Source organism: Lichenostomus cassidix, chromosome 5 (genome assembly GCF_008360975.1).
Source record: "Lichenostomus cassidix isolate B80296 chromosome 5, HeHo_3.0, whole genome shotgun sequence".
Lineage (NCBI taxonomy): Eukaryota > Metazoa > Chordata > Aves > Passeriformes > Meliphagidae > Lichenostomus > Lichenostomus cassidix.
In genome coordinates this window covers 25,361,476-25,433,564 of record NC_139486.1, presented here as the reverse complement: position 1 = coordinate 25,433,564, position 72,089 = coordinate 25,361,476, and the positions used below count along the sequence as shown (strand labels likewise).

The 72,089-nt window shown below is 39.3% G+C and overlaps 1 long non-coding RNA gene across 1 annotated transcript; it reads right to left on the bottom strand.

Moving 5' to 3' along the window:
• Nucleotides 1–37,803: 37,803 nt before the first annotated feature.
• LOC146436205 (uncharacterized) lies at nucleotides 37,804–44,237 on the bottom strand. The gene is made up of 3 exons (XR_014852886.1): nucleotides 44,034–44,237; nucleotides 43,705–43,756; nucleotides 37,804–37,913 (listed from the first exon to the last, which is right to left on the bottom strand). It is a non-coding gene; the product is annotated as an uncharacterized LOC146436205 (long non-coding RNA).
• Nucleotides 44,238–72,089: the final 27,852 nt, after the last annotated feature.

The following is a 72,089-nucleotide window of genomic DNA, read 5'->3' as shown; positions in this document are numbered from 1 at the left end:
CTTTCCATATAAATTAAACTAGATCGTATATTTAAAAAGCCCAAAACATTCCCTTCTTATGCTATCTGAAAACAGCAGCAGGCTGCATTGACTATTACCACTTTTTTTGCATTGAAAATATTGTATGTAGAGCAAAGGTAGCTGACAATAGTAAATCAGTTATGTTATATACTGAAATTGTAAGTCAGAATTACATAAAGAAACAGAAGACAAAAAAATTCCATAAACTATATTTTAATATGACAAGAAAAGATTAGACTTATGGTGACAAAGACCAAGCAGATTATGAATACTAGCAACTTCTCTAGTAAATGTACACTAGGGCATAACATGAAAGTTGCTTTGTAATGGCAAAATAGCTTTCACCCCAAGGTGAATTTGATGCTGAAATACATTTCTATGAAGAATATTGTTTTCTTGAAAGAAAAATGAGATAATCATAATGACTCTTTAATTATTAGCTGAGACTTATGACAAAATACGTCTGCACCCAGAGTTGCTAATAGCACCCGGTTGATGTAGGTCTTTGTTCCTTCCACACAGCTCAAGTCACATGAGGATAACATTGACCTTATTTCAAGGAAGAATTATTCATGTCATTTCTTTTAGTTATAGAGGTTGTTCACCCAGTCACGCCTGACTGAAATAGAAAGGATGGATTTACAAATTCAGTGCCAGACACACTGGGTCGACAAAGTACTTCATTTAATATGTAAAATTAGTTACAGAGCTATGAAAGACAGAGGAAGAGACAGATCCAGCATGCCCACTGAACCCTATGATGTGAACTCTAATATCATTTAGGACCTCAAGCAGTCACCTGTCAAATTCTATAGTCTCTTCTCTGCAGACCTTTTCTTTCTATCCTTAATACAGTCTATATACTTGTCTAGCCACACTGCACCATTAGTCATTTGTTATCTTTCTACTGCCACTATCATCTCTGCACTACCATCTTTTGCACAACAGAACCTCTGAAAACCTGTCATTCTTAAAGATGCCTTTTGAGGATTGCTCTCTGAAATGTAGACTTATTCCCCACCCCAGTCATGAGTGCTGTTTTCTTTAAAATCCAGGAAGAGAAAACAGAAACATTGATATGCCAAGGTGACAAAGGATAGCTATGTTAAGCAGAGAATTAAATTCAAGATATCTGCAGTCTTCACAAGAGGACATCCTTAATGTCTTCCAAGTCCCTTCTCCCTCTTCCTTAAGTCCACTTTTACCAGCAATTGGAATTTAGCCAGGGCAACTACCTGTAAAACAAAAGGCTAAAATTACGGGGAGTCCAAACCTTTTGGTCCTACATGTGAAGTGAAGGATATCTCTGCCTAGCAAATAATGCTCCTTACACTTGGGACACAGACCTTGGGATAACTCAGGCTATCCCTAAACCCCTGCTTGAATCTGGCCCTAAGAGAAGAAATTGTATTGACTTGCTTTCGTTTTGAGTAAAGAGTATCCATGCAGTAGGATAAATAATGTTCAGCCACTACACTTTGGAGTCTCATTCAGAGTAGACAAATATTCTTATATACAGAAGCTTTAATGGATTTTCCATGGAGGTACTAGTCCAGTCAAGCCCTGTTCAGCATTAGAGGTGTGCCTTATAAGACTTCTTATTTTGCAGATATATGTTCTGTGTTGTCCACTTTTGGTAAGATATCCCATGGGGCACAGCACTGGGTGCCAGTTGTCTTTTTATTAAGTGACTCATAAAGGTCAGCAAATGACAAGAATTGCTTGTTCTGTCATACACCATTACTTGAATGGACATTACAGCAACCAGCACTTCTGCTCACATTTTAGTCCAGTGTGACTGCTGTTTTCCACAATGATACAAGAGCAGTAACAAGTAATAACTACCTCATGACAAGCGTATTTTGTGGAACTTGAGAGCCCAAGCAGTGAAGGGATTAGTAGTGTTGCTTTTATAGGTCATTCTGATATTGGTATGGAAAGTAGCTAAACTAATGAGATGGCAGTTTTTCACTTGAGTATCTTTTTGTTCCATTTCTTTTATGTAAGTGCATCCATTTCTATGTTTATTCCATCATCTCACTAATACAGGAAATAATTGTGAGACTTTCTTTCAAATAGAGCTCTGCATCGTTGACTCTGTTTTATCTTTGCTGTAGTTATGCTAACAAAAACAAGTATATGAGCTATGAATGGTCTTGTCACAGCAATTATCCTTTTCTTGACGGCTCTTGGAGTTCAACATGAGCTATTTACATGTAGCTTTTGGAATCACAGAAACGGGTAGGAAAGGACCTCAGGAGGTCACCCGTTGCCTCTCCCTGCTGCAGGGCACAGCCAAAGAGCCAAACCACAGCTAAACTGATCTGAGTTCTCCCTAGCTGTTACCATCTGACCCATGTCCACACAATAGCCACTGGTGGCTCTTTACATCAGCTTCAAGATCTGATTTATTTATAGCTGCTTTAACCTAAATAGATTATGTAATCCATACTGTGCATTGTATGTGCAACTCTTTTCATTCCATGCTCTTACTGTCTCCTTCCACAATCCTGTGTGTCCTCTGCAGGTCTGGAACTCTATACATTCCAGTGGAAAGAAGGGCATTTCCCCTGTGCCTATAACCAACCCTATGATCTACAAATAGTTTCATCATTCTCTGTGTCCTCAGATAAATTCTCGGCTTTCACAAGCCTGAGCAGTTATAAATAGCAAGACATGATATCATGTTTTTAAAAAGCCACAAAACTTCCCAGGAAACTGATTGCTCAACAGAAAATGCAAGAAAAAGGGCAAAACTGATCATGTAACAGGTAAGCCAAATGAGACTGAGTTTCCTGCTTTCATTTGCAAACCACTCAAACACAGTGTAATTTTGAAAATTAAGTTTGCTGAGGCCACACAGAGCTTTCCTTGAAAGTCCTTTTGTACAGTGGGAATTCCACTAGGAGAATGTGACTTGGATAATGAAGTGGTCTCAATGCTGGTGGTCTCTGTTCTAGCAATATACTACTTACCCATATGCTTGATTTATTTCTGAGGCATGCATCATCTTCATACTGCCAGGTATTGGTAAAATTGTTATGGCAAGGCAAGTGTGCGATTGTAGGACCATGTGTGCAACTAAAAATTTATCCACAGCAAAACCACAGCAGGGGAGAAAAATTCTACTCACTGACCAGGAATTTTGCCAGCAAGTCTCAGATTTCATGCTTGACAGTGCCCCTCTCTTACAGTTAGCTATGGGGAAGAAAAGTATTACTGGCTTTGCTTCAGTGGGGGAACATCAGACAATGAGTAAACTGCTCTATCACCATTGCTGAGGGGGTCTCAGAAATAATCCCAGTTCACTGCCTGAGAAACCTTGTCCTTGTGCTTTTTCCTGATGGAATAGGATTAGCAAACTTTACAGTTTAAAAATTTGTGAAGGTTTTGTAGGGTTTTTTACCCCCCTTTGGGTGGGACTAGCCTGCTGCAATGTGCTCACAGGATTCAACCAACAGTGAACTGTAGGGCAATCCCAGGGAGACAAACCTGATAGTGTGGGACAGATTTAGAATATCCAGAAAGGGCACTGATCTGAAGTGTAATGGCACATTTAAGGGCTCTAAATACACTGGGTCTTTTAGAAATTTTGAGCTTCAACCCACTCTGTAGCAAGAAAAAAAAAAACACAAAAAACAAAACAAAACAAACAAAAAAACCCAAAAAACCCACCAGAACAAAAACATAGAATCATTTAGGTTGAAGAATACCTTTAACACTGAGTCCAGCTGTAAGCCTAACACTGCCAAATCCACCACTAAATTATAATAACCATACTGCCTGCCTATAATTAAAACCTCATAGCCACCTTGACAGAACTCATACCCCAGTGCTCTCAAACTTGTACAACCTTGCTCTATATAGAACATACTTCATAACAAATGTTGGGGATAAAAATGAGAAGTAGGATTTTATTTACATTATGAAAATAGAAACTTAGAAAAATTAAATTACCAATATAGCAATTTCCAGATGTAAGTCCCAGGCAAAAATTACAAAAACGTAGTCCATTCCCACCTCAGGATTGTGCCCCATGATATGCTGTATTATATGCTGATAGGACAGCAGAATAGGAGTAAAAATGTTTTGTTCCCATAGGGATCTGAAAAATATAGGACCTGACCTTGGGAACAGAAACTGAAATAACTGACTTACACATCTGTCAACAAAGTTGCTTCATGTTTTCAGCAACAAGTCTAAAATGTGGTATGTAAAAGACAAAAATATTATATAGCACTATATGATATATTGGAAACAGTTGATTCTCAGCACCCAAAATCTCAGCACCCAGTTAAGTCATGCTAAAAATATTTCATATTCACAGATGACAGACACATATCTAACTGCTTGTTAGTATAACGACATGTAAAGGAGCATGTTTCCAGCTCTTTATCATCAGAAAGCGATAGAGACAATGTCCTAAATTCCAATGATACAACTGGAACGGATAAAAATGTAGGACCAAATGCATATGAATCATCCCAACAACCAAATCCAGACTCTTCTCTCAGTTTGCTCAGTTCCCTTTTAGGCAAAGTTCCTATTTATATTAATGTGACTGCTTTCACAGGGGAAGGTCTTAAGTGTAAGAATTGTTGCACTGCTCCCACAGATGGACTACGGCCCATAAGCACACATTTACCAGAGAGCTGACAGGTAACACATGATGTACCACAGCTGTGAAGAAGACATTCCCAGGAAAAAGAAATTAAATGTTGGGAATTAATTTTATGGATCAAGACCCAGCAAAGCACAAGATGCCTACTGAAGAATGAATGTTTTCATTACCGAATTCTTCTGCTAACAAGAATGTAACATATAGCCCACACAAGAACAAACTAAGTTCTTCATTACTCAGGGCATATTAATTAACCTCATTGAGATTGCTTCTAAGAATTGTAGTTTTAGATTGTTTGGAAAAGTTTTGCTGAAATCAAAAAGCTGTTTCTTAGATTTTAAGGACTGTGCTGGTTTCAGCTGGGGGAGAGTTAACTTTCTTCACAGTGTCTGGTATGGGGCTGTGTTTTGGATTTGTGCTGAACACAGGGTTGAAACTGGGATTCCAACTGAAAGGGAGTAGGTTTATGTTAGATATTAGGAATAAAGTTTTTACTCCAGGGGTGGTGAGGCATTGGAACAGGTTGCCTGTAGAAGCTGTGGATGCCCCATCTCTGGAAGTGGTCAAGACCAGTCTGGATGGAGCTCTGAGCAATCTGGTCTAGTGGAAGGTGTCTCTGCCCATGGCAGAGGGTTTGGAACTAGATGATCTTTAATATCCCTTCTGACCCAAACCATTCTATGATTGTATGACTCTGTGAAAACCAAAAGGGAATGAAACTTGCTGGAAGTTGACAGTTCATTCTGGGACAGAACTGTGCTTTTAACTGCTGCAGTGAAAGGCTTAATTGATGCTGTTCTTCCTTGTTCTGCAGCTATTTCATTATGTACAGATATGTATATACCAGTCACAGCAGTACTACTCCTAGGAATGGAGACTAAAGCAATGGATCCAGAGTGTTACAGAGTCTGGTAAAAGGTCAGATTTATGCAGAAAGTGATTTATGATTTTCAGAAAGAAAGGAGATGACAGCACAGTATCTGCAGAGGATGCTCAGCTTTGGAATGATATGAGCAGAAGGAACCATGAGTATGCAATTTTGCTTAGGGCATACGGTATGATGGACCAAGTTTACACTTCTTTCCTTGGCTGTACCTGTCTCACAGGTTGTAGATATCTCCAACACCAGGGCTTCTAGCCCTGCTCTGACCAGGTCTCATCAATAAGGATTTGGAACTGCCTATGGCATCCAGTGACTCATATAATGACTCAGTGTTGCAAGCTCATGGAGCTTAGCCAGACTGAAGAACAGTGGAAAGTTTTCAACTTTTTTTGTTTTCTCAGACAAGATTTTTGAGGCTACCATCTACTTTTCTGCACACAGATCCCTGTTTCAGAGCCCACTGACTATCCATTTCATAGATCTCAATGCAGGGTGCTTCGGTTTTGAAAATTGCCCAGTTCCCACATCATCTCTTCCTAGCATGTGAATGACACAGTTACAGCATTCTTCCTGGGGGATGTCCCTCAGAACATGTGATGCTTTAAAGCAGAGAATACCTTTAACAATAACCTTTTACCCAAATCCACAATCAAGGTATCAGATATGAACTTAAAAACAATTGTCCTTATAAGGAAGTATGGTTCAGGAAAGCAATTTGCTGATTTTAGAACTGTAAAGTTTATGTATGATATTTGTGCTGCAAGGCAAAACTCTGTGGTTCAGTGGAAGCTATACTACCTGTGTCTAACCATTTACCTCCCTATTATACTGCAATAATCATGTTACACAGGGACAGGCCTCCTGGAAGTACAGGCAGTGTGATACATTGGTGATATTCATGAAAAAAAGCAAGACCACCAAACCTTTGCACTTGTCAATATTTGTACTCTAGCAGTTGGTGACTAATGGCTTAACACATTGATTCTTGTTGCCACCCTCCCCCCTGTATTCCAGGAAAAATAAGAATCAGTTTCCCAACTCAGGGATTAGGAAAAAATCGAAAATGCAAGCCAGGCCCAGCCTCCAAAATAAATATCCTTTATTCTCACAGAGTCCTGTACATCCAAATACACCCCAGGCTTTTCTTAAAAGCAAAACTAAATTAAATAAAAAACCAAAACCAAAAACAAAACCAGAATCAACCCCACCCACTACGAGCAACAAACCCAGCAAGGAGAGTGACTGATATCTCAGATGCAAAGCCTTAGTGTTTTGGCTGTGCAAAACAGGAGATTTCTACTTGACCTGGAACCAGAACCTAAGGCTTATAGACTCCATTTCAGGAGTCCATCAGTTAGGTCAGGACAGCCTACCCAGTGCTTCCCCACCCAAATCTTGCCTGCAGGTATTTGCATCCAACTTGCAGCCCTGTCTGGGCGGACTTGGGGATGGGAGGTTCAAGCAGCATCCTCACCTCCTACATGTTTGAATAGCATTGCATCAACTTAGAAGAGCTGCCTCTCACTACTTCCACTTAGGTAGAGGATGAAGTAAACACAAACCAAATTAATCCTCTGCAGCAGCATGACCAGCACAGGCATACCTCTGCAAAACAGCCTGCAAAGGGTCAAAGACCTGGAGGTCAAATCCTTTGTCTGCCAAGATCAGCTGTGGTCTTCCTATCCACTGAGACCAGCACAGATCATTTTACTCCTCTTGTTTAATGAAATGGCTGTTTTATTAACTAGGAACTCTCTGCTTGGCGAAACCAAACAGATTTGTACTGCTTTAAGTGGGCAGCCACATTTCATGCTATGTCAGGGTGGAACTCAGCAGTAATTATAGTTTGATTTCCTTAATGAATCTCTGAAAGTATTTGGTTTCAGTTTCACATGTTTGAAAAGAAAAAAATGGAGATGAGAAAGGGAAAATAAATATGGCCCAAGGAATCCTCAAATTCTTTCATGCTGTGAGTCTTCTGCCAAGGCTATCCACAGAAATAGAAGCAAAGGAAGGACATTTATAGTAAATACACAGGATTGTGGGTTAATTCCTTTTCCTATTATTTTTAAAAGTTTTTCTCAGAAATCACGTACAGATTTGCCAGAAGGATAATGCCTGTGAGTATATAAGCCATGTTACTGGGGCTACCACAAAAGCATTACTATTCCTAATCCAGGGTGTTGGAACTAGATGATATCTATGGTCCTTTCCAAGCCAAACCATTCTATGATTCTAGTGCTAGATTTCTGGCTTTTAAGACAGACATCTTAAACTAGAAACAGCAACATTTAGCTAAAAGTGCTCTGCATTATTATACAAAACATGGTCAGGTAGTAGAGTGAAACCGGTAAGTTACATAAGTGGCAGAAAGCTCTGGGTGAGGCTCCAAGATCATAGGATGCTTTAGTTAAAAAATAAAATACCTGACCACTCCAGCTGCTACAAGATATTGTCAAAATAAACTACAATTATTTATTCAGATTATGTTCCTTGGCTTCCCTTTCAGGAAAACTGCCAGAAAGTAAATGAAGCATTCACTGAGTCAACAACACTTTAAGAAAAGACACTTAAAGAAAGATCTGAAGACAGAATATGCAACACACTTTAAGTAAGCAATATACTTAGATAAGGACTACATTTTCCTTAGCTTGCTAGGACTGCTTTTTATCATTTAAAATTTAATGAGTTTATTTAGAATGCAAATAATTAAATGGTGGAGTAGGAAGAAAAGGTACACAAAATAATAATTTTATTTCTATTCATGAGAAATATTTTCCTCTCCAAATTCTCTCATTCTTATCAGCACTACTTGGCCAGTTTAGCCTTGAGTGATTTTGCTACATGATTTATTATACACAGAGGACAATGAAGTTGATCATTACCTTCTAGTTGTCCGGGGATTTTTCATTAAACATGTACCTAAGAGTCTGATTTATGGGTGCAACAAATATGGATGGGGGCAGTGCTCTGGGGCTCATCAGCCATTGTCAATGTGGAAACACACAGTGTCAAAAGCTGGGGAGCTTGAGGTGTGAGTTCTGGGTGCCAACAACTGCTGCCTGGTATGGGAAATGTGTGGGAATACTCTGACTTGCCTTGTGCCACCTTCTGGGAGATGGGCACAGTGGAAATTCAGCCTCTCTTCCTTTGCTGTTGGGATTCATCAGCTTTGGGAAGGGTGGAATGGTGGCAGTGACAATCATGGAGAGCCAAGTGGGGTATCTCACTTAAAGTAAGGCACACAGGGTGTCAGGGTGTGAGACCTGAGAGCCCATGGCATGCCTGCTTCTAGCTGCCACCTGTGTGTCACTGTATGCTTGAAGTAAAACAGACACTGGAACAGAAAGATAATATACCCAGTTGCTGTAAGAGTGACTCCTGTAGTGTTAAAATACTTTCTGGGTAAAATCACTTAACCGATACATCTGATAGGGCAACCTGTTCCCTGATGCCTAAAGCCTGACTAAGGAAAACCATACAAAGACAAACTAGATTAGAATGTACCCTGTCTACAGTTCATGTGTTTTTAAAGTAGATTAGCTCATACCTGCTAAAATAGTGACTTAATTCTCTCCCCTTACCTTTTTCCTGAGAAGATCTATACTGTTGGAACAATTGATGTAACCCTGGGCGTGATTTTCCCTAACTGTCTGGCAGCAAATGAAACTCCCAAAATTGTCTCATTAAACCTGACTAACATTTGGGTCTAAAGCACTCCAAATGAAGAATGAGCCAATTTCTCTCTAAAAGACCTATTAACAATGAGAGAAAACATGAATAGAGAAGTTTTGAAGAACCCTAACTTGCATTCTGTTGCTAAGGGATACACTTCCTTGGTATACATACTCCCATGCTCTCACCAAGTCTGACTCACAAGAAGTCTGGTTTTCAGTAAATAATGAAAGCCCTACACTAATGAAAACAATGTAAGAAGGGTCAAAAATTAGGTAAAATAAATAACATGCAAATTAAATATTGCTTTACACTCCAGACAGTACATAGGGTGCTTCACCATCAGAGTGCTCTCTACAGGCTGTATAATGCACCTGGAAAATTTATGTTGAGACAGAATGGATTTTGTACTATTTGCAAAGTGATGTTCTTACCGCTCTGCTCCCTTTCTATTGAGCCCAAACAGCTCCTTGCTATTTCTGTCCCTTTTTATTTTTTTCTTTTTTTCTCTGCAGCAAATGCCACTGCCAAATATTCTCCCACGATATCTCCCTGTCCCTCTCACTTTTCATAACCTCTACTTGTTACATGGAATGGTTTTAGAGACACAGAGGTTAAGGCCAGAACTTACCCAAGTGACTTCCACTTTTGGATGTCTCCATATGGGGTATCTGAAACTAGTGACATCTTGGGGATGGAGCGTTTTGTTCCCATGAAGTTCAGAGAAAGCTACTGGTAGTCATAACTGCTAAAATTAGGAATTATTTCCGAAAATTTTGTCTACTCTTCTTTACCATAAAGGTCACTGTGTGAGGCAAATCCCAAGTCCTAATGCTGGTCTTAGCATTTGTTGGGTGAATTACAGAGGAAAGCTGTAACCAGCTTGTTCCTCCATAATTGCAAGATTCTTTCCCTCATTCTGTTATGCTTCCAGCAGCATGATCACTGGAATGACTGGCTCTGGATTTCCTATGGTATTTCTCTGAAACTATTCACATGAGTGAAGATAATAATGAGCTTCGAGACTGACCTTAACCAACTAATTCAAAATATCTTCAATTATGGAAGCTACATCTCCAAAATGCACAAAATATCTGCATTTTAAAACCAACATGGAATGTACAACTATATTATTACCTATATTATTATCTGTATAACTCTACAGATTAGTAATCAAAATATACAACTTGAAAATCTGAGGCAATTATAAAAAAGAAGCAATCTAGTGCAATACATCCAGAGAAAATACAGAGTAGGAATTCTACCTTTTGTTCACCTGAAAACCAGGTTAAGGGAAATTTTTTCACTATTTTCAAAAGGTCATATGCACAGCTATTAATCCTGTGACTCACAAGTCAGTAAAAGGTCAGTGGTTTTTTCATGTACACACACTAACTATTATAATATAACAAAGTTAAAAGAAAATCCCCATTGGGGCAGGATAATAAAAACCGGAAAAGAAATGTGAGTAATAGGGGAAGAAGAAAAAATTTAAAGGAGCTAACTTTAAAATGCAACATTGTTTTTGATTATTACAAAACAGGTGTTACAAGAGGAAAAAAAACATTAAAAAGTGTCTGGGATAAGTTTTTATGCAAACACAGGAACTTTCTTACCAATCCCTTATCCCAAGCTAATTCCCCTTTTACTGTCATTGCACTTACTATTAAATTTCCCACTAAAGTAAATAATTTCTATGAAATCCTGTGTACTAAATCCTGTAGTTCTTGTTCAAGCAAAAATTCCTGCTGACTTAAGTGGAAATTGCATTTGAGCATGGCTTTGATCAAACTTATTTTTTATTCTAGACTGCTGTAAGTGGAGCAGCAGGAAACTATATCAAGCAGATGAAAATTTGCATTCAATAGCTGTCCTTCTGTAATCTGTTCCTCCTAATGCACTCCACATCTGGAGGGATACCCTGCTAACCAGCATTTTGTAAAAACATCTCTGAAGTCAGGAATCTTCGTATGTCTCCTTCTTTGCCTGTGTATACAGTTGAATAGAGAAGGATGTGGGTTTAGAGAACATTTTACATTGCATGTAGTTAATTTAGCCATGTTTGTTATCAAGTTTACAAACGCTAAACACTGGAGTCTTTAATGTAAAAACAGTACCCATGGCTTTATTAAAATGATGTGTGTGAGGTGTTTCTGTTTACTTTGAATTCCAACCAAAACTACAGCAATGTACCTGTGTTGTTTGACTGGATCCTGTTTTGGCTGGAACAGAATAGACTGAAGTGCTCTTCTTTTTACAGGCCTCAGGTCTAATATTGTCTTACATTTCATACCTAGACAAGGTAAATTGGTACCTTCCATGCTAGAAGGAAAAAAAAAAAAAAAGCACTATTATAAGAAACATAAAGAAGTCTTAATGCTTAACATGAAAAAAAATTGACTCCTGTTGACCGAGGTTAACCAATACTTCACTTATGGCTTAAGTGGGGTCACCAGTTGACCTAGAACCATTTGCTCCAGATTAAAAAAGAAAATTTATGGTTTCTTGTCTGTAGATGAAGCTTGTAGAGTGCTGCTGCATTAGTGGGTGAACACCAGAGACGGTCAGGAGTAACCTGTTCTGTATTTTGAGGTAAATGATTCCCACACTCAAAATATGTGACTAGAGTAGCACATAAAGTCAGGGGAAATTTTAGAAATTCACATCTTCTCAGTAAGATGTGCTACTAAATTTAAAAATTCTGCATTGTATCAAAGAGATCTGTTGAGCTATATGCATACCACTATGAAAAAGCTAAGACATATATAAGATTTTGCCCTTTCTGAGTGACTCCCATGTATATGAAGGTCTATCTTTAGATCTTAGATGTTTCATAAATCAGAAGGAGGATTGCTAATCACTGTCTTGTCTAAGAAGCAACAAGAGCAGCTCCTTCCGTCATGAAACAGAAAGTCTGAGTAAACAACCATTGTACTGTTTAGCTCGAGAGTTAGGGGGGCTCCTGAAGTTTCCTGTCCCACATAAACTGAGCCTCAGGGGCTGACTTTATACCTTAAAAATTTTTCTTCCAACTCACTGGGATGAAATGGTCCATATAATTGCACAGTGACATCTTATTACCATGACACGCAACTGGGAACAGATTCACACAGAAAAAACATTCACCTGGACTCTTGATACAAGCAGTAAAGAGCCCAAGGGTATCTAGTTTCTAAATACTCAAAATAAAGAGATTTGCTACCATTGAGAGAGCACTGTAGCTCTGTTGTCACAGTAACAAGGAGCAGCAATACCATTACTGAACCAAATCACATTTGCAGTCTCCCAGCATTGTATTCAACAGAATATATCTGAATGCTTTCCATTTGCTAGCAAAATGAAGGATGTTAGCCTAAATGAGAAGTAGGGACACAGGATTATGCTCTCATCTCTTATTTCAAATGAAAGCAACATAGTGGGAAAATCATGAATGCATTTAAAAAAATACAATACACAGCATATTCTCTAATGTTCTGCTGCAACTCAAGGCAATTCAACCTTAATCAGACTTCAGAATTGTGGTCATTCATGTGCAAATGTTAAAGTTTTGGGTTGTTTCTTTTGGGTTTTGGGGTTTTTTTTAAGAAATCTGTGACTATTTATATAATTAAGAACTATTCAGCAGGTTGCCACAGGAAAACTATTTTTTCAGCTAATCCAATACCTCTACAGATATTTGAATTACTTAATGCTTTACTGGAAGTAGAAGATTAGTCTTATATTTAAGAATCAGCATGGATGGCCTTTTTAATATAGACAAAATATTTCTCTTCATTAAAAACAGAAACAACTTTAAAGTGTCTTCTATCCTAGTTTTATAGGAAAAAGAAAGTTAACTCACTCTTATATTTATCAGGTATATACAAGGGAAAAAAAAATAATAAAAATACTAGAGGAAGAATCCCAGTTTGTATGAAGTGAGAGCTTGATTAATTTCATCTCCTTGCTTGTGTCATTTCATTTTGATTGCTTCTTAGAAACATTTATCTCAGAGGAGGAATGTTCACTGCCTGTGACTGGTTTTCATGCCGAGTCATTGCACCATCTAATTTGGAGATCTTAAAAACAAGCATGTTCACTTAGTAGTCTGGTCTACAGGAAGCAATGGAATTGAGTTTGAAAATATGTTTTCTCAAGCAGGTACTGGAAATGGCTCAAGGATGCAGAAACCCCTCTAAAATGTTTTCCACACAGTTTCAGAATCAGCTTCAGGAACTTTAGAGAAAGGTATCTTTTTTACAAACATTCCTTCTAACACATTCATAAAACACTGTGTATGTGTTCATTAAACACTGTTTAGATAAGACTTGCTCCAGCCAACCACACTGATTTCATGTAAGTGTTGTTGAATGTCACTGACGGAGCACCAGCTAAGCCCTCTCCCTGCTGTTCCTGTCCGCAAAATCTCCTCATGATCTGGCTATCTAAAGTGAAAACTATCTCCCAAGGTAACAGAAATCTCTAGAGCACCTCAGGTAGACAGGGATTTAACAGTCCAAAAGAGAAAACAGTAAGAGCTAGTGTGGCCACCACTACCAGTGACCAGTACAGCCTAAATCCCGCTTCAGTTCCCACTCTGGAAGTTCCCCGTTGACTTGAGCTAAGTATGAATGCACTTCCTAGGCCATCACACTTAGATTAATTATTCTTAGTAGTCAAATCTGATAGGAGAAAATACCACACTGATCATCCGCCACGTGAACTGTCTGCATGTTTTCATCAACTGTATTTCAGTCAGATCCTTTCAATGTTAATTAATCGCAATAACCTAGAACATGTTACAGAATATATTTAAGATTAATTGTCATGTTTGGGGCCATGTATATCTGATTATTTTTATTATTATTACCCTGTCTAAGCACTCATTTTTCTAGGGCATTTCACCTCTTTGGTTTCTCTACACTTCAGCATTGGACTTCAGCAAGAATTATCCTTTTCATCTTCCCCCTCCCAACTCACCTCTTGGGTGTTAAAAACACCCCATATCAGTTGGTTGGGAAGAATATGCACCACTGTACAGTCATCTCAGCAATATTGAAGCCGCATCCAGTGCTGCAGTTACAACAGCTGCTCTTGTTGCAGCAAGTTTGGCATGATTTGGGCAAAGAAGATTCAATAAATTTACCATTTGGCATGGATATAAAGGAGAGAAAAGTTTTGCACAGTATGATTTCACATCACTTAAAATTAGCCTGAAACTTCAGTCTTGCCTATAATTTCAAGGTCAGTCTTAGTTAATGCTTTCAAACAGCACTCTTGAAGAAGTGTCTTGCAAAGACCGATTGTTTAAAATACCACATTCAGTACTTGCCAAATAGTTCGGTCCAACTATGCAAGAGTTAAAAAAGTCCTAATCATACAGAAAAAAAATTCCAAAGTCCATTGTTAGTAGGGAGAGGCAAGCACAAACAGCAGTTAGCAAATGCTAAATAGGACATGCAAAAAGACTTCCATCACATAAATAGAGATAATTATAGGGTTACAGAAAATTCCCACAGAGTAAATTTGAGAAGTCGTATGGCTAACAAGGACAACTACTGAGAGAAGACCTTTTCCGGTGCAAGAACAGAAAGGTGGACAAGAACAGAAATGAGATGTCAACTGCTTTTTAAGAAGAGCACAACAAACATGCAGCAGATTGCAAGGATGAGATGGAGCTAAAAAAATTCTAGTCTGTGTTTAAAAATAGGATATCATTAGGACCAGTAAAAGCAATATTTCTAGCCTTGGTTTCTAAGGCCCCGTGACAGTAACCATGAGGACTGACTTTTGGACATTTAAGAATTAACACACCAACACACCTTCCAGGCTTATCAGGTAGTATTAACTCTTGCTTCTGTCCACCCCTTTCTTTTGCTTCTTTTTTTATTGTAAGCCTTTCTAACTCTCCACTATTAACTGTTGAACTTGCAATAAGACAGAGAAGAGTTCAAAGTCAAGTGCCAGAATGCAGACAGTGCAAAGGCATAACTGTAAAGACAGATGAAGATGCTATAAAGTTGAATTAAAAAAAAAAAGAGTAAAGAAAAAGAAGTAGGAAGAAATTACTGCTTTGGAGCTCCAGCATAAGTGGGAAAGGAAATGCTGTATATTGGTATGTATTTTGATAGGCTTAATCTCTGTATAGCTATGTAATGTTGTAACTCCTGATACAGCCACACAGAAAAGGGAAGTATGGGATGTAATTGCTAGGGCAGAGTTATGAGGTATGCAGGCATACGTGAGCCCTTGCACACAGACCAGAACAAACACGAACACTTATTGTTGATTTGATAAAGAAATACAGCGTATTTGGTGGTGTGCGCCAGCCAGCTGCCAACTCACTGCTAAATTGAATGTGCCTACAGACTCTACTGAGTGGTCTTGCTGCCCCACACAGTGTCTGAACTGCTCATTACTGGCTTTCCCAGAGAATAAAGGAGATCATCGGGAGGAGTCAACAGTAAATGATCTTGCTATTAAGCATTCCTAGTTCGCCCCTAATGAGAATATCCAGGTGCCCGGGATATGATAAAGGGTCACATACCAATAAGCTGTTCGAGCCTCTGCCTGCTCTCCCTTGACTTTGGGAGCCCTCACTTGATTATTAGTGGCACTTTCTAATTCACAGGAAGAGCTCACAATTTTGGAAGAAGGCCAGCAACACTGATCATAACACTTGCATGGGCAACTTCTTCAAGCTCTCTTTTGCTGCTCCACTCCTTCACTATGGAATCTTTTTCTAAACAAGACTTTAGGAAAACAGGATTACTAGTGCAGCTGGTGTAAAGGGGCAGTGCTTATTTTTAGCAGACCTACAGACTTATACCAGCTGTTTAATGCCAATATTGAGCACGGAGTATTGCTATTTGTCTATTCTTCTTGGAAAACATGGGCTTATCCACAGATAAGCAAGTAATGGCAAGGTCCCAGAAGCAGCCAACCTTGTACCTGGAGGCCTGTGTTATTGTGAAGGATCCTAGGCCACTTCAGGGGTGGTCTGATAGTTCCAATTGTGTCTGTACTTTGAAAGCAGTGGTTTGTTCACAGTGTTGGACTGAAACTCAGACCTGTGTGTCTGCCCTTGATGAGAGAAAGTAGAAGGGAAAATCCCAAAGGGAACTTTTGCAAGCAAAGCCCCTGCATTTCCCAGTGCTGTGCAAACATGTGCCTTCTTCAGCTTCTGGCATCACAGCATTTCAATTTCCTGCTGCACTCAGGCAAGAACATTTCTGTCTAACACATTTCAAAGAGAACTGTCATTAGCATTAGTGCTTAAGGTCTTTGAAACTGCAAAGAAAAGGCAGGTGTGTCAATATGGAAGGCATTATGGGAAGGCAGCAAGGTTAAAATATTTCTATTTAAAGTTGACCTTTAATGAGGAGATAAGATCATATGACAGACACAGATATTACGAGATTTTATAAATTCTGTCTTCAAACCAGTTTGTCTCAAGTTTATTCTCAACTGTTCAGGTTTGTCAGAGTAAAAAGGACGGAAATTATATTAAACAGCGGAGTGATCCTATAAATATGTTTGTCAGACTCTTCTACTAAGTAAGAGAATATTTTAATTTATTAGCTAAGTACAACTCTTTGTGTCTCATCAGAATAAATGGTTTAGGATAAATTAAAAGCATTTCTCCATGGACCAGGATATAGCTAGCAACCTATATTCTAAAAGTAATCTGTAAAAACCTTCCATGCTGTCTCTCAAAAATTGTACCAATCCTTTTTACGGACAGAATAAGAAAGACTGTGTGAGGTGTCTGGCAGCTAAGAGTAAAACATATGTACATTGAGCATGTTTTACCTAAATAAGTCAACACAAGAGAGGAGGAAAAGAAAACCCCTAAAGGGACAAATTGAATTAATGAAAAACAGTCTAAAACCCCAGAAACCCAATGTTCTTCGACCACTAGACCAAAATGTATCTCCTTCTGCAGCAAGCCCCTAGAAAAATTATCTGCTTTTGTTTGTGAATCACCTTTATTTTTTTTTTTTTCCCAAGTTTTCATAATCATATTAAAGAAACTGGATATGTTGTGCGATTTTTTATTTTATTGTTTTGGCTAATTTCTGGACAGAGTCCAGAAACTTGTCTCTCTGCTTCTGAAGTATAAGTCTCATCACATAGCACAGTAAAAATAAACCATGATTTGCATTTCTCAATAGCCTTCAAATAACTACATGGAGTAAAGCCAAACCCAGCCTCTTCACTGAAACAAACAGCTTGCATTTTCACGTACCAAGATTGTTTCTCGTTCATGTAAAGAATAATTTCTGCCTCCCAATTTCCACACAGGCCACTGTGTGACTTACTACCAGCCACATTTCTCCCTGGTAGCTCACATAGTAGGTGCTTTGAGTCAGCACATCCAAGCACAACAACAAACTGACAGGATTTACTTCTACTATTGAAACATCCTGGCATGTATTCAGCTCATGACTCAAGGTACTTATCTGTGAAGCGAAACTCCCTCTGGGATGTGAAGCACCATCATCTCAATCATTTCTCCTTTTCCTCTGAAAAAAACAAACAAACTTTCAGCACGCTTCTGAGTCTAGGTCCTTCCTTCTTTCTCATCCCTCACCCAACCCTGCCCAGAGGCAAGCTCTGGAAAATATGAAGAACACAGGCACAATTGTTCTCAGCTTCTACCCTATACTCATTACATTGGCAAAGTTCAGAACCATTTGCTTCTGCCGTTGTACTTTAAAACACTGTAGTTCTAGAATATCAGCAAAATCCCAGCACCGTTCTTTGAAATAGGTTTCTGCCTTCTATTTGTCATGCTTTCATTCAACAAATTTATCACCATGTTCTCATATTTATCTGGCTGATTATTAGACACTCAGCCCTTAAAAATAACATGTGTCTTCAAAAGGGAAAGTTCTCCCAACACCCCCATGTTATTTTTCGACTGTATGGCTGATTTTTTTTAAATGTAGGGGAGTCCTTCCAAAACTTGTGTGACACAGACAGAAAGAAAACCGGTGCTAGAGACACTTAAAAAAAGCTGTCCATGCTGGTTAAGTTACATAATTTAACAGGGAAAAGGAATAAAAAATGGATGGATTTGTGTATGAAGAATGACATGTGTCCTTTACTTTTGTTTTTCTTTTCTGACAAACAACCTAGATAAAATACACCCTTACTTATTCATCATGTAGGTAGACATAAGACAGAGAGATCATGTACATTAAAATGTTACATTGAAAACCAATTCTAGTATAGTTAAAACAACACCCCAGCATAGCTACTCTCATGCAGAACAAAACAGAACTGGAGTAGGACATGTAAAATTACTGTCATTTTTACTGGCTTAGCTGTTTTGATGAAAACCTCAATGGCTCCACTGAAACTCTTGAACGAAGACCTGAAGTCCATAGATGCAGTACAAGATTTGGGAAAACTAGGAATCCTGAACCACTGTAGTTCAGTGACTGTATTATCTTCAACAACCTCTGCACCCCATGTTCTTTCCTTTGCAAAAACCTACCCATCAAATGCAATTCCAGAGGAATTTCAGATTTTGCAAGCAGGCTGTATTTGTTAAAACACAGAATAAACACTTCCTTGTAAAGAGTTAGCTTTGCTAGTCCACAGAGTAGCTTGGCTATTTTCTCTAAGACTACTGGCCAAAGAAAAGAAAGGAAAGAAGCTGTCAGGAAGAAAGCCTGGGTTGATAGCAAGGGCAGAGACAGAGATGAAGAGAAATGTAGTGTGGGTAAGGAAGTAGAGAAGTTCGAACTTCAGAGGAAGCCAAGGACAACCCTTGAAAGAGCAGTAGGAAAGGAAGTTTCTATACGTGCTTAGGATTGCACCTGCTAATCTACACAATGCAAACCCACAGGAAGTGACTCAGTGGTCAGAGCCTGACACACAAAAGGAAGTATCCTATATTCCAGGAAAAGGTATTTGGCTTATGCATGGCATAATGTTTTTGTTCAGGTCTTGAACTGCAACTGCATTTGGTTGTGTTTCTCATATGCAGAAGTTGCCCTTTCTAACTTACTATTTTTAACTCAAGCCCATCAAAGAGGAAGAGCAATTTTTGAGGAAGATTTCAGTACTTTATCTGCATGTATATGAAAGAAGGACTAGACAGACCCATAGAGCTCTGAGCACCTAACCTAGCCCACTTTCGCTATGCATCTTCATCCATAATAATTAACAAAAACTCACTTATTTGATGTTCCAGGCCAGGTCCTCACACTGAAAATACTTTATATCATATACTTTTTTAATCATGCAACAAGATGCAATTTATTGATGCAACAAGATCACAATATAATACTGTTGTACCAGATATACAAATCTCGAGGGCAGAGAAACAGTTGGGCATTGTGGCTACTGAATCCTGCTAACTCACAGAGCAAACCAAAGGGATTTCAGGGTTTAATTCTCTTTGGTTCTCTACCTACAATGGCTTTAAAGGAGAAGAGACAGGATGAATGAGCTAAAGAAGCTCCTGGTTAACAAAGTTACTGCAAAGTTGTGTAGGTTGCCATCACCTTTTGCAAAGATGCACAAAATGGGAATTTTCCTCCAGCCAACTGCTACTCTATCACCTTAGAACCCCTGAATGCACCACTGTCCTGGAGTCTGGCAGGACCAATGTCCCATGGGCCCACAGCATGTGAGGAGCAGCAGTTAGGAGAAGGCCACCTTCATGCTACCCTGCAGACTTGCTCCAAGTACCACTTAGTAGAACCATAGTATGCGATACTCAAGGTTTATAATAAAAGGCAGAAAGGTTTCCAGCTCCCTTTTGACTCATATAGGAGAACTGTAAGGTCAAAACATACCGATCACATCTTATCCAATTGCATTTTCTCTCTGGAAAGAGTAAATACAGCCTCTGTGAAGCCTAGCATACTGTACATAGACAATGAGAGGTTCCTGTAAAGTCTCACTGAACTGTATTTAACGGGTGTTTGCCCTGAGGATGATAACTAGTCACTGTACTTGTGAGACGTGCAAAATGTCAGGGGAATAGAAAGAAGTGTTGTGTTCAGGAAGCATGTGATGTGACTAATAGAGTATGACAAGGGGTGTGGCCATCATGAGATATTTACCTCCCTTCAGTGCCTTCATGAGACGTGAGAAAATAAGTATCTCCCTCCTGTCCCTGTCCCTCAGGAATATATTTATTCACTTAGAACTAAACTTCCAGAATTTATCCTACTGCTCATATTAAAAGCCCTTCTGGGGTCATTTCTCAGGAAGGAAGTTTACTGCAAGAATCTAAATTCCTGTTCCAGCTGAGTAATGCTGGACACAGAACTCAGCTGACTTCACAGTAAACAGTTTATGAAAAAGCTAAGTTCTTGACCAAAACAATGTATTTCAAGCAAACGTAAAATTTCTTTGGTGTTTGAATATGAGGTCCATACACAGAATGGGCTACTCCCATCTCTGATTCTCTCAGGAGACTGCCCAGCTCCCTGTGTTTCAGTCTTGGTGTGAAACCTCAAAGCAGGTAGGAAGGAGTGAGTAGCCAAGATGCCAATTGGCATCTGCCTGTAATATTTTTTTTCTAGATGCAAAGGTAAGAGAAAAATAACACACTGCTCTGAAGAAAACAGAGATGAAAGAAAAAATGGGGGAATTAGGGATAAAAGCACTCAAGGGGTGTTAGAGCAAGAGCATGCAAGGTAAGTGTTGGAATTTTCATCAAAAGATGGAACAGTAGTAAATGAGAGAGCAAGATAGAGACAGAGAGTAGAATGAAATGAACTTTCAGGGTGAAAGAAAGGAAGCCCAGAGCCTGGAAAAGGAAATGCTCCTGTGACAGAAATGAGGAGTAACTTCAGTAAAAAAAAAAAAAAAAAAAAAAAAAAAGAAAACCAGGTAAAGGAAATGTTAATGGAAATTAACAAACTGGGTCTGACAAGAAAAAGAAGGTCAAGGAGAAAGAAACAGAAAAAAATATGATAAACATTTGGAAGAAAAAAGAAATGAGAAGCAGATAAAGTATTTTATCCATTAATTTTTTTTTTTTTTTGGTCTTGTTTTTCTCCCAGAATATCTCATGGTGAAATAAATGGAATTTTATTTCCCAAGAAAAACAGCTATGTAAAATAGAAAGACTGTTGTTTACACAACCCCAATTTTGCCCTTCAACTCCAACCTCCAAACCATGAATGACCCTTCATTTCCACTAAATATTCACCATGCAGTCTCTGGTCTAGATAGATTTACACCTGTAGGCATCTCAAACCACAAAATCCAGCTCAACCCCTCACAACAATAAAGCCCACAAATTCATTCATTCATTCATTCATTCATTCATTCATTCCCAGAATTTCCTGTAGATTTTGCATAATGATTCTGCAGAACTGAATATCAGGTTGGTTTGGGGTTTTTTTCCCTTTTTACTCATTGCAACATCAGGAGACACAATGTGTGACAAAACCAGGAAGCAGTTGGTGGTAACAGACAATTCCATCTGCATCTCTCTCCCCCTCACATCTCATGACAGAGCAATTCTCATCACTATCATCACCACCCATCTTTTCATATCCATGTTGAAAAAACCCAAATGCATCTATACAACATACCCAACAGTTGCTAAATACCCAGACACAACAGCCAAAGGGCTGGGCTTTGGGACCTCAGTCTCATGAACAGGAGAACCAGCTGCAAGATTAGAACATATAAATTGTGCTGAGGCAAATAACAATGGCTTCAGAACTCTGAAAATTGTTGCCTTCTTCAGGTTAGAGACTGTATTTGTGGGGGAGAGCGTGGGAAGTTCCAGATCAGTGGAAGACCCTGGCAAGCAGGCAGCTTCACAGTTACAAAGACAGAGCCTATCTCTGCTTTCTTCCTGCAGAAGCAGACTGGGCTTTGGGGATGTCTCTGCTTAGCTGTAGCAAGAACAACCTTTGACAACAAGATACATGCTTTGAGCAGTGCTCAGGTCTAATTAAATTTAAAGGGCTAATTTTGCACCAGAATATTGTGCTAAAATCCATACCATCAAGAATGCTTACAGTCAGTAGCATCCCAGCACTTTCTTCCATACAATATTAGCAAACCAGGACAGTTTGAATAACTGAAGACAGGCTACTTCCCATATGAATCATTTCTTGAAATAAAGACTCCTCTGTCTTCACTGGAGCAGAAACCAGATAGGAACAATCACAGAGCCATATCCATCACAGACGATCAACTACTAGTATGAAGCATTATGAGATTTCTGAATGATCCCCAGTCTGGGAACAGACCAGAGCTGTGGCAGAGAGTAGAGGCTGATAGAAGGGAATCAGATGATCAAGAAGCCATGAGCAGAGACATGCTAAACATTTAAGAGACATCCACATTTACACTGAAAACACAAAGAACTTTAATTGCAATAGCAAAGTAAAAAAGGAAAGAGGTACCTTCTAAAAAAAACCAAAACAAATGAGAAATATTTGCTGGTTTTTGTTATTAAATACGTACAAGACATTTTCATTAAATCTTTTTCTTGAGAACTGTACCTAAAGCACTCAGAAATAAATAATGAAAACATTGGTTATTAAGGAGAATTAATGCAATAGCAGGACCAAATGGTTTAGTGATAGAAACCCTTATTACAGAACTGCCCTGTACAACACTGATTGATCCCATATTCAGCTATTCAAATACAACATGACATTATTGTGTTATCTGAAACTTTCACCAGCTAAATAGACTCCTTAGGCAGGGCCTAGCTACCTGGTTAGATTGTAATCCTTCAATAAAGAATGGCAAGGCAGAGCTATGCATGTGTGTAGAGACCCATAGATTCAGAAATTTTTTATGGGATGGGACCTGAGTGCCAATTTAATGATTGTGGTGTGTGCTCAGCTTGAAATATAGTTTTTTTAAACTCTTCTTTAACCAAGCAGTTCACTTATCAGGAAATGAAATGGTAATGAGGAGACATAATGCATAAGTGATACACAAGCTTCCCATCGTCTTTACACATTACGTGTGTAATACGTGGAGCTCTACAGGCAGCACAAAAGGTTGAGTTTAGCCTTCTGTGATGCAGATGCTTCTGACTGGGTTTTATTTGGTCTAATATTTGCCCTCAGATTTTGCCCTGAGTACTCATCAAATCCTCCATATAGATGGATTCTTTGGTGTGGAATACTGTTAAATTCACGTTGCAATATTTTCTTCTGAGGGGTTTTCAATAAGACTCTCTGGGACTGAAATAATCTTAAAAGTTCTGCACTTCTGTATTCAAAGTGGCTAGCCAGTTCTAAACCTACTGAGTATTCTCAAGTTAGAAAACTAGGCTAATTCTACTTTAAAAAAAAAAGTCAAACTAAGTTGTTAATTCCTGAAGGGATTCCTGTCTGTATATTTTAATACACTGTTAGAGATAGTTATACCCTTACACAAGATATATTGTAGAGCTGGAGCCCTGGTAATCCATATTATCTATATTCCCATCTAAATCATCCAGTCCTCTTGAGAGGATTGGAAAAGTTTTGTAAAGAGGACCTAATTTTCAACAGGATCAAGATGACTTCTACTGGCCATCATCAGACAAGGCATCATGTATCTTTTAAAAAAACATTGCCAAAAAATTAGGCATGGGTTGAAATGTAAGTTATGTATCTTTTCCACAGCTTAGAGCTGATAGAGAAGTGAAGCAGAATGATGGGGAGAGAGAGAGAGAGAGAGAGGAAGACAGCATGTGATCTGTGGTTTCAAATAGACACTGAGGTTTCAAATGGACACTGCACTCAGCTGCACTGAAGCTGCCAGGAATTTCTGACCCTATGTATCTCCAGTTCCTGGAAAGTCACACCAACAAACAGCAAGAACACATTCCCTCTGATAAGAGTCTGTAATTTAGCAAATATTTCTCTGTGTTACCAACAGTTTCTGCTGTTTGTTTAATGATGTTATACAGTACTTGGCTCTGCACCTGAATTGGGGCAAGGTGAGCAGGCTCATTGCCCAAGTACTAATGTGTTCTCATTGCATCACATACCCCACAGTTTCTCTGAATTGAGATCCTGTTGTAGCTGCTGCCAAAGCACATGGAGGGGCTGTCAGCAGTGCTGGGGGCAAAGGTTGAAGATATCTTTCACAATATCACCAGTTTGTTCATCGAGACCAATGTAGGAAAAAGGCTATTACTTAAGGTACCTTTTGTAACAGCTTCATTTGTTACAGTGTTTGTTAGGACAGTAATCTGAACTTCAGTACTATGGTGGGAAGCTCTGGAAGGAATCCACCAAAATGAGGATTGAAACAAATACTCAAAACTGAATATTCTTCATCAGAAAAAGCTTTTGACTAAGTGAACAAACTGTATATATATATATTTTGATGTCAAAAATTCTTGAGAAATAGGTTGACTTTGTAGAACCTCTTTCTCACATACAAGACAGCAAAGTCTACCTGCACACCCAGTTGCAAAGGCACAGCAGTTGATTACTATCAGAGTGAGGAGGTGTTTACACAACTTGATACACTGTAATCTCTACAGTAGGTGAAACAGCTCACTAACATAAATAACGAATTATATATCTATTAATTCATCTCATTTTTAGAAATGTTCTTCCATGCATGCCTTCTCCTTTGCTAGGTAAAGGCAGAAGAAGCAGAAACCTGAGGTAAGGTCATATCCATACACACATACATACATACATACATAAATATATATATATATAAAGTAGGCTAAATTCCTGCCATGAAGTCACAGCCATGATTCTCATTTAAGGTATGGAGCTCCATGCATATTTTTAAGCTTTGGCTAAGTTTGTGTTAAAATATTACATTTCTTCAGTCTGAATTGTGTGGAGGAAAACAGCTTCAGTCAATACTTACATTGCTTTGATTGGGTCAATAAAACAAAGAGCTGATTAATCTACCTTGCCTTTCCCCATGTAACAGTGATTGAAATTAAGAACATTCCTTAAAATAAGTGAGATCTGGTCCCTTTGTTTACCTCAAGCCTTGGTATTTCTCATTTCTGGACAAGAATCACTGAATCATTTAGGTTGGAAAAGACCTCCAAGATCATCGAGTCCAACCTTTGACTTTGACCTTGCCAAGTAAACCACAGCAGCAAGTGCACATCCAGCTGTTTCTTGAACACCTCCAGGGATGGTGACTCGACCACGGCCCTGGACAGCCCATTCCAATGTCCAATCACATTAAGAGTGAAGAAATTCACTCACATCTTAAAAATTCTCACCCTTTTCTTAGGTTAGATAAAGTTACAGTGTAATTCACTTGATTACAAAATACCTAGACTGAAATATAAATTTCTCTGGTTCATTATGCTTTCCTAGTACAGTTATCATTCCAAATTATTTTAAAACTCCTTTTCTGCAACACCTATAAATCAAAAACCCTATAAAAGTAGGGAAGATTAACATTCAAAATGACATTAAGTCATAAAAAAGAAATCCTGAATGATGCAAAACTAATCTGACTATGCTACAAATGTAGGAGTAAAGACCAAATTTGCCCATACCCTTGAGGTCCAGCTTTCCTTTTAATCCTAAAACTTATGTATGACCTTGCATTATAGTAGAAGTAACAAAATGAGGGAGGGACAGATGCATATTTTGGACCCAGAAATAACCTAATGGTTTGGGTATTTCTACAGTTTTGCCACCTATTTGTCATCCCCGGTTCCCTCATTGAAGAGCATTTGAGGTCAGTCATGACCCATGGTTGAATAAACACCATTCCTGTCAGCTGTTTTGCTCAGGTTAATGTTTGGCATCAGAATGAGCCTCATTCTAAGTTGCTTGTCACAATGACTGCGATAACATTACTTTGGCAGTACCTATGGGTTACCATTTGCTTTTCCAGTGCACACAATAGTCTGCATATAGTTTGTTGAAGGGAAGGCATGTGGGTTCAGCTTTAAAATTCAACACAGGAGCTTTCCTTTAGCAAAAAGTAATAAAAAGTTCAGTGTGAGTAATGAGCACAAGTAGGTCTGAGTCTATCTGCTTATCTGATTGTGCACAAACAAATTTCTCTTTCAAATACTCTCCTGCATGCACTGTAATCAAACCAGTCCACAAATAAATCAGCATTGTCCTTGATTATTTTTGTCCTCCCTGCTGCCAGATATATGCCCTTCACATGGACCTGCGAGTGATATGGCTGCTGATTTCAGTGGGGCCCAGATTTCAATCTTGATCTTCTCTAGTCCAAAGAAAAGAGCTGCGAATGTCTTCAGGGACCCAGGTACTCACAGAGAAATTCAAAACATTTAAAGACACAGTGGCAGCACACAGGGCTGTCAAAGTAGCAAAGACCCTTCCATATTGATTAGTTCCATGTTTAATATATACATACTCTTGCGGTGTTTGCAAATAACCTTTTTTGCATGAAAACAGCACTGGCTTAGTCAAAGCCAGATCAAAGAGGCACGCATGATTCACATCCACTAAATAAACACTGATGCCTGATGGCAGTAATACAGCTATTTATATTCATTGCTTGATTTAACCAGTGGCATTCCTTTAATATGATAATAAGCAGAGACTGTTTGCTATGAAACGAAAACAAGAGACTTGAGTACTAAACTTGCTCTTAACACCAAATGAAAGTGATAGTGGTGGGCAAGTTGAGATTCGCTAATTAACTTCCCCTACAGACAAAATCACAAGTTTAATTTTAGATTATGCTTTGGAATTTCGTAAGAACAAATAAGCAGACCATTTCAGTGGGAGTTAAGCACTTGAATACATTGGGTGGTCTGTAACCAGGTCCCATCAGTGACCTCTTTGTTTCATTGGAATCACAGTCCTGCAAATCTGTTGCTTCATCTCCTTTGAAGTACTTGGTGTTAGAAAAATGAGGGCAGAGGACTCTTTTAAATGGCACACACACCAGTGACTACAGCCATCACACTTAAAAAAATACCACTAAACTGGTCTGAAACCAGCAAGTAGTTCTCAGGAGCAACAATTATGTGATGACAGACATCCCCCTCTACTGAAAGGGAACCTGAGCTGGCCTTGTGCTACACTCTCAGATGACCAGCACTCAGCCAAAGGGCCTTCCAGATCATGCAGTTCCACTGCCTCTGCTGGTTACTGTCAATTTGCAGGGAGTCCAGTGCCCTGTGTTCCTCATCCACATTACTTGACCAAAAGAAGAAAGAATGTATGACCATGGAAACATTTTAGAATGCTGGGAAAGGATACTTTATTAGAAGGACCATCACCCATGCTGCAAGAGTTTGCATGCTTACCTAGTTTGTAGTAATAGCTATCTGATTTGCACTGGTCAATGGTGTCTTCAAGCAACATGGAATTGGTGGTGAAATCATTAAAACCACATGCACCGTGAGATGGTATCAGAGGAATCACAGAATCTTTTGAATTGGATCATGAGACTGACAAAAAGAGCAGATTCTGGTAGAAAACCAAGAATGGAAAAGGTCCCAGGGTGCAAAATTGTATGGATATTGCAACAAGAATGGTACGCAAGTATTTTGTGAAAGTCTAGGACTCTATGGATCTCTCTCTCATTCTTTGGGAAGCAACCAAATGTAAACAAAATGCACAGACTCTTTAAAACTTCTAATGTCATCACAGGAAAAAATGGGATAAATATAGATTTTTGTAAATAAAAGGCAAAACTATTGCATGTAGACGAGGATACAGACTTTTCTTGAAGAACATAATTTATCCCTGTTTTCTTTCATTATTCCACTGTAGTAGGAAGAACATTTTCCTATGAATACATGAAGATTTGTAAATATCATTTCCATTTGGGTTATATAGCAATGTGGTAGATTTGTTTTCATTCAGTTCTTTCAGCAAACTTCTTTTTCAGACTGGAACATGTTACAGTAGAAGCACGTTAGATTTGAAATCTGGGACTTCTTCCTCTACTTTCATGTATATTTACCTTTCTCCATAATTTACTATTAGTAGATCTATTGGTAAAACTTATCTGATTTGGATGAAGATTGATTTTGGATGGCCCATGTGCTATAAAATAGCAGCAGAATTCTATTTCCTGCATTTCAGACAAGGCTGCTTCAGTTTTAGAGCTGTACTTTGACTTATTTGCTGATTTGCTTGATAAACATAATGGCAGAGAGAGATAATTACATGTGCCAGAATGACACAGGAATAACAAGGCTACTAGTACTTCAAAGACAGCCTTGTACTTCCTTGTTAAAGAGCTGCAAGAGCAGTTAATTCATTTTTTTCTCCAATAATTAATAAAGAAAGTAGCTGTTACCGTAACCAGCAATTTTGAAAGAGATTTCAAATCCTTGTGTGTCCAACATACTGATTAAAAACAATATTAATTGCAGCTTGAAGGAAACAATGATCTCTTAGGAGTTTTTTGCTTGACAATTGAGAAGGCTCAAATTAAAATGCTCCTTACAACTCGTATCCTCAGCAACATCTAATGACTCAGACCTGCTTCTTCAGAGGTTGATTTGACTGTGTCCCACAAGCCCAAATATACAGATGTATTGGTGCACTTGCTGACCAAAAAATGTTGCCTTTACTCATAACTATATTATCTCTTGAAAAGACGCCTTGAAACTGCATCTGTTTCTACAGCTGTCACCTGGTTAACACTAGGGAGATTCCCCCACTGTCTCAGTCAGCAGCATTCCTCATTCATTAGGAAACCATTGCTACTTTCAGGTAACTACTTTCATCCATTTAGAATCAATCACAGATTCTTTACAAACCTAATGTTGATCTGGACTGCAAATTAATTTTAGGGTACTTAACATTTAAAGAATTTTGGACGTAGGTCATGTAAATTAACTTTATTTAGTTATTCCCCAATCTAGGAAGAGATTGCATGCTATTTTTTCTCTATAAGTAGTCTGAAGACTGTTCTCATGGCCTTTATGAAATCGTTCAAATTGAAAAATATCTGTAGGCAGTAAATGTCCTTCTTTGTCCTTCCTTTTTCAAAGTCCTAAACTTTGAAAATACATGGTATTCTCCAGGAGCCTGATTTTACTTGTCTTTTATAGCATTTGTGTACTGTTTTCCAACTTCTATCTAGTTATAATTTAAGATGGATGATTATTTCACTGAAGACAGTATTCCCACCCTTTCCAACAAACCTCTGTAAAAGTGATCCTAATTTTCTTAATGTAAACTCAAGCTGTCCCCCAATAAGAGGAGACTAAGGCTAAATGTTGGCTGAATTATTTACTTTGATGGTAATACAAAATTTCTTAGAAGTGAGTGAAAATGCAAAGCTTTCCACGAATGACAACTGCCTGGGAGTCTGCACCAGGTTCTCTCCATCTGTGAAAGTGTTGCATCACAAGTGTTGCTGTTGCAGTTTGATTCCTGTTTGCACAAAAGAAACCTGGAGATCAACTGCCTTAAACTGTTGTGACAAAAATAAAAAGCAGAAGCCTGATTTTCCTAGCAACATTCAGCAGTACCACCCTTGAGCCAGAGAGGAGACCAAGTAACACCTACAGAGGCTAGAACACTCAGAGCTAAACAAAAGTGAACATTGCAAACCTACTTCTTCTTGAAGAGATGTTACATGTGGAAAGGAAAAAAACCCAATCCATTACAGTATGCTGCTGTTCAGCATGCTGGGGGAAAATGCTACCCACCTACAGGATGGCAGTCCTAGACTAATCTCATGGATATTACTCAGTTTTTATTGCTTAGCCTTGTGAAAGGACTTTGTAAAGTCACAGGTATGATTGTTCACAGTTTACAGCTTAGGAAATTTAGGAATAAGGAAAGTGAGGCAATTAGCCCAAGGCAAATGAATGACAAGAGTTGTGAAGAGACCTCCATTACCCCCACTCTTACTCTAGTCACTAATCAGCATAGCCTCCAGTCCTAAAGGAAGAGGGTATTTTGGAGGGAGCAGCCTAGCACTCCCTCACACAGCTGGAGAATACAGAACATGGGTGAGCACCTTATTTCTGTTGTGGCATCCTCCAAAAATGTCCTACAACCCCTGTTTCCTGTCAAGGCAGGTCTCCTTGCTATAGACAGCACTGGAGAAAGTGCTAAGACTACTTGCTGAGGACCCTCTCTACCTCCAGTTTTGGTTCTCCACAAAAATACAGTCTGGATCAGAGCCAAACCACGCATCAGGAAAATTTAGGCTACATCTCTGAATGTATTACTTAAGAACAACCTCATTTGTCCGCATCAAGTGTTCTTATCTCTTTATGGAGAACAGTTATCAGATTATGGAGCCGCAAAAAGCATATATTTAAAAAAATTATTCTAAGGAAATTAACACATTTCTTAATGAATTCCCCACATGAACAAGTCTTAGTGTTTTAGAAGTTTACATCTACTGCACAACATACTCAACATTAAACAGGCAAGAAATAATTTCTAATAATGGCTCCTGCTGCAAATTTCTGTTCTTCAATTTTGTAGCACTGTGTGAAGGCAGGAAAAAGTCTACGACACACATGAGTATTGAGGACTCACTGCACACCTGCATTGGACTGAGAACTCTGTTTTTTAACTTGGCTTCAGCTGTTTCTCTGCTGCATATTACCTCCCTCTAAGATAAAACACAGAACAGAAATGGTAAGAATTCTTGCAGATGTCACAGGCAAAACCCCAACACTGAAATGCCTTGTCTGTGTGCTCCCTCTGAATGGATAATCATCAGCACTGAATGAATCATCAACACTATGCTGCTTTCTAGATCAAAACAGTTTTCTTCCTGTAGGCCAGAAATGGAGATCACTTGGATTCTGCTGGCATCTAAATACAGCAGCCAGATGAATGCCCACCTGAAGAGACCCTCCCAGGGCAGGGTGGAACTCTCCTGTCAAGGTGCTATTTCCATAACCACAAATTTTCTTGCTGTGAGATACAAGATTCATTTAGTCCACCAGACTCAAAACCAAAAAAAAAAAAAAAAGCACTGGAAAACTTTGAAAACTGAGGGCATATGTTATCTATCAAACAGAACTCGGGACTGGCGCACATTCTTAACAGCTATAAACAGCTGCTTCCTAGACAGAATAGTCTGCTTCAACAGTTTTTGCTCAGCATGAACTTGAGCCAAAACTTCAGTGTTCTGCTCTTGAGTAAATTCACACAAGAATGGGATTGTGGTTTAGATATCCCTAACAGTTTCAGACACCCAGTAAAACTGATCAGGCAGGCAATTCTGTAGACCGGGGGACTGGCACCTCCCAGCTCTCGGTTCTAGAGTTATGGGGTGAGCTGGGGCCATCACTTTCTCAGATTCCTAGAGTGCCATGACAGACATCCAGCTCTTTCACAATTCCGTTTGAGTCACACAAAGCACAGCAAACCCGAAGGCTCTAAACCAAATGTTTCCTGCTCAGTTCTTTTGTTTATTAGGAAAACTTTTGGCCCACTTATCCACAGTCTCCTTTAAGAGCTCTGCACCTTCCAATCAAATGCTCCTTGGGATGCACAGTGTTGGGCTAGAAATAACAAGGTGCAGATGGCAGCCCATTGTCCTTAGCCATGGGACAGCTCATGGTATTGCTTTCCTTCAGCTTATTGACAAAGCAGGGAGGGGAAGGAGGTGACAAAAGGGCTGTTATTGCTCTGTGCACCCTGTGAGCCAGCTGTGTTCCTCTGATGTCACCATACCTGGATCATGCCATAGGGACTCCAGGTAGAAGCTGCAGTGGGGACAGTGAGGGCTTAGCCTTCCAACACTGAGCTACTCAATGAAACAGAGAAACCTGCAAAGCTATTAAGCGTGGGACCCAGGGGAGCCATACCGGACAACTTTTTATTTTCTGATTTCTTTTTTCAATTAAATTTGACATTTTTGAGAGCAAGCTTGCTTACAGACTATTAATCTGTGGCTGGGGGCCAAGGAAGGAAGACACTTCATTGAGAACTGAACACTGAAAAGCTTTGTCTGCAGTACAGCATGCTAAGATAATTCTAGTGAGTTTTGGGAAACAGACAGTGGCAGTTCATGTCTGTGTGACACAAACATGTTCATACAGTGTTTTCAAAAGAGGACAGAGTGAAATTTTAATGCCCATTTTCTTAATTTCATTTACATTCAAGAGGCATATTATCTAGGGAAAAGTGTGCACTAATTGATATTTGCCACCAGCTGAGCAAAATGGTCATAATCAACCTACAGTGAAAGGCTTGCAACAGACTGAGACATCTAACTGGACCTTTGGAAGGAGCTGAATTTTGAATTTTAAGCATATGAGGATCAGATTCAGAGGATAAAAATGAGAAGTGCCAGGATTTTTATCTGAAGCCTGATTATCTACAGCAGCTAGAAGAGATTTGCATTTGAAAACCAGTTCATATCTCATTATTCGAGATATAATGCTAAAAAATGAAAGAAAGGAAAAAAATAAAAATGAAGTAAAACTACCACTTAGTTGTACTGCATACTTTTGAAGCTATTGATTTGATATCTAATCCTTAGGGTCTTTGTTCACTTGTTACTTAGGAAAACAATATTGTGTTTGAGCAATGAAATAAAGCAAAACATTGAGCTGCAAATTCTGGAAGATCCAAGATCTGGTTTGGAACATTATGTCTTGGATATATCACTTACAACAAATAAACTAAAGGAAACTAAAACCATATGTGGTGGAAGTTAAACAGGCACCGGTAATCTCAAAATGAGCAAGTGTTAAATGAATGCTTCCTCTGGAAGTTTTGGGAGCAGTTTTTTCTATCATGTGTCTCTCACATGCAAGAAGAAACCCTGGAAAATATTGCCAGTCAAATAGAAAATGGAAAGTGTTCAGGAGTAGATGGAGGGAATCTTTGTAAAAAATTTTCATTGCATGTTAAGGCTCTGACCATACCCAGGCAGTAATCAAATATAAATTGCTATTAAAACTACTCATCAGTGCGGGAACTGTGGAGCAAAATGAAGGCAAAAAAGTGACTTCACTGGTAAAGATTATAATCCCCCTTCAATGCCAGTCCCTTAATGACAGCAGCTGTTACAGCTTTGGATCACAGTGTCTTAAACCTTTAGCTTAAGGTATAATTGCTCATTCTTGCTGGAAGTCATTCATGTGGTGGTGAAGAAGGACTAAAGGAGTCCTTTTATACTACTGAGCCAGTTTGTAGAAGGGTTCTGCTCATTTGCTGCTCTGTGAATCATGATTATATATGTTAAGATAACTATGAGTGGCTTGTTTAACAAAACAAGAAATAGAGGGGTTATAAGCATTTAACCACTGCAAGCCATATGCAGAGAGGAACAATTTCAAACCTATAGGCAATCTGATTTCAGACTGTTTTAACTTTTTCATTTTATATCATTTTGTGAGTTTTCTACCCAGACTCAGGAAGCCGAAAGAAAAAGAAACATGATGCAGGTTTGTAGAGGTGTAGCAATTTGAAGCTTCAAAATGCTAAAGTAGTCAGAGTATTTTCTGACTTTCTCTGAATTACTCTGAAGTTTGTAATTTTAAGTAACATTTTGCTCAAATATTTAGCAGCATGTAAGGAGACTGGGTAAAACCTCAAAGACGAATCAACAGTTGCTGTGACTGATCATCAGCTATGGATTAGATAATTTTCAGGATGTGAAGAGAACACTGTGTCTGCACTCTTCAAAGCAGAGTGAACTGACCTAGGTGACCACAATCTTCCTATGGATAGCTTCCATGGCTGTTTATCTGGGCTGACACAAACACTGCCTCCATCTCCCTCCTCTCCCTCGAACAGCACCCATTGCCAGGCTCCCCACCCCAACCTGCTGCCATATAAAGTAGGCAACAGGAGCAGTGATCAGGACACACCTGGAAGAAGGAAAAGGGCAGAAAGGAAGACAAAAGGAGGGGAGAAGCAAAGCAAACTTCAGTTGAAAAGGACCAGCACTACTCTGCTGTGACAGAGGAAGGAGAAAGGCCCAGGTTCGAAGGCAGGAAGAAGGTTTTGGTAGCATGGGCAGCATTTGCAGCAGCAGCTGCAAGTATTTCATGGAATGTATTTCATGGAGACATGGCACTGAGTCACTGAAAAAGATAATTACAATAAATGGGCTTAGATGGAGGGCTTTTTCATTAAAAGCTGTAGGAATCAACAAAGGCCTCTGATTGCTTGCTCTTTTCTTTAATTGAAAAGTTTTTCACTTTGCTGTAATTCCCAACAGGTTTTCATTGTGTTCACAGGACAATTAGAGGCTCCCTCCTCTGGCTATGTTTAATACCTATATTTATAGGTATTAATATGGGAATTTTCCCATCAAAATCTTTGCAGGAGAGGGACAAAAGAAAAAAGACTGCTTTATACTATTAAGTGGGGACGTGAAATCCTGCAGAAATTGTATTTTTATGTGAAATTATCATATTTTTTCTTTCTGTGTCAAATCGAGTACATTTTCAGCACCTAATTGAATGTCACAGTTTTAACTCAAAGCCAAGCAAGATAAAGTGTATCAAGAAGGAAGCAAAAGAATTCTCATTCTCTTCACTTTTTTCTTGCAAGATCAAAAACTATAACAAGATAGGCCTGAATTTCATGAAATTTGGGATCCTTATAAGCTAGGGAAATAATTTTGTTTGAACTATATGGGCTCTTATGTTCAGTTTTAGAGTAACATATTTCTAAGTTCCTTACAACATTAAATACAGGCTTCTGTAATTGGAGCTTCTGTCTCACTGATACTTCCATGACATTGTGTCCAAATCCTGATTATATTTCATTTAAATTGTTAATAGCTTTTACCACTGATCAGAGTCTTTGCATGTGAGTTTCTGAACCTAGATGAGTCTTAGTGCTATATCACTCTGAGGTCAGGAAACTACACCAAATTCTAATGCTTAAACTACGCCATTTATATTTATAAGACTGAATTGACCCAATTTTACTTTATATTTCAATTATACACTATCTGTCCAAATACTATATTCAAATAAGCACACCTTATGTCACACAAGGATGGTCACACAAGCAAGCTTAATGTCCCTCACAGCCCTGAGGGCACCAACCAGCCTGACTGTCCCTGCCCAGCTCCTGGGGCTCCCCACACCCACCAATGGCTCAGAACGACATGTCAGCCCCTTGGGGCTGCCAGAATCTCCAGTTCCCCCCAGCCTTGCCGGGCCAGGGCCCTACCAAGCTGGGATGGGGGGAAGAGAATTGGAAGGGTTAAAGTGAAAAAACTCATAGACTGTGATAAAAACAGTTTAATTATTGAAATAAAATAAAAAAATAACAATTCAACAGTGTCATGGAAAAGAAAATAACAGAGAGAGAGAAATAAAACCCAAGACAGACAATTGATGCAAATGAAAACAACTGCTCACCAGCAATCAACCTGTGTTGAGCCAGTCCCTCAGCAGTGGCCTCCAGACAACCTTCCCCCCCATGCCATATTTGCTAAGCATGATGCCATATGGGATGGAATATCCCTGGGGTCAGCTGAGGCCAGCTGTCCTGGCTGCATCCCCTCCCAACCTTTTGTGCATCCCCACCCTGCTCACTGCTGGGCGGTGTGAAAGCAGAAACGGCCTTGACTCTGTGTAAGCACTGTTTGGCAGTAACAAAAACATCCCTGAACTGTCAACACCAGTTCCAGCACAAATCCAAAGCACAGCCCCACACCGGCTACAGTGAAGAAAATTAACTCAACCTCAACCAAAACCAGCATATTATCTTAGGTAATAGACGTAGAACAAGGAACTGTACCTTAAAATTAACTCAGTGGTAATTATGAGGTATAGGAGTGCATAGGGGTGCAAGTAAGATAACTGGAACTGAGCAGAAAATTATTTTATCCTGGGAAAATTTTGCCATTTTATAAAGTCTTCAAAGTCCCAAACTGGAGCAAGATGGATCTCAATCCAAGTAAAAGCTTTTGTTCCCAGATTGTTCAGGTAAGCTTATGACTGTCATGTCTTTCTCCCTCCTGTTCTCTCCATTGCAAACAATGACTAGTCTGTCAAGCTGGCTTTAGCTGTGATTCAAGAAAACAATTGTGCCCTTAATTTTGCTCCTTTTCTTAGTTGGTTTTGCTTTAAAAATCAGGATAGAGTTACCTTGGGAATCATTTGAATATATAGTGAAACAGAATATATATAGCAGAAATCTACCAAGGAAGTTGACTAACTTTTTTTTCCTTGTGTTTAACGGTTTGTGATTTGTGCCACAATTGATACTAGGAAAAAAAAACGAAATTCCTGTTTATTATTACATTTTCCTCCTCTCTATCCCTTCAACAAAATGCCGGAGAATACTCTGAAAATACCATGAGCTATGAAGAATTCTTGAAAAGTTCAGGGAAGGGAAGGGAAACACTCAACACATTACCACTTCCAACACAACTTCCAAGCAGATAAAACTCAGTGATCTGATGTGGCATCTTTTTGACCAGAAATAGACAAGTGCTGTTTTGATGGCATGTTCTTACTTTTGCCAGGCATTTTAAGAGGTAAAATCTGAAAAATTCAGACATCAAAACCTTACATGAATAATTATTCTAGCAACTTTATTGGAAGTCAAATAGAATTAGACCATACACAGACATTCCAAAAGGTAGCAATGAAATGCTCAGCAATTAAATACTCAAGAATATAAATTAAAATAAAGTACAGATAGGAACTGAAGTTGTGGTGGAGTACGACAGAGATTAAAGATAATGACAGTTAAGACCAAAACCCAAGCGCTTTTATGTCCGTTAATTCAAGTATATTGGAAATATTGAGTGGGGATGTACAGGAAAAATGGCTAAACAGAACAAAAATAGGAACCAAAAGCACTGTGTTAGAGCACAAAGAGGTTGAAGGCCATATTCCAATTTGCAAAAGTCTGGGTTACTTTCAAGCCCCAAAAATAAATAGCTTCTGAAACTGCAGGTCCGCTCCATAGAATTCATTGTCAAATCTTCCAAAAGGTCATACAGCCAGAGGACAGCAAAGAGGAGGAAACATAATAGAGGATCATTAGTCTGACCACAATTGTACACAATTTTTTAGAGCAAACTTTGATGGAAAGAATAATTAAAGACATGGAAGGAAGTGGAAAGAAATGCTGCACAGGTTTACTAAAAGTAGGACAAGCAAAACTAAACACATAAGTAAATAATTATTAAGACTGAGGAGAGGCAGCTGATGCAATCTACCTGGACATGGGTAAAAATACTTAATATGATATGGAATATTGATGAGAGAGAAATCAGTAAATCAGAAACTAGAGATTAATATAATATAATATGAGATTATGAACTAGGAGAAAAACTAGCTGAAGGGGAGATTACAGCAAAATTAGAAGCCTGGAGATGAAGCGTCATGAATAGGCCATTTCTCATTACTTTGCCTTAGAATAAGTTTGATTCCTTTTTTTTTAATGAATATGGTGCAAAAATGAGCTTGCAGCATTAAAATTTGCTGTTGTCTCAGAACATAAGGGTTCCAATATAGAGGAAGATCATATTGCTGTAAAAAAGTTGAAGGATGTTAAAAGCTGGAGTGAGATATATGGGATGAAGAAGTCATTTGTACCAAGCACAAGGTTATACATGCGGGTCAAGCATACTTGCTATAAATACACCTATTGGTAACAACCAAAGAGGGAGAAAACCTGAGATGGATGGAGGCTCCTGAATGATGATGAACTACCAATATAGTTCAGATGTGAGATTCAGATTGTATGTGAGGATTCTATCAGGCAAGATTTTTCAAGAGAAGCAAAAAAATATTAAAATTACTTACAAAGCACTAGTGAGATCTAGCTGATCCATTCAGTGTCTGAAGAACATAAACTCCAGATAGAGCAGGTGCTATACATTAGTTCCACCATCCCCTTACCATGCAATCTGTTCAAAGAAAATCAAGCTGTAGCTGTACTGCAGGATCTTCATGCGTGCTTCGTGTCTTCAGCTTGTAAGCTCTTCCCCTTCATGTCCCAGTTTCCCATGAGGACAAGGCCACATTACGCCTTGCTTCCCTTTCTCCCTTATGTCCCAATTTCCACGGGAAGGCAACTTAGATGAGAAACAGAAAGAAGCCATAACATACTGGCTTCTCAGTTTGAACAGAGAAGGGAAATACACAGAAGATATTCTATTGAGCAGCACACATTTTGCATAAAAGAGATGGCTCTTTTTTGGCCTAACAGCTTGATGACCAAAGGGTACACTGTCGATAAAACACAGTCAGGCAACAGGAGGAAAAGAGAAAAAAACAAAAGAAAAGAAGCTATCAAAAAAAAAATTAGCACAAAAACAAGCTGAATAAACTAGCAATAAATTTCAAAAGAACACATAAGAGGTCAGCAGGGATAGAGGATCATCCCTCTAACCTTGAAAACAGGAAGGCCCCAGCGCAGTCCTTCAGTAGGAATAAAAAACTACAAAGAAAAGCTTGATAGCTAGATTCAAACAATCAGCTGTTGGAAGAGTTTACATGGCCTAGTCAACTGGCTTTAGCATTTGCAGTAATTCAGAAGTTCCTTTCCAGAGCAACATTCCTAATTATACGGTTAGCATGGGTCTAATTTCATCATACTGTATATTCTTTTTAAACAGAGCTGAATTTCCAGAAGTCGGTAAACCATGGGCAGGATGTTTTCTACCGTTCTTACTCTGCAGCATTGCAGAAGAAATCCTCGTAGTGCAAGCGAATTCCTTCTATCTCTAATGCACAGAAACTAGTTCCCATTAAATAATGGAGACCATTCTCTTGATCCTAAAGAAAAGTACAGCTTTGGCAGAGTGGGAAACTATAGAAGGAGGATGGAAACACTGAAAGCAGTTTGGAAAAGAGCCAAGGAGTTTCTCATTTCAAATTGCCACCTTTGACTTTGTTTTAGTAATTTTTCAAATTTTGTCACTGTTCCTCCTTTTACAACTTCTCCAAAGCAATCAAAGAAAACAATACAATTAAACCAGTGATCAGGAGTCCTTTCAGAGACTATATTGAATTTTGTCAGCTGCAGATTTTGTAGTAAGAGATAGAAAGCCTAGAAAGGTAAACTATGGAGTAGGACTGAAGATTTCTGACCCTGCTGCCAGAAAGCAGCAGACTTTTAATAATTCAGTGAAGGCTACAATTTCATGTGTGGATTGTGTTCCACTTCTTTGAAGAGAATCCCCATAGAGTGTCAGGGGCTTTTTCCACTGTGGGAGATAAGAAAGGCAGACAGTACAACCAAACTTCAAAATAACTGTTTTACTATTCATCTTTGAAGAAGCTGTAAGTTTCTGTAAGCTTTAGCCTTACTAACTTCCCAGGAAACTCCATACTATGTAAGAGGCTGTTATAGAAATTTGTAACCATTCTCAAATATATTGGATGGGGAAGATAATGACAGAATAACAGGTATGTTGGTATAACTTATCATACCATACATCCCACCATTATCAATTACATGCTCCTTTAGAGAAAGACTAAATTGAAAGTAGTGTTAAAACTGTCCATTTGCAAATTAAAATTTATCAAACATGTTATGAAGGAGACCATAACATAGCCTGTGACAGTATGTCAAAAGTTTTCTAAGGTAACTGAAACTTGGTCTACTGCTATTGATCTTGAAATTATTCTGTCCTAGGCAGCTGGACAGCTGTTCGGATGTCAGGAAATCATCTGAAATTGCCAAGGGAGGAAGGAAGAACAGTATTTTCAGCTTTATGCAACAGGCAAGTATAAGGTAGTTTCTCAGGGTAAGATTTCTGTGTGATAAGATGCTCCAGTTTTCATTCCCATGTAAATAGTCAAGGTAAACTTCCATAGAGATTGCCCATGGCCAGACAAAACAAGAAAAATCCTGAGTATTTTTAGGTTGAGACTATCTCAACTATTAAAAAAAAAATAAAAAGTTCTTTTTTATTTTTGCAGGAAAATTGAAGTCTAAGATGCTTATTTATTGATTTATTGCAGGAAAACAGATTGCAATAAATCAGATACAGTAATATAGAGGTTAACAAGAGCTAACATACCATCATCTACTGCATTAGTATTAGAATTCCTCAACTGAGACACTTTTATTACTTTTGTTTACAGAGTTAATACTCATAATCGTTCAACCAGAGTGAATTGAACATTTTCCTTGATAAAGGAATGAATATTATGTATTTGCATGGCTTAAGAAGTTACTTGTGAATTCTAAAAGTCACAAGTTTGCAGGCTAGTGTATTTTATAGCCCTGCACAGATAAATTTAGAAGGATTTTCAATGGCTGACAAGTTGCAAATTTCATTATAAGGATTCAAGTTCAGACATATTCCATTCAGGCTGTCCTTGTCTGTGACTAAAGAAAGATCTTGTCTTGAGCTAGAAAGAGAACCATATTTCCCTTAGCACAAAATCTTGAAGTATGTTAGACTACCTTATTTATTGACTCTATTTACTGCTGTTGATGGATTGTATACTAACACAATAAACAGTGTCTTGAGGGAATGAAAAGTATTTCTGCTTTCATTAGAGCTCTAACTTTCTTTTTCTGGAAACCTTTTCCTTCTAGGGTCCTCAAGGTGAAAGCATACACCATTTGGTGCCTTGCTATAATAAAGTAAATACTTCCTTTTTCTAATCATATTGACCTTGTGATCTACCACTGCTGGAATTTATATTCCTGGGAAACTTTGAGAAGTTACAGTTTCCCTTTCCAGGAAAACAGATATCTTTCTGCGCTCTACCTGATTCAGAGCTAGTTTTAAATGAATGGAGAGTTTCCTTGGTATCAGATTCCATATCCAGAATGAAAAAGGTGAAATTAATAAAACGTCAGGGATAATTGACATTACATTGCAGAAATGCTATTGAACTGTCAAGCTTCTGATGGATTCACATAAACAGCCTGAAAACCATGCTGAACATTCCTCATTTAAGTTAGTTGCTGGCTTTATAACTTGTTTGGGAGCAGAAGTTACTGAAAGAAGACAAGACATTCCTATGCTGTCCAGCAAGAAGAGGTTTCACACCAGTCATGGAAGGACAGACTCTTGAGTCAGGTGAGAGAGAAAAAAAATCCCAGGGCAGAACAGCTTAGCAGGAAAATCATCACTCTGAAAAGGTTAGTGTTACAAGAAGAAATTAACTTGCTATGAAGTCAGATAGAGCTGTGCTCCAGCATGCACCCAGCAAGTCTCAGGACGCCAGGGTCATCTGTTTAGTCTCCCCACAGGCACTCTTCCCATCTGTTTTCCCATGCCATTCTTACACCCCTTCCTGTCAGCCCTTGTGCAGAAGATGAACACGGATCAGACTTTAACCTCTCATTCACTGGGAAGTAGGTCTTACTGTGTCCTGCACAGGGGTTGGAAGAAAGTTAACAAGGTGTTGAAAACATGAGGGCATTTAAGTAAACATCAAATACTGGATGATCAAGATTCATAAATTTTCCATGAAGACTGGAGTACAGTGAGCCAGCTCAGCAACCAGGGGCTTTAATGCCTTTAAGGCCTGGTAGTCAGTCATTAGTATCTATAATAATGGGTCATCAGTGTCAATATGAATTTCCTGTATAGGAGCCTCCAAGATTGCTGCAAGGCATTTCATTCCTAGAACAAAGAAACAAAACAATACTGGGAGCTCATTACTTTAGAGGTTTTCTAAACTCTTTGGATTGTGTAAAATAAATATTCAAAAGAAATCATAGATGCAGTTTGATCTGCACTAAAGTTGCAGAGAAGTCCATCAAGGATCCCTCAGCGGCACAAGGAAGAACAGTATTACCTTTACATCCAGACTCATAGAAAACACACTTGTTTCTCTTTCAGAGCCTAACCTTATTTTTTCTGAAGTCTGGAACGGTTGGTGGCAGACAAATCCCTATTATTGCCTGTAGGCATTCCTCAAAATATATCAATTATCCTATCCAGTTGCATTTCAGATGAATTATTCTCTTGTTACCAAGGCAACCAAATATGTCTAACGAGAAATAACCATATTTTTTGTTCATACATACCTGGGTTGCCAGAGCAACCTTAGAAAATGGATAATCGGAACAATGTGCGTGGAGTCTCAAGGGAACATGGTTCTCATCAGCTGTGGGATGTCCACCTGTGGAGCCAGGAGCATCACCTCCCATCCCAGTCTGCTGCTGGTGTAGCATTGGAAAGACCCAAAGGCTTTGGAGGCTGTTACCCTTCTTAAGCAACATGAGAGGAAGTAGAAGGCAACACTCTTGGGAAAAGCAGAGCACCCTCAAAGGTCTGCAGTTGGAAAACAAAGCCTGTAAAGTCTGTACTAAGAAATCTCTCTATTTAACTGTATTTCAGCCACAATTCCTGCAAGGAGTAAAAGGTGGCTTATCCTGGTTGACACTTGCAGGTAAGTTATGTTCATTACCAGCTCAACTGCATATATTGTTCACAGGCCATCAGGAGTAATTTTCTTTGGATAGGCAAGACTTAAAGCTAAGTGGAAAGACCAATCTATAAGCAGACTTACACCAAAATACTTTCAATGCTCTTGGTATCAACTTGTGCGTAGACTAGCCCTATGTGATACGAGAAAGAAATGAAGAAAAATATTTTAAAAGCTTCTTGAAATAATCTTTTATTCCTGAATTCAGGAAAAAACTAGTAAAATAGTGACCTGAATGGTAACTTGCAGTCAGTATATTTATTATGAACATCAATTGCCTATCTCTACGGTAATACTTCCTTTGTTGGATTTTTATGTTTATTCAGGAAGAAATTCAGTAAATAATAAAACCCTTCCTGTGGCAGTACACTACAACACAGTGTGAAACATCAGCTCTCTAAACACATGAATGAAGGAATACTATTCAGGACTCCAGGTTACAACACAGTTGAATAGTTTTACACACAGACACACAAAGAGTACAACATATAATGTCTGGTCATTCTACATTGTAAAGAAGTTTCCATTTTCCATAACAGCCACAGCTTAAAAACAAGATCAGCAGAGAATAAAGGTAAAAAGCAGATTGTTTTCTTCTTGATGTAGGCAGAAAGGTAGGGCTCTAAACCCTCGCTTTGGAGGGAGTTCAGAGAGCTCTTTGTGCCAAAGAATGGCATAATTACTATTCCTCCTCACCTCCAGTTTCAGATATGCTGTTGAGCTGTGTCAGGTGCCACAGTACATCCCAACCATTCAACCACTGAGTATCTCTCAGATAAAGACAGAAAAAATTGTATTAAAATAAGTATCCTTATTAAACAGGAATCCATGATGTGTTATCAAAGTATGTTGTGGAGTATGTAGCCCAGCCCTGGGAGCATTAGGAACAGGTACTCTGACAGCCTACTGCACAAGTCACTGTGGGATGGGAGGTGAGGATGGACAGGGAACCCTGTCCTATTCCCATCCCCACAGGCTTTTAGCCAAGTTGCAATGTGGATGCTGATGTAACTGTGCTGTAAACCAGTGGGCCCTCACACCTACTGAATAAACAGAGGACCATTACTCTTTATAATCCAAGAACAGTAATGGAAAAGCAGCAGTTAGAGGGTAGAAATGGGAGAGACCAGAAAAAGGTGAAGATCTGGTTTAAGATGGGCCAAGAGCCTAATCTTAATTACTAGAGGAATAAAAGGGATGATCAGCTTCTCCCTACAGCAAAGTCCTAGTTTACATTATGTATAGTTATCAGTCAGGAAAGCCTATCTGATTTGCAACCCAGGAAAAGCATAACAGTACCTTCACATGCCTTGCACAACCCTGAGGGTTAAAAGACCATCTCTATCCAGACCTGGGTAAAGAAAGAGGACAAAGAAACACACTAACAAAGTATAAGGAGCAGTGAAATACAGTGTCATGGAAAAGCAGCAAGCACCTCAGTTACTTCACGGGGTGTTAAATAAAAATTTCACTATTTGGCAGTAATTTTCAAGGTTTTTTCTTTTTCCCCCCTCTCTTCCATGGAAAAAAAAACCAACCACAGCTGGCAGCCTTTTGCAGAAAGTATTTTGATGTCTTTTTCACCCAGAGAAAAACCACAGAGGAATATATTTGTTTAGGAGACTGACCTGTAAAGTTGCTAAGCCAGCTTCATGTCTCAGCAGCTCATTCCAAAAAAATGGTCTCATCACAGGCCAGTAACTTCATGACTCACTCATAAAGCACTAGAAAAAGTAAAAATTTTCATCTCTCCAGCCTTATTGAAACCAACACACTCCTGAAGAACATGCTGCATTTAACAAAATAGCACACTGCTATGCAATTATCCTGATAAGGTCTACCTGGCCCTATAACAAATCACAGGAAGCCTCTTCAACAAGAGCATCAGCTGAAGCCAGCATCAGTAAAGTAAATAGCTGAAGAGTGTTGTATTTTGGTGTCACTGTGAATTTAGCTAGGCACTTTCTTAAAAAGATGCCCACCTGCTGGAGCAAAACAATCCTAAAAGGTGACCCCTGGATATGTACATTTTCCACATCACTAATGTTTACTAGGAATTGATTTGTTTGTAACTGTTAAAGCCCCTCCACTAAAGACAGAAATTGATCTTTGCTGCAGTCACCTCTAGAAACCTACCATCTGCTGCAGGCTGTCACTTTGAGCAGTGTTTGTTATTCTTCTGAAGGAAAGTGTTAAAGATGCTCTCTGACTTGGAAACACATCCACGGTGCAACTGGGACAGCAAATTGACTTTGATCCTTTTGCTGTGGTAGCAACAGCTGTGTCAGTCACATGCACACCAGGTGTAAATTACACCCCTGTTCATAACCAGGAGCTTCTCAAGAGGATGCTTGGTCCATACTCTTTCCTCTCTTCCAGAATAATCAATCAATTTCTCTATGGGACTCTAAAAGGGTAAAACCTCCAGTGACAGGGACTGCACAGAATCCATTCCAATATCTCAGTATACATAGCTTGAAAAACAGCTTTAATATCCGTTATAAGACCCCCTTGCTGTGTTTTAGCCACGCTGCTGCAAAAGTTAGGGACATGTGCTAGTCCTTCCTTGCTAGTACCCTGTTGGATCTACCTTAAGGCTGTTACTCATTTCTCTAAATTAGATACACTCAGTTCTTCTAAGATGTCCACACAAATCATGGTTACTAAACCTCTGAGAGTCCTGGCCGTCCTTCCTTTGTCACTGTTGACCATCCCCCACAAGTGTGATGTGTTCAGCACACACAGGGACAGACTGTGTGTGCAAGATCTTTTGGTATCATCTACTGTTCATGAATGCTTTCTCCTTATCCACTTCCCCATCTAGAATTTTCAGGGTTTAAAAATGAGGCAACTGAGCCTGGAGATCACAGGGAAATCTGATATTTTTTATGTTAGCTGATATATTCCACAGTTAAATAGGAATCATTTCCATTAACAAGATTCTTATTCACTGTATTAAGCATAAGAGTTTTGGTCTACTATAGGTCTCTTGGCAGGGAGTTGTACATTATGGTAGCAGGAATTGCCACTATTTAATTTGAAATTAGGCCATAACCAAAAAACTTCCTAAAATAACCTTGTGTACACATCCTATACTACTCAAGAATCTTATGACATTAAGTCCATACACAAAGATTTATGTCTGTGTGTGCAAGGAATGGTTTTTAAGATAATAATGAGGCTACTTAGGAGGACACAATGCTTCTTTTTCGATTTCTCTCTTCCCAAAATATTAGCTTTTCTGTAACCACAAATTGCCCAGAAATCAGCACATCTTATCTGTAAGACAGAGAACTTATTTCCCCACATGTAAATATTAAACTATACATAAAGCTGCTGGGAAAGATCTGACGTGGTCGTTTAACGTGTGAGGAGCAGGAGGCAGCAGCACAGAGGGAGCAGTGCAAATGAAAGAGGACCAGTTGCATTTGCTTCCTAAAGCACGCACTAGACAAGTGAGCACAGCATGTTTCATTAGAAACAATGAAATCTCCTTTTCAGCTAGCTGGCATTTTGGCAAGGCTGCTGATAGATCAGAAACCCAGAGCACAATTTGTTTGCCATGCTGTAGCCTACTTTTGTTTAATCAGACAGCCACTGTTGAATGTGACCCTGCTGTCAACAGCAAACCTCCAGACCCGCATTCACATGTCAGAGCAAGTGTGTTGTGTGCGTGTGTGTATGTGTGTACGTGAGCTCTTGCTCATGCTGTGATTAAAAATGTAAGCACCTACTATTTTCAGTCTGAAAGGCAGCCAAAACCTTTTCTGTTCAAATTGGCACAGGGAAGCCTTCTCGTGCCCATTCCACCGTATTAGCAGCACTCCATAAAATGGAAAAGGAGGATGGATAATTTTGAAACTGTTTGTGACTGGAATGTGATGGTTTGACTTGCAGCCTTGAAGTAAAGGCAAAACATGCCTTTGTGCAGGATACAGTCGGAGCATAATTGCAAGCTCTTTGCAGGAAACTGGTCTCCTTAGCACTAAAATGTCTCTCAATGCGTTTAATTAAGGGCCTGACAGCTCCTCCAAAATAAACTGAATCAGACCCTACCAAACCTGCCTCTCAGTAAGGTCCAAAGGTTTCACCACTGCTCTGGTAAGAGCATAAATGAGTCTACCATTGGGCATTTGGACATTCAGTTTCCATCTCTCAAAAATATTCTCAGTTTTAGGCTGAAAATTAACACTTGCAAACATAAAAAAGGTGGCATGGAAATACTGCCTCAGTGATCAATTCAAATACTTCTTTGTTCCTTTATCTTACAGATGACAAGTCTGTACTCTGTGATCTTCCCTGTTAACTGAGCTGACAGCACCTTCCACTTGGAGACCCTCACACCCCAGTAAAGCAAGAGCTGCAGACAGGAGAGGAGGTGCTGACTTACAGAGGACAAAAGAGAAGCTCAGAAAATACCATAAGACAACATAGCAATATTTCTAGGTTTTTGGAAAAGAAGCAGCTCTCTTGAATTCTAAAAAATGCAACATTTCTCCACAGAAGACAGTGGGGGTGTTTAACAAGATCCTTGGGAAACCATTATTTTGTTTAAAAGAACACTTGACTGTCTTTACTCAGTTCTTATATATCTCTCAAGAAATTTCAGCAGAAGACTGACCATTCATCCATCCATCCATCCATCCATCCATCTCTCTATAAAGATCACATAATAATGCCTCCACCCCCTCCCACCTCCCCTTTTTGCCCTTAGAAAGCCCAGCAGGACTGACTGAAGGCAGAATGCAATATCAAAACTACTTCATAAAATGTTGACATGTCTTAATAAATATGCATACATTCAAATGTGCCCTGTGCAAAATACTCATACTTAAGAAACCAGGCTAAATATCACAAAAATAAAACAGCATCATCACAGCAGAAACACATTATGCATAACTAGAAATTGAAAAGACTGTTGAAAACAGTTTATTCCTTGATGTTGCTCTGTTTCTTCTACTCCACTAACACATTATAAAATGCATTAAAGTAATATTAAGTATCAAAAGAAACCTTAAGTAATTTGAGAGACCATGTTTGAGAGACCATGGTTTTATTGCCAGAGATTTCTTAGATCACAGTTCATACATTTTGTAGATGTCTGTGCCTCACTTGCAGGAATTTGTACCCTTTTAATTTCAGTTTCTGCATATTCAACCACTTCCCAAAGCTGTTAAGAAAATAAGTGCTGAGATTTGGGGTTATGTTCTTTGTGTGTGTGGTGAGCGTGTGTAATGGGGGTGGGGGATTGGGAGAAAAATGGGGAAGTAGCCAAGAAGCAAAACCTTTTGGAAAAGAAGGGACCCATAAATGTATTTAAACATTGCTGTTTCCTCTTAATTACGGTAAAAAATGTGACTGCAATCAAAATGCCCAGAGAGGTGAAGACACCCAACCTTACTGATTACATAGACCTGTAACAGGTTGCAGAAACCTCGGCAGGAGGTGATTTTGGTTATTTCATTGGCCCAAGCAAGCCCAGCATCCCAAGAATATGTCCCAATGCAGCTGAACACCTCAAATTTATGATTTAAAACATTAAATGCAAAATGATCCAGAACAAAAGCTATAGTTTCCAGCCAGTTGACACCAGGTACCGGTAATTTTATTTTTCTTTTTCCATACACTCAAGATATAATCCCTTTTAATTTAGTCATGTTCTGTCTGGAGTAATAGATACTGTTTTCTGCCTTTATAAATTGCCCTTGAACTTCAACTGAGTAGCACATTCTGCTTCCCCTCCTCATTAGGACTGTTTAGAATTGCTGTGTCCTGTTAAGCAGCTGGCCCGTTTCCCCTCATAGCAAGCAAATTGTTCTCTTTCCAATACTTGTTATTTTTAGAAACAGGTTTTGGGTCCAAAAAAAAAAAAAATCTCTTTCATATCACAAGACATCGCCCTAGATTTCAAGGTTTATTTTTTTTAATCCTTGTGGTAAATCTGACTCACCTTGCCACTGTCTCTGCTTCTCCCTTTCATGCTAAGCTTGTCTTAAAAACAGCTCTAACCTTGTAAGGAGGAAGATTAGAAAATAGCCAAAGGTGGGTCTGCCAACTATATATTAAAGTCAGGGGTGTTTGGATGGTACTTGTTAAAACTCAGCATATGATTCCAGTCAATTTTTATCCAGGACTAAATCAGAGAATGGTGTTTTAAATCTGAAGGTTACATAAGGCCCTAGTACTTAACTTCATAGGAGATCAGACTCAACACACAATTTGCAGAGAGCTTGAGGTCTGTGTACTACTCCTAAAGAATTTGTGTGACAGATAAGAAAAAAACATTATTTTTCTTTTAAGTTGAAATGTGCACTGCTACTTGAGACCAGCAAGGCATCCACAAGCTGGAAAAGACCACCAGTGGGACTGTGACTGCAGCCCATTATGGGGGAATCACTGCCATGTGGCAAGATGTACAGAAATGTTTTTGCACCAGTACCAAGACCTCCCTAAAGGTTACACTTCTATGGTATGCTCTCAGACAGTTTTTTCCATTCTCCTTCCATTAACTTTGGAGCAAAAGCAGCCTTGAAGGGAAAAAGAAATAAAAACGCAAAGCATTAACATGAGAAAAATGAAGTACAGTTGCTCCCAGCTATTTCAGCTGATTGGGAGCAAGGAATCACTAATAAGAGGTGCAGTTTAAAGCAGGCTGTGAATATGTTAGGCAGAAGTTCTGATGTGCATTTTGCATCCTGTATTATATATTTGAGTCCAGGAACAGAGACAGAGCTGGGCAATCTTAGCACTCTGTGGAGCATGTATTAAAAGGGTCCCAAAAGTAATTAGATAAATTGAATGAAATCTGACTTGACAAGTAAGGGTCATCCTATTCTATGAAGGCTCAAGATGGAGACCAAGGGGGCAAATAACAAGTGATTGAAGGGCACAGCTAATTAAAGTGCCTGCTATATTAATATTTATGTTAAAGTTTCCTGTAGCTCTGGCCTTGACCTGGCAGCTGGGTATACAATGTGTGTCCTTAATTTTAATAATTTTCAACATTATTTCTCATATGGTTATGAAACTACTTTAGACAGGTTGTTATACCTGTCTCGTCCATGCTCAGACTAAAATGGCTGAGAAGTGTAAAAATTGCTGAAAAGAAGTTAGGTAACAAGCTCAAAAACAAGTCCCTCTGATTTAGTCAGCAGGAAAAAATAAAGTTAGGAAACACTGCCATTTATGTGTGCTTTTTCTTCAAAGCTGTCAAAAATGCTCTTCCATCTTTATGATATCTTATCTTCATTTTATAGGTAGGAAAACTGAGTAACAGCCATGAAGGCTCACTGTGAGATGCATTCGAGAATCACTGCAGCCTGGGATTCCTACACATCAGTACTCCAGAGGTGCAGAGCACTCCAGCTGAAAGCAAGTGGAGCTGGAGATGTTTTGCATTTATGTACAGAGAATTACTTTGTAAGTTCATCAAGTAAGTGTGGGAAAGAGGAACAGTGGGGAGAAACTGCTAGGTATCAAACCACAAACCCCAAAACGACACAACACACACACCCTCCCCTCCATTTTCTTGCTGAAATGACAAAAAAATAAAACTGAGGGGTTGAGTTCAACCTTTCTTTCAATTAAAACTGGAGAATACTAGATCCACTTGAAATAATGCAACACAAACTGACAGCTGCATTCAGCCAGCAAGAAAAGAGAAAATGACAGTGAAGAAGCCATGAAGCTACTTCTCCTTCCATGAACCACCCCACACACTTGGACTGACATGGGTGGACACAACCCTGACCATGGCCCCCTGTCCTCTTGCTCCTCTGAGCCCTCCTCCCTGCAGATGCCAGACTTTGTTCACCAGTCCCAGCACCCACTCAGACACACGCAGAGGAAACCTGTCACCCTCTAGTTGAACACACAGACATATTCAAGTGGCCACGCAGTGCAGTGGACCAGAGGGTGTGCAGTCCAGAGGGCCAGGGCTGCCCTTCCTGAAGGCACTGCCACAAGGCTCCCAGCCATGACACCTGACAGCTTTTCTTGCCAGAAAGCTGGGCCTGTCTTGTGGGAGAGCCTCACCATGGTGCATCCTCCCCACTTCACTCCCAAGGAAAACCAGAGGTCAGCTGCTGTGGCCAGGAATGGAGCCAGAGGTTTCCCTTTCTTCTCAAAAGCTGAAACCACTGAACAGCTGCAAGTGAAAACTCGTTTTGCTCATCTCACAGAAAAAAATTAATTCAACTGAAATTACAATTTGGCAATTTCATCCTCAATCTATAATGACCAAGACATTATCTTTCAGAGAATAAACTTTCACACACCCACACAAAATAAGTCAAGTAATTGTAGTCACTTCAATCTTTTCTTTGTAGAATGGGAAAGAGAGAGAATGTCAAAGTGCTTCTTGTTCTACAAGCCAGCTGCTGTTAGCAAGACTGTAGACATCTCTGGCTGGACAATTAAGCTTCAAAACATTCACAGCTAGCAGGAACATGGAGTTAAACAATTTGCCTATGTTAAGACAGATTTAGGAATTATGTCTTCGTCTTTGCCGTGCCCTGATTTGTTTCCAATGTTAAGGTTTTGCAGCACAAAGGGGTGGAGGAGGAGGACATTTCCAAGCCTTGCATGAGAAGCATGGCACAATACAGATTCCACTTAAAATTATGTATATGGAAGGATAAATAAAAGTTTTCCAAGCTGGATTATTTCAGTGCCAAATTTCAATAACCCTTTTAATTATATTATTGTACTTCTATTTTAGATAACAAGATTTATCTAAACTGGTGCTTTATGTGCAGTCTGCAGAAGTAGTTGCAACCACTGCCTTTCTGGCACCTTGCCTCCGAGTCTGAGACAGTTCTAAAGCTTGGGTAGCCATGCCAGCACACACCATTGTTTGTACCTGCTGCAATTCAGTTATTACAGCAGCAGTTGTAGCAATTTAGCAAGTAGAACACCCATTTTACTGTCTGTTTTATTACCAGGACAGATAAAATTTGTACAAGTAGTGCTCAGGGAACCAGCATATAGCAGTACATCTGAATTAAAAACAAAAGTATTATCTAGCTGAACTCATTAGCATTTACAGGAGTGGCTGAACAGAGTTGTTTCCCCCACCGTTGTGTTGCTCCCTGCACAACAGCCATTTGTTCTGAGCCTCATCAGCAACTCATCAGAAGAAAAGAGATAAAACAGCGGTGCTGACTGGATGAACAGCTCATGGCAAACAGTACTAGCACTCCTACAGAACACAAGAATAATGTAAGATTTATCTACTATATGCCTTCCAACAGTTAGCTCAGCAGATTTGATGCCTCATGAAAGACAGCACTTCCCAGGTTTTGTAAAGAGAACGCAGGAAAATGACTTTGCAGTCTGAGACCCAAAACAGCACTTTAGTGTCCCTAACTCCCACCTCAGGTGCTGCTTCTCTCCTACATATCTCAATTTTAAACTCACCCGTTTTTTGAGCACTTCAAACATATTTCCTCCAGGATCACAGACAAGGCAGTTGCGTGCACTCCTTGCTTGGGTGCTGTTCTCACTCTGCAAGGCATAGTCCTTCTATAGACACGCAGGGCTCCAGCAGGCAGTGCCATAGCATAAGATCTTCACTTACAAATATATGCTGCACTTACAGTGCAAACTAGAAATCTTCCCCACATTTCCTCAGGTGACAACTCATCATATTAGCATTCCAGCAAAGAAGGGGACTCATTTCTAGGTGCCTAGAAATCTAGAGCCAAGGAAGGGAGCCAAACAAGTCTAGTTAAGCATAAGCTGTGGAGGCATTCAGGTTAGTCCAGAAACAGGTAAAAAGGATTTGAGTGCTGCTTAATAGACTTTCATAACTAGATATTAAAAAATATTCTGTGTAAATATTATCACATCTTCATGTGCCTCTCAGCTGCAATGCAGGCCAAACTTCTGGCTTTCCAGAACTTGGGGTGGTTTTCCTCAGGTTAGAATTCAAAACTGTTGCACATAATACATGGGGAAGGAAGTGTTTCTGCTTCTCAGTACAGTTTAAAACTCTATGCTTCTTGTTAAACAACAAACAATATAGTGAGTAGTATTTGGAATTCTATGGGCAACTTTTAAACAGATTTTTTTTCAAAAGGTATTCTTCAAATTGAATCTTTTGGTAGTACTATATCCTCACATAATTTTTTTATTATTTTTCTGTCCTAAGCCAGACAAACACTGCCATTACAATCTCATTAATAAGATATATCTTTTTAGTCATATTCAAATACTTAAACTGTGTCATTGTGCTGTTTGGCACCTGAGGAAAATGGTATCTCAGCCATTTCAACCAATTTGCACATTTCCAGCAAAAGCCCTTCAATATGGAAGTCGTTGAGACAACTGGCACTTCCCCAGTGACTGCAGAGATAGACCTGAAGCCTGTACCTACACACAACCATGCCAGCAAGCATTCAAGCAAGTGATTCAACAAGCACATCTCAGCTCTGTGTGAATTAGTAGCAAAGTCAGATTCGGTTTTCAAAACTTCTTCCACATCCAAGCATGGCTCCAGCCCATTTACAGTCCTTTCTTCCAGTATGTTTCTTTGTAAATAAATAAATAATCATAGCAGCCTCCAGGATTGACCCCTACATCTCATAAGAAATAAAATGACACCCCAGTTGTGACTTGGCTCCTCCCTCTACATCTGTGTGGAGGCACCCACACAGCTCTGTTCTCACCATCTCCTCTTTCCTGCCCTCCAGCCTTTTGGACCAATGAAACCATGTTACAATATTAAAAGCAGGGCATTACACATGTAAAATCAAGTATAGTAGTTTGATTTTAGATAATAATTATGAGATATGACAAAGATTACCCTCAAGTGAGAACCCTATGCACAAAGTACTAGGGGAAAAAAAGCAGAACTGAAAAATAAACAGCCACTCCCTTTGCTCTAATGGACTAGAATGCTTTGCTAAAAAAGAATCTTTCTCCCCAATCCTTAATTTAATTTCCTTCTCATATATTAAAATATCTGTTGGCTATCTGATGAGCTTCAGATGCTTGCCTTCTAGCTCCTCCTAAATGCCTGCTTTTGCCTTGAGCTCCTGCAGACAAGCGCAGAAGGAATATGTATGTCAGACCCCTTCAGGAGCTCAGCACACTTTCCAGACTCTGCAGAATATGCAAAATACACGCTGCTACAGATATCAGCATCAAACCACTGGCCTAATACCACCACTTAAGCACATTATCTTCCCCTCCTGAAAAGTCCAAAAATAATTGCAGGGGATGTTAAAGCAAGCAGTCAATTCCTTGACTGCAAAAAAAACTTTTGAAAAGTGCTGAGCCAAAATTAAGAGAGGTCTCTAACTTTTCCCACTTTAAGATTTTCCTGTCTCATTTTCATTTCTCTTAGGCATTCTAAAATGACAAGCTGAAAACTTAAAGGCCAGTACTGATGCTTTCATTTGTGATATAAATCATTTAAGCACCTAAATATATCTAAAAGAACAAAGCTGTCACCACAAGCTCCACACCTGGTGAGTATTAATAATGCTTTCCACAGACCGCTTTTTAGAAAACAATTTCTTGGTTATATAAAGAGGAGTAAAGATTTAAATCTATTGTGGAAGGGAACTAATAGGATTCTTTAACCTTTAAAGAATCCAATCATCTGCTCAAGTACTTGAAGCTAAATAGTCCTGGCTATCAAACAACCCAATTAAAACCAACCTGGAAGAAAGTCAATAGGTTGTATACCAAGGAAAAAAAAACAAACACATCACTAAGATCACTAAGGAACACACATCTTGTGGAAACTGGCAACAGAATGTGCAAAGGTCAATCATTTTAAGGTATTAAGTGCTGGGGTTTAGAAACTGCATGTATAAGAACACAGCACAGTGTTGAAGACTGGGAGACTTGCAGATCACTGTGTGAAGGTGAGGCTGGAACAGAGGGGAAGGTATCTGCCTCTAAACAAACAAGTCAGACTTGTTTGACAGACAACTATATTTGAATGTAAAATTTATTTGACGTTTTCTAGTTTCTCCACACAAGTAAAAAATTGCACTTCCACATCTTTCCTGGTGTATTGCAAAGGCCAATTGTTTGAAAGACAAAGGGAGAATAATAGGGGGATTTGACTGGAGCTACAAACTTCCTGATGGATGTTTCTGCATCTCTGCTTGCCATCTAATTGTAGGAGAGAAAAGGAAAACCAGGTTTTTCAATGTGTTAGGTTTTGAAACTTAGGAGGCCTTGGGTTCAAGTATTTGTCAAAAGTTCTGTCTCGTCACTGTCATGTTTCTTGCCTGCTAAAATACAATAAATAAATAAATACACCTGAGTTTTGACTGGCTGACAGCAAACAGTAAACAACCAGCCCATGCAAGAACTGCCTGCAGTCTTAAGAGATAAAGTGTTGTAATGGAGCTGATTCATTGGATGCCCTGCTAAATACAGAAAGATATCATGTCAAATCCTTAACAAGTTAATAATTATCTCACTTAGATATCAGTCTCTTAACAAGCAATACTTCCTCTTTAGACATTCATTTCTTTAAAACTGGCTATTTAATTCACTGAAAAAACTAAGAAGGTATTAGATTATATCATCAGTGGCAGATGTAGACCAATTCATAAAATCTCTTGGAACAAATCAAATCCTCTTTTTATTGCCCATCTGATTCCTGCCGATCTCAAGGGTTCATGTTTCCATTCATGTTTTCATTCTGAATTTAACATAACAGCACTGAGCTCGCTGTTACATAAATTAACAGGACATTTAGGATCTCCGGTGAAATCCCAAATTATGCAGTGCTGCAGCAGGTAAAATTTTTAACAACTGAACATTGAACAAGAGCTAGAAGAGCAATCCCCTGGAAGGAGGGATTTGAACTTCCACCTTCACAGGGCTATGGCCTCCCAGCTGAAGCCACGTTCAGGTTTTGGAGCCAGACTGATCAAAGAGAACTTCTCTCCCCCCTCTCCATGTGGAACTTGCCCTCTGCACCGCTGACGTGCCGCTAGTAGCATCTCACAGTGATTTACAGTCATGCTGTAGGAGGAAAGAGTCAGTCAAACCTGTGCTGCAGCTCAGCAAAATTGCTTGAAGCTGAATAAACTGGCGCATTCATGCCAAAAAGAGAACAAAATCTCTTTCCAGGCAAAACCACAACGCTTAGACAGAAACACAAATGTAAACATGCTCTGAAGATCCTCCCCCAGCCAGAGCGAAGCGCTCACTGTGAAAGTGTTATTGCCTGTAAGTAGACAAATTTTCACTTTTCTGTGCCACACAGGGAACATGTCTCAATATTACTTTTTAAATAGGTAGCTTGCAATGAACACCTGGCTGTCATTCAGAAAGCAAAAGGGCTTTTGGAAGTTCACAGAAAACACCAGCAAAACTTGCTTCAAAGACTGTTTGAGCAAAAGTCATCTCCTGGGTAAAGATTTTGTGTTTTTCCCCTCTCTAACTTTCCCCTGCAGCTTCAAGCTCAGGCTCAGACCCCCTGACCTCCCCTCAATTCCAGCCCCTTAGAGTCAGCTTCTGTGCCCTGCAAAGAGCAGCCCAACACCTTCACCTCAGCATGTTTCCTCACGTGCCCCTGGCATGAGCACAGGAGCAGCATGTCCATTGCTGGTAGGGAGATGAGAAAAGGAATAAAGCCTAGCCACCAACTGGGCAGGAAAAAGCAATTCCTGGCTCTGGGATAGGAATTTGGGAGGGAAATCACCATTCTACAGCACTGCCAGCTGGCCCCATACCTGCTGTGCTCTTCTGAAGTAGCAGGCTCTTCCCCCCAGAATCTGAATCCCTCGTGCAGAACACAGAGCTTCTGACAGAGCTTCAGGTGTCCCCATTTCACAAAGACCTCTGCTCCCTACAAACAGGCCATGTGCACCCTCGAGCACACTGCCACACAGAGACACTGGCCCAGCTGCCAGAAAAATGACAGCTGCATTAACGAGGGGCTGGATCCAGCTCGTTAGCCCTGGCTGACAACTGGAACCACTAGCCTTGCCTCAGAGGAGGAGGACTGTGGCCAAGCACTGCTCTGTTGGGGCAGAGCCATCCTGCTCTGGGCCTAGCTAGCTGGTCTAGCTCTGTACTGTAGCTGCAGACCCTTGGTAAGAAGATGAAGAAGAATTTTTAAAAAGGCACAATAAGCTGCTTCACACTCATTTACCACCCTCAGCAGAAAAGAGTCTGTGCCTAACCTGAAAAATACTGGCGTTTTTCAGACATTTAAATGAGTGGTTTTTCAAAAACGTATAAAAATTCTTATTTTTAATTCAGGGGAAAATTCAGAAATGCCGCGATTCCATTTCATTTTTTTTTAAATAGAATTTAAAAGTCAAGATTTTTTTGTAAAGGGAAATTCTCATTCAAAACGTTACCCTAGGGAAGCCCTCCTGTTAGTTGCACTCAAGGACTGCCAGCTGCCATTTCTGGCTGGCATGCCAAAGCAGCACTCTAGCTGCTTCCATTACCTACAGCAGCTCAAGGAGACAGAGCTGATTGCTCCACAGAGGTGCACAGCAACAGACTTGAGGCAAAGGTCACAAGCTGCAACAAGAGAAATACCAGTGGGGTATAAGGGTGGGAAAAACATCAATAGGAGTAGTAACACATTGGAAAAGGCTGCCTGGCGAGGCTGTGGGATCTCCCTCTGCATAGATGTTCATGCTTGATCAGTGTAGGCTGAGCAATCTGAGCTACTCATGATGTTAGCCCTGCTTTGAGCAGTGTGTCAGACTGAAATGACCTCTGCAGGTTCCCTCCAGCTTACTTGGTAGCTAAAATACAGCCCATTATAACAATTTCAATGCTGCCAGCTGTACTTTATTCTTCAGATGATTCTGGTCAGCTTTTCCTTTATATTAACTAAAATACCTTATTGCTTCTGTACAGCAAGTGTCTCCTGGTGGCTGAAATGCAGAAGGTGGCTGTTTTCTCCAAATGGATTACCTAAACTATAAAACTGAAATGACATTAACAATTGCCAGTACCCCTGCAGAATTTCAAACAAAAGTTTTCCAAAAATATTTAAATCAATTTCTGTCTTCCCAGGGAATATTTGAAATACTGCTTTTACGTAACATGACAAATTCCAAAATGCCAATGTTTTCCAAATATAAACACCTCTAATTTCAATTCTCATTATGTAATGAAAAACTATGACAAAACACATAAATGACTGGTAAGTGCAATATACATATAAGAATTCAACAGGTTCAGAAAATGCCTTTCAAGTTATTAGAATGTTTTCATTACGACTCTTGGCATATAATCATATATTGCTCTACAGCAGTTCAGATAAATAAAAAGCCCTTGATTTTATTGCATTATTTTTCTGGAAGAATGATTTTAAAAACAGTCCTTACTATGTGATTTGCATAAGAGTAGAAATGGAAAAGACATCCTCAGTATGGCTGCAACCTTTATCATTAGGGCAGGAACCTCAGCTCAGTCATTCCTTGATTGTTTTCAGAGAGTACTCAGCCTCTAGAAGAGGCTAGGACCTCTAAAGATTGCTTGGAGGAGTGATCACAGTTGAGTATGGGTAGATATAAAACCAGTCCCTTTTGGGGGAGGTGGGGAAAAAACAGCAAACATAGTAGGTAATTTAGAAAATGTGTCCTGAAATTGCCTTTTTTTTCTCAATCTAAGCCACATTCTTGAATCTTAATACAAGGGAAGCATCTGTCGAATAATTAAATGTATCAGAAATATCTGGACTTTCATCTCCAGAATCAAAGGTAACAAGCTTTTTCACTACAAATCTATTAATTATATTAAGGCTCATTAAAGTGTTGGGGGGGGGAGGGGGAAGGCTGTGTGCTCAAAATTCCCAAGAGAATTATTCTCTGGACCTTTACAGACACTTGTTGCTAGAATCAGTTTGCAACTTCCCAGTAAAAGGGGATTTCACTGCAAAGTGCTGAATCACTGCAACAGCAACAAAAGCCATTCTGAAACCTGACAGAACCTAAAAGGCTGCAGCCCACAACCTGCCAGGCTGCTCCAGCACCCAGCACAGAGACACTTCCCCTCCTTCATTTGACACTTGCTCCAGCTGGCTCTGGCCACACCAGGGGTTTGGGAAGCCCCAAGAGCCTCAAGCAAGATTATGACATCTCTCCCTCCTTATCATGCTTTCTGTCCACACATTTGGCTACCTAGGATTAAAAGGTAGAAAAAGCGGCTTGTCATTCTCTTATTCCAAGTATTGATGTACTTGATGAGCCAGCAACAGGCTGGGGAGGCTGCTGTTTGCCATCACCACACCTTGCAGAGGGGACTGAAATACAACTAAAATATGAAACTCCCAGGGGAGGGAAAATTGGCATGTGATGGAACAAACTCTGCCTTATCACTTGGGTTTGTTGTCCAACAATTAGGGAACAGATATTTCTTCAACACACCACTGAAATTAGACACACTTATTCTATAACGTCAGTACCATGCTAAATACTGTAGAGATCAGAAACAGTCAACAGTGCTTTTCATTCAAGGAAAACAAAACTGGAAGAAGCATATCATACTGACATCCAGAAGCAGAGGGCCATAATTCTGATTTATGGTGAATATTCCCAGCTAATATGAGTTGGAAGATGATCTGTGTGAGAAGACAAGTGTGCTTTTCCTTACTTGGCTGCAACAGCCCTGGAATCGTGTTCAGAAGAATACCCTGTGCTGCATCATAGCTGCTGGGGGCAGAAAACAAGTGCATGTCTTTTAAGTCAAATTCTGCATGGATTTAGATCAAGAAGCCCCACTGAACACAGCAGACCACATCACTCCCCGGTGGAAGACCATGGATTTTCCACTGATTGCATCAGTAGGTGCTAATTTGGCCTATTCCTGCAAAAGTCTCCATATTTTTTGAAGCTCCTGTAGTGTTGACCTCCCAAGCCAGTTCCACAGAATGTAATTCAGCACAGACTACAATGCCAAGGACAGAAGTCAGGAGAAAAGCAGGGACAAATTACTAAGCATCTTTTAAAATAGACTGCAATTATATTTAGATATTGCAAAGATCTCTTACATTTTTGTTTTAAATTTAATCTTAGAGATAACCAAATCTGCTACAGCATGGTTTCCTCATTTCCCTTTCCTTGACCCGTTAGGACTTTCTTTGGGCCATTGGGAGCCACTTTCCTGGAGCTGCCTTGCAAGCACCTGCTTTGCTGAAGTTCAGCCAACAACCTCACTCTTGGAAAATAAAGGAGGAGAAGGAAAGAGCTATGAAAGATAAAGCCACACTTAATTGTAACTATTGTTTGCAGCTGCTCCTGCAAAGCTAAATAGCATTACAGTTCTAAGGGTGGATACAAAATATAATGTAAAATGTACCCCTTTTTATGGCTGGTTCAAAATTCCCACTAATACTGAGATTTAAATGAAAGAAAGGAGAGAAACTTACTATACATACTCCTAAGTACAGGAGCTGGCAAAATGCCATCATACATTTTAAAAGGAGGAGAAGTCAGTAACTCTTAAAAAAGCACGGAGTCAACGTAACACCTCAGAAAACAAGGAGGTGACTGTGAGAGAATGCCAAGTTAGCACACTCGTCCTGAAAAACTCCCCCTGCCCAGCTAACAGCAGCTTCATTCCAGGGTGAACGTGCCATCTTCTCATACAAGGACACAAAGAAAGAGCACAGCAAAGCAAAGTAAGAATGCACATTACTTCTAGTCCATGAGAACAAATGTTAAAAGGCAAGCATTGTGCCAAAAATCCCTCTTACTGTCACGTAAAGACTTACTGAACAAAGACTGTTTGTCTCCATTAAACTTTTTTTCCTATACCTCGTACTTGGCATGTCAAAAGTTGTTTGGCAGAAAAAAAAGAAACAAAGCAAAGTCATTCAAAGCTTTGGTTTTTTCTGCTTCCTTTTCATCTTTAGGATGTTGAAAACTCAGGTACTATCTTTGCATACACCAGTATTCATCTTTAATTTAATAAATGATCTCTTCAATGTATTAATGGTTAGCAGTGCATATAAATTAGCATTTATAAAAATCAATTACATTGTCTCATAAGACAGAGGAGAAACCAAGACCTTCATCACTGGATCATTTGTATTTATCTGTTAATTATAAACCTTAATTGTCTCTTCTTATCAGATTAATTTGCATAAATTGCATAAGTTTAACATTTAACAGGTTTTAATACCAGAACACAATTATTCTTTAAACATTCTTTGTTGAAATATTCATTATTAATTATAGCATTAAAATTAGAAGTTCTGATAATTGACCTTGGCTTCTCCTTGGCTCATCATCATCTGTCCATTGAGGTCATTTATCTCATGATTATGCATGCTTTGTGGCTCCTTATTACTGATGTACTCAGTTTTAATTGTACTTTATAGCCTGTCAGATTTCTCTGAATTTTGACTTAAAGCAGAATATTATGCAGAGTTCCACAAAAGTGGTCTTTTTATAGTATATTCATCCTCTTAACATACCTACACATAATGACATAGTGGGTGAAAGGACTTTTTCTATATCTGGACTATTAGGTACAACTATTTCTATCCTGGTAAGGAAAGGCTTCTTTTCATCAGACAACTTAGGAAGTAAAAGAGACATTTAAGCTCCCAGCTAGCCTTGGGGGAAAAAAAAATAAAAAATTAACCAGGTATTACATTTGGCAGCTCACCTAATAGGCTCTTGTTCTTCTTAAGTGACCAGACATCTCTAGCTGCCCTTTTCACTTTAAATATTGTTGGGGTTTGAGTCCAGGAAATAATGAAATAAGAGAAAAGATGACCAAGACCAAATGTCAACAGGTGTATTCACTTGAAATTGGCTGACTTGAATGTAAAGATTTTTTGGAAATATCATGCAGTGCAGAGGTGAATGGGTTTTCTCTTCTGTCAGATCATCCACTAATTTTCATATACAGGGATTTACTGTACTGGATTTTTCTTCTAGTTAAAATTATTCATGCTATTCAGTTAAGTAAATATTTTAGATACCATCAGATATATGTCCAAGGAGAGAGACTAACATTTAAAAAATATTAAACAAGGCTTTTTTTTATCACCCTCAGTTGCTATTATTAAAATGCTAGAGGTGTCCTAGGTCAAAAGCTTATAGCATATTCTTCTTAATTGAGTCTAGTAAGGAAACACTGAGTCCAGAGTCTACTTGAAATTTTCAATATCTCCTTGGACTTACCTGTGCTCTCCAGTTCAAAGATTCAAAGCTACTGCACTCTTGTCTGAAAAGCATCACAAACATATTTCCAGCCAGTTGCTGGCACCAGGGTTTCCTGAGTTCAGTTTTCAAATTCAAGTAAAACCTGAGAGTTATTCTGTGCAAACCATCTTTTTGCACCAAGGACTTTCTTTTGCTGGGATTTCCAATGCATAATTGCACACATGCATCAATGAAAAACAAAAAATCAGTAATGGATGCTAGTTTACAACTGATTTGGTGTATCATCATCGTAACTTACCTGTACAAGAGCACACAGCTTATGACTCCTACCGATGGGGACCCTAAAGAGAACTGGTCAGGTTACTATTAGGTCATGCAAAGTAGGAAATTGTCAATGCTTCCTCACAGTCTTACAGGTGACTAATTGAAGGAATGCACGGATCATTTGTTAGTCAAGTTCATTGTATTTATAATAACTTGAGGCTGCTACTTGATCCCTAAAAGGAGACCAATACCTGGCACTAATTTGGAGAGCATTGCCATTTTTTTTTCTGCTTGAATGTCAGCTACAATTATTTGTTTCATCTCAAAGCCAAGTTGCTAGAAAATGTTTCACTTGATCAACAGCCTCATGCCTGATTAACTAGGTGGACATCTTTTATGCAAATACATTAACCACCTTGATTTACGTTTAAAGGAAGGATGGCAGTATCTTGGACATGTTATTCTTTCATCCCCTCATTTTGGGAGAAGAGCCTGAAGCAAGTAGTCCCCTCTGTTGCCTAAGGCATTTTGCAGAAATCCTGCAGGAGAGCGCTCAGTGTATGGCAAACAGAAACACCACAGGGAAGTGGTGCCTTCCATGTGTGCTGGACCCTCTCCAGCCAGGGACTGCAGCTGGGCTCTTGCTACACTTGAGATTTCCTGTTCCTCCGCCACTCACGTCCCCTGGCCCAGCTTTCCCCAGGAGCACGATAGCAGCATTTCCTTATGCCAGAGAACTGGGAACAAACAATATACAGATACCTGCAGCTTAAGCATCTGCTACATCACAGAACAGTTAAAACCCTTAACAATAGTTCCACCCACATTAATAGCTATAATCTACACCCTTTGTTGTGCAGTGGGAACATAAGGATGTCACAGAAATCTGCAGACTGTCAGAGGTTATTTCAAAGGCAGTTTTCTGTTACTCTCACCCTCTATTTAGCTTCCTTCTGAGCAAACCGATCTAACCGCGAGATGATTGTATTCCAGGCAGATCCATTACCACTGTCCAGGAGCGCCAAGCATGTGGCAATTCACCATTGTAACATCCACATACTATGGAATTATGGTCAGCCTAGTGGCTGCTGATCTACAGCAGGTCTAATCCTACCTCAAATCACACACTGCAAGATGACAGCCACTCTCTTCACCTGCAGGGAGCATAAGCAGTTTCAGGTAATCAAGTGTGATATTTCTAGGCTTTTCTATACAAAGTTCACCTAGCAGAAAATGCTTATATGGGGTTTTTTGGTTTGGTTGTTATTTTGGCCAGGAATGAGGCAGTTAGTGGTAACAAAATGAAGGCGGGCTGACAGGATAACCCGAGTGCTATATTCTGTTCATGTTCCCTGTGATTTCATGAGCCCTCTGTCAAAGCTGTCACATAAAATGTTTTTTTTCAGACTACACATTTTTGCTTCTATCTACAAAGAAACTCATTCAGCAGGCTTTTCAGCTGCTGGGTTCAATGCCTGTAATTTAATTTTAAAAAAGGAAGGAGAGAACCCGACACTGGAATGCTTGCCTCTTTTTTGTGTACAGATCAGCCAAATCTAGGTTGCTCAGACTGTCTCCCCTGGATATGGAATGAGGGTCCAGCCTCTTCCCCTCTGCAAAATACCTCTCTATAAGTCTGCTGTCCAAGTCCCTGTGCTGCCATTTTGCCCTGTGTGCCAAGGAGCTGCAAATGTACCTCACTTCTACTGAGCTACTTAACTCTCTCTGTATATTCACACTTCTTATGAATCATGTAAGGAGCAGATGAGGGATCTGGGGCTGTTCAGTCAGGAGAAAAGGGGGCTCGGGGTGACCTTATCGCTCTCTACAAGTACCTGAAAGGAGGCTGTAACTAGGTGGGGCTCGGGCTCTTCTGCCAGGCAACTAGTGACAGGACAAGAGGAAATTGCTTCCTGCTGTGACAGGAGAGGTTCAGGCTAGACATCGGGATTTCTTCCACCACTGAAGGGATGGTCAGGCATTGGAATGGGCTGCCCAGGGAATTAGTAGAGTAACCATCCCTGCAAGGGTTCAAGAAATGACTGGACGTGGCACTTAGTGCCATGGTTTAGTTGGTGTAGTGGTGTTTGGTCAAAGGCTGGTCTCTGTGATCTTGGAGGTCTTTTTCAACCTCAGTGGTTCTATGATTCTATCTGGCTTTTCTGCCTCTACCTCCAGCTCGACTGAAATTGAAAGAATGCATTTTTTTGCTCTACTTTTCCACTTTGACGAACCCCTTTCTGCACGCCCCTTTAGGTTAGCCTACCAGAGCTCTTGCCAGATATTAAAATTACATCGTCATTATAACTTTACACTCACTTGCCAATGCTGCTGGAAACACTAGCTACCTAAATCATTTCCTTTCATCATTTTACCAATTTTGTCATCCCCAACTGTCTTGCATGGGAGACAGAAGCTTTATGAGTTTCTGCAGTTTGCCAGGCTTTAGAGTAGCTAACTCCCCAAGACTCGGTCCCGTTTGCAAGGATCTTTGATATTTGGCCGATTAGTCTAAAATACCATTTATTAGACACAGAAAATAACAAACATACAAACATAGAACAGATTGACACACATAGACACACAATTAATGCATAATTGCAACACTATAATAGCTAAAATGCAATTATGGGGTGTGGCAGGACAAACACCCCCCCCCCCCTTCTCTCTCTCCCTGCTTGTTGGCCAAGATCGATGGCTCAGATTAAGTCAATAGCTTAGTCCGGACTATCAATGCTGGCGTCTGGAACTCAGAGTGAGACACTGAGAGAATGTGAAGAATTTTCAAGTGACCGCAAATACACACTCTTTTTCCCTATAAAACACCACGAAAAACTCAGCAAAAGTAGAAGCTTTCTACATGGACATTGGAGCGTGAGGAAATGCCTTCTCCCCAGGTCTGGACGCAGTCCTGTGGTTACTTCCCTGGGATTGAGTGAGGAAATCTTAATGTATTCCAGCTCCAAAATTGGATGTGGTAAGATCATTTGAGTTTCCTAAATTGTATTATTCCGGGTAACTTATAGGTACCTTTCTTAACTTGCATTTCAGCTAGCTCAAGCAAGCATCTCTCAACTTGCATTATAGTTCAAGCAAGCATTTCTTGCAATTTTAACTATTTTTATAGTTCAAGCAAGGTTTTACCCCATAATTGCATTTTTAGCTACCATAGTGTTGCAATTATGTATTCATTGTGTGTCTATGTGTGTCAATCTGTTCTATGTTTGTATGTTTGTTATGTTCTGTGTCAAATAAATGGTATTTTTAGACAAATCGGCCAGATATCAAAGACTCTTGCGAACGGGACTAAGTCTTGGGGAACTAGCTATCTTAAAGCCTGTCAAACTGCACAAACACATAAAACTCCTCTCTCCCTTGCAAGACATGGGGTAAAAGCTTGCTTGAACTATAAAAATAGTTAAAAATGCAAGTTAAGAAACGCTTGCTTGAACTATAATGCAAGTTAAGAAATGTTTGCTTGAGCTATAAAATAGCTGAAATGCAAGTTAAGAAAGGTACCTATAAGTTAGCCAGAATAATACAATTTAGGAAACCAATGATCTTACCAAAATCTAATTTTGGAGCTGGAATACATTAGAATTCCTCCTACAATCTCGCGAGAAGTAACCACAGGGCTGCGTCCAGACACCTGGGGAGAAGACTTTCCCTCACGCTCCAATGTCCATGTAGAAAAGCTTCTACTTTTGCTGAGATTTCATGGTGTTTTTATAGGGAAAAGAGTGTGGATTTGCGGTCACTTAAAAATTTTTCACGTTCTCTCAGTGTCTCACCTTGACTTCCAGGTGCCAGTACTAGATAGCCTGGCTTAAGCAATCAACCTAATCTGAGCCATCCATCTCCGGTCACCGATCAGGGGGAGGGGGGAGCATCCTGCCACACCAACCTCATTACTCTAGGTCCTTCTCTTTCTTAATGATCTTCAGTTGTGAACATGTCATTCCTATTTGGAGTCAGGAAGATAGAGAGCTACTTTACGCATAGAGTTATCACAGAAGAAAATATGGCCACATATTTACACAACTTCTTTCCTCTCAAAACCTCTATAATGTCATTAGTCAGAAATCTAATGTTTTTGAATCAAGAATTGCATCACCCTATTTATAGTTGTCAGGGTCAAGCCATGTGGGATATTTCCAAGAACAATCATTGACACAATGATGATCCTGCTGACAATGAAGGATAATTCCTCCTGATTTCTTAAGGTTACCATGCACTAATAATCCATCAAAGAGTACACCAATATTAGATCTGCTGCGAAGAAGTGTGGCATTTTTCTCAGCTGTCACTTTGCATGAAAAACCTCTCACCATGACAATTAAAACTTTGGAGAGGCCTGTTTCAAGAGGTAGGGTAGGTTAAGTCTCCAAACACATTAGATTCAGGTGACTTCACCTCTAGATTGTAGAAAACTGAGGTCTTACTCTGTTGCCAAAGCTGAAACTAGTTTTCAAATTCCTTTGCAGTCAACCAGATTGCATTCATCCCAGTATAACATAGGATGAACAGGTTGAACCCTGAAAGCATGTCTTACTATTCTCAGTACTAAGAGGTTTTCCCCTCTTTGCCTCTAGAATATACTGACAAATACTAAATCCCTTTTTGTGACTGTGTAGAGTCCCATTCATTACATTTATGGAGAAAAAAAATCCTGATCTGACCTCGTAAGAACACTGAGGCCAAGTTTGTTTTCTTAGTATTACATCTATATGACGGAATATCCTGATCCCTTTCTTTTCCTGGAGTACAAGCAGGTTTCATGTTTCCCCTGTGTATAATGAAAGTAGTTACCCTCTGGCCAACTCAGATTGTTTTTTCTAAAAATTGTTTTTCTCTCTGGTTTTATTGGGCAATATAATTATTTGAATTTCAAGAGAACCGTCTGAACAAAATCTGGGATATCAAGCCCATCCACTCATGGATTTCCTAGACAGTCAGAGGCTCTAACAAAGCTTGCTATCTTTTTCTTTGCATAACAAGACAATAAAAGTGCAGTCATTTAAAGAACCAGTTTGTGATGTTGAGACGTGCAATTTAAAACCCAGTAACCCGGTTATGAGGAACTTTAATATTTAATGTGCAGATTAAGTGCACATTTAAAAACTCATGAAGGAGTGCAACTCATGCAAACTGCAGAGCACACTTTGCTTTAACACAAAGCCCCTGACACTTCAGAAGGATGAAGCAAAGAAAACATCACTCCTTGGTGACTTTATAATCCTTGCAGCTGACAGGGATATCAGATTCTTGCTACATCACAAGGTAAGTTTACATTCACCTCCTATAGTATGCTTCCCCTTCATTCAGACCCCTAACAAAGAAAACTGCCAGCAAGAGAATTACGGACAAAAATGCTTACCAATGAGCAACAATGGCAGCACCGTCCCCCGCAGCATGTAAAACAAACTGGTCTGCATCCTGCTCTAGAAAAGCATGCAAAGAGGAAAAGACTTAGAGGAAAATCCAGAAATGCCATTAGGTCTTGTTTAAAAGCAGATAATTAATATATCAACAAAACTGGGGCAATGAAGTCACACTCTGCCACTTCCCATAGCACCTGCAGCAGGGACAGACATGATATTTGCTTTGCAAGAAGGGTCATGGTAAGATGTTCCTGGGAAAATTCTGATAATTTTGAGCTTCTCTGGTTCTATGCAGAGCCCCTCTACTTAGCAGGAGGCAAAAAAGTCACCTTGCTCCTATTCTTAGCAGTTATGTGTCTAACTAAAGCTTTGATCATTGTGCTCCAGAATACATCAAACCTGTGCTGGTTCTTTACACTCATGGTCTTAGTTGAGGCCTTGCATAAAACTTCTGAATAGGAAAGGTTAAATGCTGCTGCCCACAGTTTCTGTTCTTAAGTCACTAAGAAATAATTGGTCTATCATTTCCAGGAATCCCACCTCAGGCTCCAAAGAAGGACAGATGAATCTTGTGCATTGCCATTTTATATTTAAAAAGCAGCTTTTGATTGAGATAGCTCTGCTTTTTGATTAAAGTAAAAAAGCAACTGGAGCAGAGCTTCCCAATAATGCTGGACTTTACAATGCATGCAATAATTTAAGAGTGTGCTCAGCATGCATGAAGTAACAAGCATTTCATATCAATGCTGTATCCAAAGTGCACAAATAAGAGATAATTGAGTAAAAAATTTTTTAAAAATACACATTTCTCCAGAGTGCAGAGTTCAAACAGAAGTATTGAAAAGGGTCTGAAGTTGTTTGTCATAGCCCTCTCTTTGAAAAAGTATTGGGTAATAAGCCAGATACACCCCACGAAATTTAGAACCATGTCAGTGGCTTCAAAGAGATTACATTAGTTCTAAGCATCCCACAACATTCATGTTTTGGTGCATTATAATAAATACTTGGACTTTATTGTCCCTCATAATGCATGAACACTCAGGTCCAGATTAAAAGTATTAAAGTTCCTAATGCTTCCGAAATTTTATAGATTTCAGTGGACTCTTAGACACAAGGGTAGAAATCACATGTGCTAATGAGCCTTAGCCAGTTACTGCAACACGGTACCTAAAATTCCATTTATAACCAAATGGAATACAAGAAAATGTTACATAAAATGCAAGACAAGAAGAACAGAAAAGGCAATAAGTTGTATGGGTTTCATTTGAACTTTTTGTTTTTAACTAAAAAAATCTAGGATCTCATAATGAAGATTAGTTTTGCCAAGGATGTCGATAGGAGGAAAAAGACATTAAATTACATGCTGGAACTCTTTGAAGTTGAGACAGAAATTAGGTTTTCCACAGGCAACCTTTTAAGCAACTATCAGCAACATGGTCCTAGCACCAAGGGTCAGTAATTTTGGATTTAACACACAAGAAAACAAGAGACCATGAAAGAATATTTGCACATCCCATTTACGTGTGAGACAACTGAAGACATTGAAATCTCTATCAAAATTAGTGACACCCTAGAAGCTGAATTTTCCATTAGCTGCAGGAAAAACCTTTCAGCCGTGTGGAATGGCAATAGCTATTATACATGCTTGGATGATGCAGCTTCATTTCTCTTTTATCAAACTGGTTTTCTCTTTACTAACAGCCCTCTATCCAAGTGCTCAGAAAGCTACTTTTAAATACTCTTATATTTTCAGAGGCTCATGCTAAGTTTGCCATTTTCACCCAAGACAGTAATTTCAAACTGATGAACCTTTAGCTATGAGGATCTAAAGGTCATTTAGGGAGTGTTGCTTTCCACGTAGCTGATTCTCACCATATACTCAACTTCTATGCAGCTGATTTACTTCTGCACATAACCAATCCATTCCTTCCTGTCAGAAAACATTTTTATTTCACTCCAATCATTCTCACACCTCACTGACTGCTTGGGCTAAAATTTTTTTTTTTTATGAATTCTGTCTTTCCTTTCTCTTCCGTCACTACTTCAAGTGGAAAAGGATTTCAGTATCTGGGTAATTTAGCACATTCCCAGGTATTCCTGCAGCCCACTGCCATCTAGTAGAAACACCAAGGAGGGTATCAATACCAGTACCACAGACCTTCTGAATTTATCACCACTCTTCCTGAATGCACTAGTGATTTTTAGCTCTTTCTGCTAGTCTTGAGAATCACAAAGGATTTATTGCCTTGGTGCCACAATGTGGCTTCAAAGATCTGAAAAGCAACTTAGTGTTTCAGAAAAATTTGTTCCACTGTTTTCTGAAGCCTAAATGATCTAAGTTCTGGATTTGCATTACTTGCATCATTGAAATATAATTCTAACTCTGTAAAAGTGTCTATTAATCAAATTCAAAGAGAAAAAAAAACAACAAACAACAACAAAAAAGAGTCCCAGAAAATTCCACTTCTAAACCTCTTATCAGCCTCAAACCATAACTTGTGTTTGGTCTTCATTCTGCAGACTAGATCTTGTCAAGCACAGTGTTGCTCATGTAATTTCTATATTCTCATCACATTCATTAACATTTTAAACAATATAAAAGTGGGTTTGTTATGGGTGTGTTTTGGAAATGGAATGAGCTCTTGTGCTCTCACTTCAGCTAGCTGGGCCTTGGGAGCTTCTGCTCACACATAGAGGGGTATCACCTTACTTGGGTTTGGATTAATCTGACCCTGCTGCAAATTCTGCTGTCAGTGAAGGAGCTGTCAGTGAAGCTGGGAGTGCTCCCAGTCACAGAGTAGCAGGTGTAAATGCTCTTCTACCCCCACTCACTAAATACCTTAGGACTTCAGAAAATGAGGGTAAAAGAAACAAAATCAGGTTATCTACTTCATGAAGTACATCCTCAAGTTCCAGCCACTAGAAGACTCTATCCATTCTTCTATGTTCTTTATGGGCACAGGCACCACTTCCAGATGCAAGATCTTTCTCTCTCTAAACACAAGATTATAAAGAAATTTGAATCCCAAATCTCAGAGTTGCCAGGAAAGTATCCATTCCAAATGGTGATGCAAGAGCCTTCAATTTGCCTAACTTGCTATTTTTCACACACAGGACAGCCTATGCCAATTAAAATTAAATGAAGTCTCAGAGTTTCCTACTAGCTGTGTTTCAAGTCTAAGCAGTTTGACTCCCCTCCCCAGAGTACTTCCATACACACAGAGCACAATTTTGATATCTTGACTGAATGTAGCACAGTGCTTTTTGCTTTCTCTCCCCAGCCTAAAAATAAATCCCAGACAAGATTTGGCAAATCTGATGGACTTTATTTCTACCACTCTTTCCATTCAAATCTGCCCATCATGATAAAATACATCTCTTTCCAGGGCTCTATGGGGACTTGGGCTAAGGAGCAGTTGCTGGTAAGCGCATTTATCCCATTCTTTCCTCTTTTGCTCAGTGGAACTCTTGAAAATGTGTAACTTATTTGGAGGTCACATCAATTTTTGCAATCTAAGATGCCATTTCTGGACTGAAAGTAAGAGCACCTTCAGTTTTGCAAGGTTTAATAGAGGTTGTTAAGGGTGTCTGACATTTTTTGACCTTTGCTCTTCTCTTTCAGAGTTTGAATAGGTCTGATTTAATTAGGCAGAAACAGTTTAAGAATGAATGCAAATGTACAAGCTCAGAAGGAAGGATACATGTATAAGAAAAATTACCAATTCAGTGTCGTCAAACAGCAGCCAAACAAATCATGGTTCACACTGATGAGGACAGATTCAACAGAAGAACTTTTACCCATTGGAAATCAGGAAGAGATCATGGCAGCACCAAATTATGGTTAAGGAAAATCTAAAAGTGAACCCAGTTCATGAGGTTTTTTAGCTGGAAACACAGACTGCCCTTGGAAGTGTCCACACAGAAGCACAACAGTTTTTTCTGTCTGGCCATCTCATCCCCCTACACTGGAGATTGTTTTCCCTCTGAAGGAAGGAGCCTTTTCTCTAAGTGAACAGGAGAAAGAGCAGATAAATTCAAATAACCAGAAATTCCCAGACTAGCAAAAAACCTTGCGGCCCAACATGGAATCTTTCTCCAGTTTGGCTTGGAGCCTGGAAAACAGGCATTGACATCAAGTTAAAAGGCATTTTCTGAAGCTGATGATTTGTGTACATCAGCTAAGAGCCAGCTGGGGGTGAGGGGTTCAGAAAACATGTCCTTTTCTCATTGGGTTCATTGTTCCTTACTGGAGTGTTAGGGGTGTGGTTTAGTCCCAAGCATGACGTTTAGCTCCTGCTTCAAACTGGTAAACTCTGTCATGACCCTGGCTTTTATTCTTGTCACCTGGCCTTCTTCCACATATTATTGCCATTTCTATTGTCTCATCTCCTAAAAATAAAGAGGCACTGACATAAAAATATTCCTGCTCTGTGCCTAATGGAAACATATAGCACACAGAGTGTCTCTAAAGCTCCATAATGTCAAAGCTTTGAGAGGAAAATTATATCATATCCTAGGTCTAGGTTATTCCAACAAATGTAAACAAAACATTGCAACTTCTGAAGTTAACTGACCAGTAGCCCACATCCCACTAACAACAGGCTTATTTATCTGCATTACTTACAATACATCCTTCATCTGAACAGTCATTTTAAAATAAGATCATTATCTTGAGGAAAAAAAAATCAGAGTACAATTATTTTCAAAAGCTTGATGGAAATCATTACATCATTTAGGCTGTACAGTTAAATCTTATAAACTAGTGACACTCCTGTCTCCAGACCTGATATGTGGGTCTGCTGATTTATAACATGAATCTGATCTCGTGCAGGTGGGAACAGATGCACATATGTGCACATACATACAAGTGAAGCTGGAGCTGATGTAATCAATGGTGGCAGGAATAAAACTCCAAGGCATCAGACTA